Source organism: Microcaecilia unicolor, chromosome 3, assembly GCF_901765095.1.
Source record: "Microcaecilia unicolor chromosome 3, aMicUni1.1, whole genome shotgun sequence".
NCBI classification, from domain to species: Eukaryota; Metazoa; Chordata; class Amphibia; order Gymnophiona; family Siphonopidae; genus Microcaecilia; species Microcaecilia unicolor.
The window spans coordinates 210,731,376-210,793,950 of record NC_044033.1 but is presented as its reverse complement, the minus strand read 5'-3'; the positions used below and the strand labels follow the sequence as shown (position 1 = coordinate 210,793,950).

Here is a 62,575-nt window from a genome sequence, read left to right as displayed (position 1 = left end):
CCCTCCTGCTGTCGATGGACCAGACTTTTCACAAAAGGGCTGCAAAATCTTATAACTCTTATTGCAAGACTTGTCCCTTTGCAGCAGGAGATGCTTCCTGCTGCCGGAGTGGGAGGTGGCTTGTTGGTGCCACAATCTTCGGAATTATGGTGAACCAGAGGGTGGAGCCAGGAGGCCGAGTGGGTGGGACTGTTTGGAGGGACTGGGTGGAGTGGGACAGGGTTGTGGGCGTGCCTTGAAATCTCCCTCTCAAATCGGGCCCCCTTGGTGGCTCTGTGTAGACCAGAAAGAGGTCTCCATTCTTCTTCTCTACCTTTGCTTGCTCTTTGCTTGGCAAATCCGCTCCTTCCTCCTCCTGCTGTGAGATAAAGTCATTCTAGGTCTTGTACGTTGTCTGTGTGATGATCATGGTGTTTGCACTGTGTGCGGAGGAGGATGCCAACTAATAGGAGGGGATGTGTGGCAACCACAGCTGAGAAAGACTGGAGTCAACAGAGAAACAGCCATGAAGAGGATGGGTTTATCTTTGGGTAAACAAATCACTGGGTAAATAGAATTGATACAATATAAAGGGTTGTAGTGCTATCAGAAGACCAAGCACAGAAAGGAGAAGAGAGACAAAGGCACCGGTAAGTGACCAAACTATTCTCTGCTTAGATGGCTTCTGAAAAGGATGGAAAATTGGGGATTCAGAAGTAGAGGGGAAGTGTGATACACTTTGCAATGCCCTAGGGAAAATTGCTGTTGTATACTGTAGTACTGTCTTTTACTAAAATTAGCTCAAGTTATCTGAAGTAGGGCCTATACAAATAAAATGGGCCCCCGCTGCAGATAACTCAAATTCTTGTGCTTGCTAAATGGGTTTTAATGTGCACTAGAAAATTAAATGAAAAAAAAAAAAAAAAAGAAGAACCTCCCCCCAAAAAAACTATACTTACAAGTATGTCCCTGATAATTAAAGGCATGATTAAAGGTAAACCTGGAGAGTGATCTGGAAAACGACAGCTGGGTCTGTGCTTAAGAAGAAAAGTGGATGGAAACCTAGGGGTCTTCCATCATGCTACAATCCTTTCTGCCCCGTTTCCTGTCTTAGGTACATGAACTTCCCTTTCTGTAAATAATGAACAAAAAAGATTTCTGTCCTTCTCTCTCCCCCACCCCCAAATAATTGCTCTTTGGGGCCCTTTTATTTAAGTGAATTAGGAACGTGACCCAAAATTCTACATAGGTTGCGGATGCCAGATCTGTGCCTAAACTAATTAATCAGGCAATAACAATCAATTATTAGCATTGATTGGCATTAATTGAAGGTTAAGGACAGATCTGCCCTGTGCTGTATTCTAGAACATGTGCGTCTAAATTTTATAGCGTGCAACTCTAAAAGGGTGTGGCTATGGGAGGGGCATGGGTGGATCATGGGGGTGTTTCCAGAAGTTAGGAGCGAAGTTAGAGATAACTATCAATTGGGTACCAGCATTTACACCAGATTTTGGCAGGCTCCCAATGTTAGGTGCGAAATCTGCACTAAGCTAGTATTCGATGAAGGGTGCTTGACACAGAAACCCTATATAGAATGCTAGCTTAGCACGGATCATCCCAGTGCCTTAAGAACATAAGTGTTGCCATACTGGTCTATCAAGCCCAGTATCCTGTTTCCAACAGTGGCCAATCCAGGTCCCAAGTACCTGGCAGAAACCGAACCCCAAAGAGTAGCAAGATTTTAGGATTCTAAAGAATAACAATAGTCCAAGCAGAATTTCAAAGTGTAGCAACATTCCATGTAGAACCCCAAAGAGTAGCAAGATTCTAGAATTCTAAAGAATAACAAGATTCCATGCAGAATTTCAAAGTGCAGCAACATTCCATGTAGAACCCCAAAGAATAGCAAGTACATAAGTACATAAGTGTTGCCATACTGGGACAGACTGAAGGTCCATCAAGCCCAGCATCCTGTTTCCAACAGTGGCCAATCCAGATCACAAATACCTGGCAAGATCCCAGAACAGTACAATACATTTTTTTTTTAAATTTATAGAAGTCTTTATTGAACTTATATTGATACAAGACAGTTTGTAGACATCTTATAACACCTCAACAAGACAACAGAAGTCTTAGTACAGGAATAAACAATAGCAATAAGTTGTATCAATCTACCAGAAATTCGTAACTTCGATTTTTTGTTTTTTCCCCCCCTGAGTTGAATACATTAGTAAAATCCCCCCCTCCCCAAAGAAAAACCCCCTCCGTCCCTTCGACCTCCCACCCGAAGCCTCCCTCCCCCCCCCTATACCCAACTCTATATCTCCCTCCTGTCATTCAGACTAGTAACATTCTCCCCTACTCCACCTTCAAGAAAGGCTTCCATATCTTCTCCCACCTAGGCAGTGTCTTACATTTTACTGCTGTCAGTCTCTCCATTTCACACATATAGTGTAACTTAGTATACCAGCGTACCAGCGATGGCACTAGAGGTGACTTCCAACTCTGCGCCAGGTTCACTCTCGCTGTCTGCAAGGCCCCCTTCACCAACAGCCACTCACGCCCTTCCAGGCCTGCTGGTCGCTGCCCCAACAGGAAGACTAAGGGATGCCACCGTACAGGTTTACCCAGCCACTTCTGAAGCCGCGCCTGGACAGCCTTCCAGTAGGCTTGGGCCTTTGGACATATCCACCATAAGTGTCCCATAGTACCAACAGCCCCACATTTCCTCCAACAACCTTCAGTCACCTGCGCAAACATATGGTGCAGACGCGCTGGAGTAAGGTACCACCGGAAAAACACTTTAACTGCATTCTCTTTCATAGACACAGACCTCGTGGAGCGCATAATCCCCTTCTCCAGCTGCAGCCATTGTTCGTCAGGTAAGGAGAAGTCCAGCTCCTGTTCCCACCGTCTCCTATGTAATAATGAGGGCTTTTGGAGCGACACCAGGGATGAGTATAAAAAGGTGATCATACCCCGCGTACTCTGAAACCGCACACAGACTTCCTCCATCGGGTGTGCCTCCCTCCTAAGACAAGCAACATATTTAGGTCCTTTTAAAAAATGCGCAAGCTGCAAATAAGCATAATAGTCACTTTGCCGTAACTTAAAGTCTTCCTTCAAATTATCGAAGGGGATCAAATCCTCCCCCACATGCAACTGTCCCATCATATCCAAGCCAGACTCTGCCCAGCGTACAAAGGTAGGGCTCTCCACACCCGGCCCAAAGAGAGGGTTGTTCACTACAGGTGCCAGTCCCAAAATAGGAGGCTGATGCTCAGCAAACATGTGGTCCCAATAGTAAAAGGTAGCCTGTACTGTCGGGGGGAACCGAACAACCTGTCCTCTGTATTTGTTGGGTAGCCACATCAGATGTCCCAACCTACGAGTCCCCACCATAGCTTGCTCGAGGTGTACCCATAGTTTATGATCTTCCCCCCTAAACCACTCAATCGCCGATCTGGCCTGGGCGGCACAGTAGTACCAGTAAAGGTTTGGCACTGACAGACCTCCAAGTTGCTTATTCCTATATAGAACAGCCCGTGGCAAGCGGGGTCTCTTCTCGTTCCATACAAAGCGTAACAGACGGTCCTGCAGACCGGACAGGAAGGACCGTGACAATCTTAGGGGAAGAACCTAAAAAAAATACAATAGCCTAGGCAGGATATTCATTTTAATAGCCGCGATCCGGCCAAACCAAGACAACCCCGTGTGAGTCCATCTGTCAAGATCATTATATATCGCTTTCTGAAGTGCCAGGTAATTAACCGCAAACAGCTCAGACGGTTCCGCTGGTATCTGTACCCCCAAATATTGTATGGACTTAGTTTTCCATTTAAAGACATACGAAGTTTTCAACGCCTCACACGTCCTCAGTGGCACCCCCACAGCCATACCCACTGACTTGTTAGCGTTAAGCTTGTAGCCCGAAACACGCGAGTATCCCTCTATCTCCTGCATCAGATTAGGGAGTGAAATTAATGGATTGGTCAATGACAGTAACACGTCATCTGCGAATAACGCCACTTTGTATTCTTGCCCCCTCACCCGAACCCCAGAGATGTCTACATTTTCTCGAATAGCAGCCGCCAGCGGTTCCATCGTCAAAGCAAACAGCAATGGAGACAACGGGCAGCCCTGCCGAGTGCCCCTCCCCAACAGGAACGCACCCGAATTCCCACCATTCACCCTAACACACGCCTGCGGGTGAGTATAAAGCGATTGGATCCAAGATCTAAATAAGGGCCCTATTCCAAATCTTTGCAGAACCTTATCCAAAAACCCCCAATGGACTCGTTCGAAGGCCTTCTCCGCGTCCAAACCCAGCAACACCAACGGACAGGCCCGCGACCGAGCCACATGTATCAAATCTAAGGTTCGACGTATATTATCCATTGCCTGCCTCTCTGGCACAAACCCCACTTGGCCCGGGTGGACCAAGATTGGCAACATCTCACCCAATCGGTTCGCAAGCACCTTGGCCAAGATTTTTACGTCAGTATTTAAGATTGATATTGGGCGATAAGAGGCACATTCCGTGCTATCCTTGTCAGGCTTCGGTATGACTGCTACCCAGGCTTCCATCATTGTTCTAGGGAGCGCCTTCCCGTCTCTCACCGAATTGATAATCAATGTGAGGCACGGCGCCAGTTCTCGGGCAAAGGTCTTGAAAAACTCATTAGTGAAGCCATCCAAGCCAGGCGCCTTACCTGTCGGCAAGGCCTTAATAACATGCAACACCTCATCTAATGTCACCGGTGCGTCCAAAGCTCTTTTTTGCGGTTCCGACAATACAGCCAAACCTCGAGCTTCCAGGTATCTGTCCACCTCCCCCACCTGCACGGCAGCATCCTCCCTGTAAAGGGACTCATAAAACTGAGCACAGCGCTCCCTGATCTTGGCAGATTTATATAGCATAGCCCCACTTGCAACCTTCACACGCATAATATGTCTAGCCACTCTGATCTTTCTCAATTTCATAGCCAACAACCTCCCAGGCTTATTGGATCTTTCATAGCAAATCTGTTTCAATCGTGCATGGACAAACTGCAAACTTTCCTCATGCAGAGCAGCCAATTCCAATCGCACATCTTGCAGCTTGCGGTAATCAGACACCCGACCAGAAGCTCTATACCTTATCTCTAGCTCACCAATTTTCTCCATGCATTTTATCAATCGTTCTTTATGAACTCTGTTTCTTCGACTAGCGCACTTAATAAAGTGTCCTCTCGACACCGCTTTGAAAGCATCCCATACTATACTCAAGTCTGGACCCGATCCCATGTTAATCTCAAAGTATTCCCTTAGGACTGGAAGGAACTCCTCAACAATCTGAGGGTCCTGTAACAAGCAATTGTTGAATGTCCATCTCCTGTCCCGCCGCTCCCTCTCTAACGAGGGAACAACCGACCAGGCCGGAGCGTGGTCTGAGATTGTAATCTGGCCTATGTCAGAATCCCCCCCTCCCTCTGACAGGGTCTTGTCAAGAAAGATGTAATCTAGTCTGGAATAGGAATGGTGTGCTGATGAATAAAAGGTATAGTCTCTGCCTCCAGGGTGACACAGTCTCCACCAGTCACACAGTCCCATGTCTTCTACTAAGTGTCTTAGAGCCCGGGAGATGTTTTGATCAGCTGGAGCAGGAGGAGCAGACCTGTCTAGCCCCGGTTGCATCGTGGCATTAAAATCTCCAGCCATGATCACCTTACCTTGTGCAAACCGCTGCAACTCCTTATGTAGGTACCCAAAAAATATTTCCTGGTGATCATTAGGTGCGTACACATTAGCCAAGGTGTATTCCTCCCGCTCCAACTGCACGTGCATAAACAGAAAGCGACCCTCAGTGTCTCTCCTGACATGGAGTACCTGAACATGAACATCTTTGTTAAACAATATAGCTACCCCTCGCTTCTTATTCCCCTTGACATCTGAGGCACAATACACACTTGGATATAGGTTAGAAACCAGCAGCCCCTCATGTTTTCTTAACAAGTGCGTTTCCTGTAAGAAGACCACCTTCGGGCTCAGTAAGCGTAATTCACGCTGGAGGGCGTGACACATATGGAGAGTTAAGCCCTTTTACATTATAGGTAAGTACCTTAAAATCAGACATTAGGTCACTTTTATGTAGCCACCATGTGTAGCAAAGGGAGAATGACACTCAGACTCACAATCCCCCTTTATCCCAACCCCCCCCAAAAAATAGGGAACCCCCCCACCCACCCGCTCCACCCTCCTAAAGCCCCTGTTACGCCATCCCAAAGCTTGCCCTATACCCCTTTCCAACCATTCCATCCCCCCCTGATGACCACTAGGAAGGAACATGAACCCTTACCTAGGAATAACTGAGGAAGCACTTACTCTCCCGTCCTGGCTCCCAAGACCTACCCCTCCCACCCCCCTCCCATGCTATCCAAACCTCTGCTAAACATTTACTACTCCCACCCAACAAGAAGCTAAATCAAACACACTCCTAGCCCCCTTCTTCCACTCTCCCTCCCAACCCAGCTTAACACAAACATCAGAACCCTTAACTTTACTTTAGAAATCATTCTAAGCAACAGCCGGATAGTTCCACTTTACTTCAGTGGAAGCCATCTGGACAGTAAAAGCAGGTAAAACCCTCAGGCATATTCACTCAGTCCTGTTAAGTATCAGTCCGTGCCTTCTTCGCCTTGTCCTGAACTCTCTGCCACTTCTGGAGCTTAGCACGTGTGACGGGGGCCAACTCCGTTGCTGGACCTTCTGTGGTCACCAGACCCTCGCGACGCAGGGTCTTCTAGACTTCTTCAATGGAGTGGGTCCGGTGCAAGGTACCCCCAGCAGTAAAACAAAGGGCAAATGGAAATGCCCAGCGGTAGGGGATTTTTTTCTTTATCAATACCTCCAAAGCAGGTTTCATCTCTCGCCTCAAAAACAATGTGTGAGCAGATAGATCTTGAAAGACCCGGATTTGTGCATTATTGTAATCAATATATGGCAGTTGTCTCGCCTTCTGTAGTACCAGCTCCTTAGTAGTAAATGTGGTAAAGCAAACCACTATATCTCGCGGTCTATTGTCTTGCCGTTTGCCCAGCGCTCTGTGTGCACGTTCAATCGAGATGTCCACGTTGTCCACCAGTTTACCACATAGCAACTTAACAATGGCGCCAACATCCTCGCGATCCTCAACCTCCGGGACGCCCCGAAATCGCAAATTGTTTCGGCGCCCGCGGTTTTCAAGGTCATCCACCTTAAGTTGCAATTCCGCATTGAAGGCTAGCGCTTTGGAAAGGCGCATCTCAGTCTCAATCAGTTTTTCCGCGGATTCATCTACTCTCACCTCAAGGTCTTCCACGCGGCCGCCGAGCTCTCGAAGATCAACGCTCAGCCCATCCATCTTTTCCAAGATTTCCTCCTTGGAGGCCTTAATCTCGGCACGGATCTCCGTGAGGAACTTCGCTAGTTCTTTAGAAAGCCCTCTCTTAGAAGCCACTTTGCCCGTTCCGAGCACTGAAGATGCAGAGTCCGAGTCCGATTGCGAGGGAGGTGCAGAAGAGAGCACATGGCGCCGCAGCGCTCGGCCTGTCTGCTTATCAGGGAGACGATCACTCTCCTTTCGTGCCGCAGCCATTATCGCCAGCCGGCAAAAAAACCCCGTCAGTTGTTTGTTCTCTGTTCAGGCTCTCTGGCTGGATATAAACGAGCACGATGTTGCGGCAGAAGATCGCTATTTTTAGCTAAATGAAGGAAGGTTGTGTCGGAGCTATGGACCTAAGCAGCCATTCAGGTTCGTGACGTCACTTCCTCCCTAGTACAATACATTTTATGCTGCTTATCTTGTTGGGTAGACTGGATAAACGGTACAGGTCTTTATCTGCCGTCAACTACTATGTTACTATGGGGCTCATTTCCAAAAGAGAAAAACATCTATAAAGTGGCATAAAGAGCATTTGGATATTTTTCTCACCAAAACATGCAAATCAGTATTTTTGAAACCCATTTTGCAGACATTTATCTATGCAGTTCATCTGCAATCATCCAAATTTCAAGGAGGTGTGTTAAGGGTGGGATTTGGGCATTCCTAAGACTTGGGACGTTTTTCAGCTATAATGGAACAAAACAAAAAAGTCTATGACTAAAACTAAGTTTGGTCTAGACCTGTTTTAATAACGACTAAAGAAAAAATACACTCGAGCTCCTTTAATGAATACTTGAAAATGCAACCCAGGTTCACATTATATATCATGGATGTCACATAGAGGTAGCAGCATAACCTGCAAATGATGTGTAAGTGGAGAAAAAAGCCTCAGAGTCGCCGCCCAGCCTGTCACCTCTCAGTGAAATTATAAGGCATGAGCTCGGCATGCCATCATTTAGCTTCAAAAAAACTCCACATATACCTCAATATATCAATCTCAATTTTAAATATTACTCTATGTGTCCACTAATCATTCTATGAATGTACTGTATCTAATTAGTGGAACTAGTAAAGCAACACACGTTCCATCCCGCTGCTTTGAATGCAAACATAACAGAAATATATCCAGAAGAGTCAACCCAAATCACTTAGCTTTATATTTTCCTTAAATGTCCTTCTCCGGGTGACCCTTCTCTTTTAATAACCCGACAGGGAGCCCCCGTTTCGCGAATGCTACCTCAGGGGTGATTTCCAAAATTCATATATTCAAAGATTGCATCCACTGTCACTTCTCCCCGTTAGCTACAAACTTTCTTCTAGCTTCTGCAGATCCTTTTTCATGTTTTCCACTCCTTCCTGGGTGTCCACTCTGTTACAAATCTTGGTATCATCTGCAAAAAGGCAAACTGTACCTTCTAACCCTTTGGCAATGTCACTCACAAATATATTGAACAGAATCGGCCCCAGCACCGATCCCTGAGGCACTCCACTACTCACCTTTCCCTCATCCGAGCGAATTCCATTAACCACCACCCTCTGGCGTCTGTCCGTCAACCAGTTCCTAATCCAGTTCACCACATCGGGTCCTATCTTCAGCCTGTCAAGTGTATTTAAGAGCCTCCTGTAGGGAACCGTGTCAAAAGCTTTGCTGAAATCTAAGTAGATTATGTCTATAGCACGTCCATGATTCAATTCTCCGGTCACCCAGTCAAAGAATTCAATGAGATTCGTTTGGCATGATTTACCTTTGGTAAAACCATGTTGTCTCGGTTCTTGCAACTTATTTGCTTCCAGGAAATTCACTATCCTTTCCTTCAGCATCGCTTCCATAAATTTTCTAGTAGAGGAGTGTGGTAGCCGTGTTAGTCCACTCTTAAGGTTATCAATAGAAATCAAACAAAATAAAACATGGAAAAGAAAATAAGATGATACCTTTTTTATTGGACATAACTTAATACATTTCTTGATTAGCTTTCGAAGGTTGCCCTTCTTCGTCAGATCGGAAATAAGCAAATGTGCTAGCTGACAGTGTATATAAGTGAAAAACATTCAAGCATTGCTATGACAGTCTGACAGGGTGGGAGGATGGGGGTGGGTAGGAAGTATGCATGGGGACATCAAAGTATATCATTGGTATTCTAACAGGGTGGGTGTGGACAGGTGAGGGGAGGGTGATCAACAGAGACATACAGCTTTATGGTTTATAATGGGCTAGGAACCCCAGGTCCTTGTTAAGTCCTTTCTGTTGGGTGTTAAAATATTCAATCATTCTGACTTCAAAGGTCTTACGTTCTTGTATGGTTTTAAAGTTACCTTTGAGGATTCTCACTGTGAAGTCACTGGTGCAGTGTCCTGGTCTTGTAAAATGTTGACCAACAGGTGTGGGAACCCTGCTGGCACCAGCATTGTTTATATGATGTCTATGTAAATTGAATCTTGTCTTAAGCATCTGGCCTGTTTCTCCAATATAGCATCCTTCATTACATTTTTTACACTGAATGATATATACCACATTGGAAGATGAGCAAGTGAAAGATCCCTTTATGTTGAATGTCTTTCCTTTGTGGATGACTTTGGGGTCCTGTGAAATATTTTGGCATAGTTTGCAACTGGATAAATTACAGGGAAGTGTGCCCTTCTGTTCCTTTTCAGTCTGTGAAGGAAGTTTACTTCTGATTAGCTTGTGTTTTAAATTGGGTGGCTGTCGGAAGGCCAGTACTGGTGGGGATGGGAATATCTCTTTCAGTAATTCATCCTCCTGGAGTATAGGTTGTAGATCTCTTATGATTTTCCTCAGTTTTTCCAGCTCTGGATTGTATGTCACTACAAGCGGGATTCTGTCTGTGGATTTTTTCTTTTTGTACTGTAGCAGATTCTCCCTGGGTGTTTTGAGGGAGGAGGCAATATTCTTGGAGATTATTTTGGGGTTGTAGCCCTTCTGTTTGAAGGATTCAGTCAGGGTTTTAAGGTGTCTGTCTCTGTCCCCTGGGTCAGAGCAGATACGGTGGTATCTTGTGGCTTGGCTGTAAATGATGGATCTTTTTGTATGTGAAGGATGGAAGCTGGAGTTGTGGAGATAGCTACATCTGTCTGTGGGTTTCTTGTATACAGATGTTTGTATACAGCCATCACTGATTGAGACCGTGGTGTCCAAAAAATTGACTTTTTCTGGGGAGTAGTCAATTTTGAATCTGATTGTAGGATGGTATGTATTGACCTTTGAAGTCAGAATGATTGAATATTTTAACACCCAACAGAAAGGACTTAACAAGGACCTGGGGTTCCTAGCCCATTATAAACCATAAAGCTGTATGTCTCTGTTGATCACCCTCCCCTCACCTGTCCACACCCACCCTGTTAGAATACCAATGATATACTTTGATGTCCCCATGCATACTTCCTACCCACCCCCATCCTCCCACCCTGTCAGACTGTCATAGCAATGCTTGAATGTTTTTCACTTATATACACTGTCAGCTAGCACATTTGCTTATTTCCGATCTGACGAAGAAGGGCAACCTTCGAAAGCTAATCAAGAAATGTATTAAGTTATGTCCAATAAAAAAGGTATCATCTTATTTTCTTTTCCATGTTTTATTTTGTTTGATTTCTATTGATAACCTTAAGAGTGGACTAACACGGCTACCACACTCCTCTACTTAAGATGGAAGATACCGCATACAGCCGCATGAAAAAGCAAATGAACAAACTTTTGGAAAAAGAAACAAAAGTAAACAGTCATCTTTACTTTCTGACAATCTGCAAGAAGAATGACATCATTCCCAAAGGACTGAGGATCAAAAATCCTTTGGCTACTACTTACAATTCTGACTATGCAGAGAAACTCTGCAAACGCACTAGTCAGAAATTAAGAAATGAACTTATACATCAACTCTACAAGAAAAAAAGAATAATACAAACCCAAAGGGATGTAACCATGAGGAACATGGAGGAATTACATCCACACCTTGTGAACCAACTTAAAGAGGACCTACATAACATCCAGGGAGAAAAACAATACATTGCTATCCGCAAAAAGGAAATAAAGCTATATTCTCTTCTTCAAAATCAAAGAGAGAGAAACTGCTTATCCTTGAATAGCTACAGCTCTGCAGAACCAACAGCTCCAGACACTTTGGAGACACTTGGATACACATCTGAGGCTTGTGAAAATCAGAGCCCAAACAAACCAGGGAATACTGACCACACCTTTACAGATGCAAACCAAATGGGGATAATAAACCTCTCGAACCATCAATTATCACAACATATAGCTGGATTTGATCTAGGTTATTTGATGGGCAGAATGAGAGCCCTTTGGAAAGCACAGAGATCTCGTGCTTTCCAAAGGGCTCTCATTCTGCCCATCAAATAACCTAGATCAAATCCAGCTATATTCAGACCTAGAAGAATTCTTCAGAAAAATGCGTCTTAAAGCACATTTCCACAATAGAGAGACATCAAATGATCCGAAATACAGTCTTAAACAGAAGAACACTTATTTCACCCCACAGGAGAGACAAAACTACAAACTGGATAACTACATAGAAAGTTTCAGACATAGGGTTAAATCACAACTCTCCAACAAACAAAAAAGAATTCTGTACAATCTTACCCCACCAGAAAGAGCGGCCATAAGAACCCTACAAACTAACGAACGCATTATCATCAAACCCGCAGACAAAGGAGGCGCAGTGGTAATTATGGACATACAAAAATACATTGAAGAGGGCCACAAACAGCTCTCAGACAATAAATACTACAGGAAACTAACTGAGGACCCCACACAGGATTACACAAAACAGCTGAAAGACCTTATCAAAACATTTCCTACACAAGCGCAACCTCACCTGAAGAAACTCATACCAAATCAACCTTCCGTAGGCACATTTTACATGCTACCCAAGATCCACAAACTGGGAAACCCTGGCAGACCAATCATATCAGGTATTGGCACACTCACGGAAGAAATATCTGGATTCATAGAGGGAATTCTGAAACCTCTCGTACACAAAACTAACAGCTTCATACAAGACACCACAGACTTTCTGAATAAATTGAAAAATATCAAGCAACTACCACCTAACACCCTTCTGGTCACGATGGATGTAGAATCACTATACAGCAACATTCCACATGCGGATGGCATAGCTGCATGTGGAAGACTCCTAAAAAAATCCACTCTGGACCATCAATACTCTCCAGAAACTATTACAAAATTAATCAAATTCATTTTAACTCACAACTACTTCCACTTTAACAATGATATCTATCTGCAAATAATGGGCACTGCGATGGGCACCAGGACAGCACCCCAATATGCCAACCTTTTTATGGCTGAGCTGGAAGAGACATTTCTGAATACACACCAGACCAAACCTCTAAAATACTACCGGTACATCGATGACATCTTTATGATTTGGACGGAGGGTGAAGAAACACTGAAACAATTTTATTCTGCATTCAATACATACCATCCTACAATCAGATTCAAAATTGACTACTCCCCAGAAAAAGTCAATTTTTTGGACACCACGGTCTCAATCAGTGATGGCTGTATACAAACATCTGTATACAAGAAACCCACAGACAGATGTAGCTATCTCCACAACTCCAGCTTCCATCCTTCACATACAAAAAGATCCATCATTTACAGCCAAGCCACAAGATACCACCGTATCTGCTCTGACCCAGGGGACAGAGACAGACACCTTAAAACCCTGACTGAATCCTTCAAACAGAAGGGCTACAACCCCAAAATAATCTCCAAGAATATTGCCTCCTCCCTCAAAACACCCAGGGAGAATCTGCTACAGTACAAAAAGAAAAAATCCACAGACAGAATCCCGCTTGTAGTGACATACAATCCAGAGCTGGAAAAACTGAGGAAAATCATAAGAGATCTACAACCTATACTCCAGGAGGATGAATTACTGAAAGAGATATTCCCATCCCCACCAGTACTGGCCTTCCGACAGCCACCCAATTTAAAACACAAGCTAATCAGAAGTAAACTTCCTTCACAGACTGAAAAGGAACAGAAGGGCACACTTCCCTGTAATTTATCCAGTTGCAAACTATGCCAAAATATTTCACAGGACCCCAAAGTCATCCACAAAGGAAAGACATTCAACATAAAGGGATCTTTCACTTGCTCATCTTCCAATGTGGTATATATCATTCAGTGTAAAAAATGTAATGAAGGATGCTATATTGGAGAAACAGGCCAGATGCTTAAGACAAGATTCAATTTACATAGACATCATATAAACAATGCTGGTGCCAGCAGGGTTCCCACACCTGTTGGTCAACATTTTACAAGACCAGGACACTGCACCAGTGACTTCACAGTGAGAATCCTCAAAGGTAACTTTAAAACCATACAAGAACGTAAGACCTTTGAAGTCAGAATGATTGAATATTTTAACACCCAACAGAAAGGACTTAACAAGGACCTGGGGTTCCTAGCCCATTATAAACCATAAAGCTGTATGTCTCTGTTGATCACCCTCCCCTCACCTGTCCACACCCACCCTGTTAGAATACCAATGATATACTTTGATGTCCCCATGCATACTTCCTACCCACCCCCATCCTCCCACCCTGTCAGACTGTCATAGCAATGCTTGAATGTTTTTCACTTATATACACTGTCAGCTAGCACATTTGCTTATTTCCGATCTGACGAAGAAGGGCAACCTTCGAAAGCTAATCAAGAAATGTATTAAGTTATGTCCAATAAAAAAGGTATCATCTTATTTTCTTTTCCATGTTTTATTTTGTTTGATTTCTATTGATAAATTTTCTAATAACCGAAGTGAGACTTACCAGCCTGTAGTTTCCAGCTTCTTCCCTATCACCACTTTTGTGAAGAGGGACAACATCCGCTGTTCTCCAATCCCACGGAACCTCTCCCGTCTCCAATGATTTATTAAACAAATCTTTAAGAGGACCCGCCAGAACCTCTCTGAGCTCCCTCAATATTCTGGGGTGGATCCCGTCCGGTCCCATGGCTTTGTCCACCTTTAGATTTTCTAGTTGTTCATACACACTCTCTTCCGTGAACGATGCTATATCCACTCCATTCTCATATGTACTTTTGACAGTCAATCGTGGTCCTTCTCCAGGATTTTCTTCTGTGAAAACAGAACAAAAGTATCTATTTAGCAAATTTGCTTTTTCTTCATCATTATCTACATAGCAGTTCGCAGCATCTTTCAGTCTTACAATTCTCTTTTTGTCTTCCTCCTTTCACTAATATACCTGAAGAAATTTTTGTCACCCCCTCCTTACATTTCTAGCCATTTGTTCTTCCGCGTGCGCTTTCGCCAGACGTATCTCTCTCTTGGCTTCTTTCAGTTTCATCCGGTATTCCTTACATAAAGGTTTGTGGCCATATTTATAGCTTCTTTCAGCCTGGACCACTGTCCTTCCACTTCTCGTACGTCCTCCCACCCCATCAGCTCCTTCCTCAGGTATTCCCCCATTTTACTAAAGTCAACATGCTTGAAATTCAGGACTTTGAGTTTTTAGTGGCTGCCCTCCACTTCAGCTGTCATATCAAGCCAAACTGTTTGATGGTCACTGCTACCCAGGTGGGCACCCACTCGAACATTTGACACACTATCCCCATTTGTGAGCACCAGATCCAGCGTCGCTCCCTCCCTCGTGGGTTCTGTCACCATTTGTCTGAGCAGAACACTTTGAAAAGCATCCACGATCTCTCTACTTCTTTCCGATTCCGCAGATGGAACCTTCCAATCTACATCTGGCAGATTGAAATCTTCCATCAACAGAACCTCTTGTTTCTTTCCCAACTTTTGAATATCTGCGATCAGATCTTTATCTACTTCCTCCAAATGTGTTGGAGGTCTGTAGACAACACCCACGTGGACAGAGGTTCTATCATCTCTTTTTAAGGTGATCCATATCGCTTCTTCCTTTCCCCAGGCCCCTGTCATTTCAGTCGCTGCGATATCATTTCTCACATACAGAGCTACTCCTCCACCTTTACGACCCTCTCTATCCTTCCTAAACAGATTATAGCCTGGTATGTTTGCATCCCATTTATGGGAACCATTGAATCATTGTAATATTTGAATAATTAATTGTTGGCACCTCATTAACTAATTACTTTGTATGCTAATGTGCCCTGGTTGACCACATTTGAGCAACCTATATAGAATCCAGGCTATATTTGACCTTGGTGTGACCTTTTATTTCCTTGTGCCTCAGTTCTAATCCCTGGCTCTGTCACTGATCCTGTTTGTGAGTTTGAAGTAAGTCACTTTTATCTCTCTGAACCTCTGAATACCCAAAGGTGCTGGAATGAAATCACCTTTTTTTTTTCAATTTGCTTTTTCTGTGCTGTCAGCTTTGGAAATTTGTAGACATCTCAGGATTTAGGAACTTTCTGGCTGCCTCAGTTCCCCAAACCTGATTCCTGATACTGTTGCTTCATTATCCTTGATCTCAGGTTTAATCGATATTTTGTAGCCTTGCTTCCAGTTAATGTAAATAAGGATATGTCTTCATTCCGCTTTATAATTAACTTTCACTGTTATAGAACGTAAGTTTCCCATGTGGTTCAAAGGAGGTACTGTATATTACGAGAATGATTGTTGTTGTTAAGATTATTCTGATGTGAGCTCTTATGTTGTAGACGTCCAAGATGTGGTACGACAGGAGACACGGTCTCAGCCACATCCATGTTTGGATCCTCTTCCTTCATGTGTGCATCTCTCATTCGTGGGCTCAGGAAGAGACACTTGTGGACACCAAGCAAGGAAAAGTGCGGGGACTTCAACTACCAGCACACTCAGGGTCTGTGACAGCCTTCCTGGGGATCCCCTATGGAGAACCGCCAACAGGGACCCTTAGATTCCAGAAGTCAGAGCCACGCAAACCCTGGGATGGAGTCCTGGATGCCACCAAATACGGACACTCCTGCTACCAGATTTGCGATACCACTTTCCCAGGCTTTGCAGGTAGTGAGATGTGGAATGCAAATACAGAGTTCAGTGAAGACTGCCTCTACCTGAACGTCTGGGTACCATCACCCCGACCTGTGGCAGCGGCGGTCATGGTGTGGTTCCATGGTGGTGGCTTCATATCTGGGACATCATCTCTTGACATCTACGATGGCCGGTATCTAGTAGAAGCTGAAGATGTGATTCTAGTGACCTTTAACTACAGAGTGGGGCCTTTGGGGTTTCTGGCATTGACAGGGAACCAGGGCATACAAGGAAATGCTGGTTTGTTTGATCAGAGGCTGGCTCTCCTCTGGGTCCATGAAAATATTGGACAGTTTGGAGGCAACCCTGAAAGTGTCACGATCTTTGGCGAGAGTGCGGGAGGTGCTTCAGTGAACTTTCATGTCCTTTCTCCTAAAAGTTACCCCTTCTTCACTAGGGCCATCATGGGAAGTGGCTCAGCCAATGCTAAATGGGCTTCAGTCACTCAGAAGAAAGCAAGGACTAGAGCTGTGAATCTTGCCAACCTACTTGAATGTCCCACCACCGATGACACGGAAATCATAACATGCCTTCAAAGCAAGGACCCTCAAGAAATAACCAAACTGCAATTATCCATCCCTATAGACGGCATTGTTCTGATGATACATTTCGCGCCAACAGTTGATGGGGATTTCCTCACAGACACACCAGAGAAGCTGTTGGAACTGGGGCAATTCAAGTCATCTGAGATCTTGGCGGGAGTTGTCAGAAATGAAGGGACTATCTTCACAGTGTACTGGGCATCTGGCTTTAGCCCATTCAATGAGAGCCTCATCACTGGGGCTCAGTATGAGAAGAATCTAAAAAAACTGTTCCCCAAGGCGGGAGAGCTTGGGGTGGAATCTGTACTCTTCCAGTACACAGACTGGGAAGAAGAAAAGGACCCCAAGATGAATCGTGATGCATTGGGTCACATGTTCGGTGATGAATATTTCCTTTGCCCCTTGGTCGACATGGCCCAATGGTTTGCAGAACGAGGCCTGAAGACATTCCTGTACCGGTTTGACCATCGATTCTCACAGCTAGCATGGCCAGAGTGGATGGGTGTCATACACGGTGGAGAGATCCCTTTTATCTTTGGGATACCTTTAGATGGGAAACAGAACTACAGTAAAGCTGAGCAGGAGCTAAGCAGGAAGGTGATGAAAGCCTGGGCCAACTTTGCAAGGACTGGGTAAGTCTCCTTCTTGAGAATTTCAAGTAATTCCGAGAGACCATTGGTATCACAGTATTGCAGGGACATGCTTGGGCATGTCTGACCTTAGGTATTCTCCACATAACTGTAAGGCAGTCACAAAATGGTTTGATCAAGGTGTGTTTGTGCCATGTGCGTAGTCAAACCTTGAATTTTGGGGGTGCCAGAATACAAGGTGGGGGTTGGCACAAAAAATTTTGCCTTGCCCTGACATCTCTTGGTGCCTTGGGACTTCTTTCATGATAAGAGATTCAAAATTTGACAGCTGTTATGAGGCTGGTCACGCGGCAGCAAGAGATGACGTTTTATTAAGGCATCTTCTGCTGCTAGAGGGCAAGGTGGCTTGCTGGCACCACAGCTGCAGAATTTGGGTGGACCATGGGTTGGAACCAGGAGGCGGAATGGGCGGGGCTGTGGAGTGTGCCTTAAATCTCCCTCTCAAACATAGGGCCCCCTTGGCAGCTCTGATTCATTTGAAACAACAGAGGAAAGGTCAATTCCATTTCCTATGTCGATTCATGTTATTGGAAAAATGAAAACGAGCAGGAAAAACTCCCCACAAAATTTTGTCTCTCTATTTCTCTTCTTCCAAAAATACACCTGGTGTATCTGAAAAAACTACCTTACTGTCTTCTTTTGTTTTTGAACAAGATCTGAATGCTGTTTTTAGACTTTATTTTCGAAATGCTCAAGCACTCTTCTGTGCACAGTGTGTCTGGGTGCGCATAAAAACATGCAGTAGAGAAGGAAGGCTGTTCTTGGATTGAGATGGGACACTTTTTTTTTTGTTACATTTGTACCCTGCACTTTCCCACTCATGGCAGGCTCAATGTGGTGGGCAATGGAGGGTTAAGTGACTTGCCCAGAGTCACAAGGAGCTGCCTGTGCTGGGAATTGAACTCAGTTCCTCAGGACCAAAGTCCACCACCCTAACCACTAGGCCACTCCTCCACTCCCACTTAGGAATATTCCCCCCGATTCTAGATATGGAGTTTCAGGTCCGCATGCAACTTAATTCAATAATGAGCCAATTAGCACTGGTAATTGGCATCCTAACAAGTAATTATTAGCGCTAATTGCTTTTAATTAAAGTATACATGTGTAATTTTTATGCACAAGTCTAAAACAGGGACATGGAAATGGGAGGGTCTTGGGTGGTTCAGGGAATAAGGGGGAAGTGTGCCTAATTTAGGCGTGAGGATTTGCATCACGTTTCAGTTGGTACGTATGGTCATGCCTAAACTTAGGCGCGACTCCAGGCCATAAGCACTAATCCTATAACCTGTGCCTAACTGAAGGCACAGCTTATAGAATACCCACAAGCGCTTTTCTTGCAGTGCTAATTTTTTATATATTAAATCTAGTCCATTGGGGTTACTTTTCTATTAGTTTATTTTTGTAAATATTTAGTCAGATTTGCTGGAGTGAAATATATATTTTTTTCTGCCAGAACAGTTGAAGACCTTCTTAGATCTCTATTGGGACTACAGGCATTATAGTTTAAAAAGGGAGATCAGGGCCTCATGTTTTTGAGATGTTATAGATTTCCGTTTGCTCTCCTTGATTTTCTGGATCTCTCCTCTGTATTTTTTCTGGTCTAAGGAGGATGATAGTTACTTTCCTGTGTGATTATTGTTCACTTTCTTCTTTACTTGCTAATGTTCGTGAGTCTTTAACAAGTGTATACTTGAGATTGTATTTTCAAATTTATAGATTAAAAAAAAAACCCACAAAATTTTGTGTGCCATAGAACACTGCCCTCACTCTTAAGAAAAGTCCTTCTCTAACTAGCTTGGGCCACCTTAAGAGCACGGATCCCGCCTCGGGAGGAAGTGAGCTGTGAGGGGTGGAATCAATACCTGGGAATTTATACTATCAAAGGAGAAATGTCTTGGGTTCCAACAGACAAATCACATATTCAACAGGGAGCTCCTAGAGCTCGGGGGCAAAGAGTCCAAAAACGGGCCCCATCTTGTGCAATAGCTGCTCAACATCTGGGAGTCTCCATCCCGAACCATCAATCTCTCAGTTCTTAACAACCGCACCATTTGCACTCGCCAATTTTGGAGGGATTGGTCTTTTGGCGATATCCAATCATCCAGGATGGTCTTTTTAGCTATTAAAGTAGTTCTTTTCACAAAATTTGTAAATCCCTTTGGTCTCGGGACTCACAGGCCAGGTTTCCCAAACAGGAGGAGGGAAAGGGAATTGGGACTTGATATACCGCCTTTCTGAGGTTTTTGCAACTACATTCAAAGCGGTTTACATATATTCAGGTACTTATTTTGTACCTGGGGCAATGGAGGGTTAAGTGACTTGCCCAGAGTCACAAGGAGCTGCAGTGGGAATCGAACCCAGTTCCCCAGGATCAAAGTCCACTGCACTAACCACTAGGCAGAAAAAAGAGGAGAATAAGTCCACCCGGTCACCCACATGATTGAAACTTGTTGTAATAAGATTTTGCAAAATCTCCTCACTCTTGGACAGGTCCAATACATATGTCCCAAGGTTGCTCCCTCTGACCCACACTTGGGGCATTTCCCTGTCTGAAGAGGCGCCCATGTGGAACGCCCGGTGAGGTGGAATGTGCATCCGGAACGCAAACCGGTATTGCAACTCCCAATGATCTGCTAGCGGAGACGTTTTATAGATTGTCAACACATGTTCTTTAAGCAGGGTTGAAGATATTTCTACTGACAAATCCCGCCCCCATTCTGCAGCATACTTTCCAAAGTCTGGTTCTGAGATAGTATCTTTAATATACCGGAGGTGGTACCTCAACGGGACTTTTTGCTGCGAACCCAAGGAGTAAGCCGTAGGTAACTCCTCCTGCACATCCTCAGCCAGGGCTTCCCACGATAGGCTCCTCGTGTAATGTTGCAGCTGCCAGTAATAAAAATAATCTTTTGGGCCAAGTAGTCCTCGTTCTTGCAACTCTTGGAACGATTGCAATTTCCCCTCCCGGTTGAGGATCTGGTGCAGGTAGACTGTACCACACTACCTCCATTGCTTGAAAATTCTGTGCAGTAGCCCGGGCGGGAATGATGGGTTCCCACAAATTGGCAACATCGGAGTGACTCTTGACGAGAATTGGTACAACCTGCATACCCAATTCCAAGCCCTTTGTGCTTGTGGCAGGATGTTTGAGAGACTCAACACCGGGGAGGCCCCTCCACTCCCATGGAGGAGACTGCTGAAATGGTAAGGGTCAAACAGCCGTAATTCCATGGCTGTTGACGAAAAGTCTGTGGAGTTGCGGAACCAATCAGTTAAATGTCTCATAGCACTTGCAACCGCTATGTGCCGCACACTCTGTAGGCCCAACCCTCCATATTCCCTGGGAACACATTTTTTCCAAGGGGAATCTCGGCCTCTTCCCCCTCCACAAGAACTTTCGTAGCACAACATTCAATTGCCTCTCATCCCCTATAGTAAGGTGTAGTGGCAGCGTTTGAAATACATATGACCAGCATGGAATAATCATCATATTATATAGCGCACTGCACCCCAAAAGTGAGATAGGGAAGCCCCGCCAATGCTCAAGTTTCAGCGCTTTATCTGCCAGTAGTTTTTGCACGTTAACATCATACAATCGGCTCAACTCTCGGGGGATAAGCACTCCTAAATATTTCATCTCCTTCCCTGCTTTCTGCAATGAATGATCCTCTGGAGTGGGCCTAGCTGGTCGGGGGTTTAGCCTCATGATCTGTGACTTTTATCGATTGACTTTAAACCCCGAGATGGCACCAAAGTGGTCAATCTTCTCTAACAGAGCCAGCAAAGCCGATCTCAAGGATGTAGATATTATCAATAAATCATCTGCAAAAGCCAGGGTTTTTACCCTACCTCCCCCCACTTCCACCCCAACTACCCCCTCTCCCTTCTGTAGGCTTTTAATCAATGGTTCAATAGAGAGTAGAAAGAGAAGAGGGGATAAGAGGCAGCCCTGCCTGGTCCCTTTCGCTATTGAGAATTGCTGAGTTCTAGCTCCATTGACCAACACAGCCGCTTTGGGGTTAGAGTATAGTGACCGAATGGCCTCATATGCCCATCCCCTCACACCCACATGCCACAATACTGCAAACATATAGTCCCAGCCCACCAAATCAAATGCTTTTTCAGCGTCCAGGCTTACCAACATCGTCTCGCAGCCTGAATGCTGACTTTGGGCCAGTGCTAACAACAGTTTCCGTACATTCACCCCTGAGTGTCTATTGCGAACAAACCCTACTTGCTCTGGGCCAATAAGCCGGGGTAGGTGTTCTTGCAGCCTATTGGCTAATAATTTTGCTAGAATCTTCACATCTAAATTAATTAAGGAGATAGGTCTGTAGGAGCCAGCCTCCATTTCTGACTTCCCTGGTTTAAGCAGTAATGTGATGAGGGCTTCATTCGCATAGGCTGGGAACTGTCCCCTCTCCACCACCTCTTCCAAATACGAATGTAGCGGTCCTACTATATGTGGATTCAAGATTTTATAAAATTCACTGGTGAATCCATCTGGACCTGGGGCTGAGTGTGTGGGCAGGGACTGAATTATATCCTGCAGTTCCTTCCCTGTAATGGGTCTATTTAACTTCTCCACCTCCATTGCAGTGAGTTTCAACATCTCGGCCTTTCCCAAATAGTCCTCCACTACCTTCATGGAGGGGGAAGGCTGCGCTTTATAGAGTTCACTATAAAATTGTTTAAATATTGTTAAGACTCCCTCTCTCCCATTCTGAATATTCCCCTCTCGGTCTTTCACCGCTACAACCGCTCTAGGCCCACCCCATGTCTTGACCACCCTTGCCAGCATTGCTCCTGCCCTGTTCCCATATCTCTGAAATTTGTATTTCCTAAACACTGAGGCTCTAGAGGCTCTCTCATGGAGCAAGGAGTTTAATGCTATTTGGACTATTTTCAACTGCTCCCGGTTGTAATTCGATGGATTAGCTATGAATCTACGTCTGGCTGTTCCAAGCCTAAGTTCCAGGTTGAAGATTGCCCCTGTGATCCGGCGCTCTTGCTTTGCCGTATAACCAATCATTACTCCCCACAAGATCGCTCTCGAAGCTTGCCAAAATAATGCAGGTGTATCCCTATGTTCCTTGTTAAAGCGTGTATATTCCTCCCAACTATCTAATAGATGCTGCTTAAATTCCGGGTTGGAGGCTAGGTACGATGGAAAGCGCCACCCCCTCCCACCCAACCCCGGGTCTTGGCTTACCAAATCCATCCAGACTATTGAATGGTCGGCGATCTCCTCGGGCCCAATCTCCACCGCTCTCACAAGCGGGAACACCCTGCGGTCCACCAGGATATAGTCTATGCACGAAAGAGTCCCATGAGCCCTAGATAAGTGGGTAAAATCTCGCTCCCCTGGATGCAGTGTACGCCAAGCATCGACCACTTCTAGCGTCTGCATAAACTGGGAGAGGGCCCTTGTCCCTGTACCCCCCCGGGCCGCCCATCTGGGGGAGGAACAGTTCATTGTTGGGTTGGCCACTAAATTAAAATCCCCCATTATTAGAGTTGGCAGGGACCTATAGGGGAGACATGCTTGGATTATGCAATCATAAAAGGGTCTCTCATAAACATTTGGCCAGTATATTGCCACTACAAGGCATTCAGTATGGTGTAGCCAGAGACGCACTATCACATATCTTCCCTGAGGGCCGCTTTCTACCAGATGCGTTTTCGCCACCAGTCCCTTTCAAATTAGAATTGCCACCCCACTCCGCCTACTCTCAGCCACTGCCCCATATACTTCCCCCACCCATGCTCTCTTCAACTTTTGCAGTTCCTCCTGGGATAATCTCGTCTCCTGGATACAAGCCACATCTGCCTGGTGTCTTTTTAATGCTTGCAAAATCTTAGCCCTTTTTATAGGGGACGTGATGCCCCCCACATTCCACATTATGAATCTAACCTGCATCCCCCTCCTCCCGACTTAAGGTCATCTCTCCAATTGCTGAACTATGATCAAGGTAGGGGGACCCCGGCGCCCAGCTCCACCCAAGCCCCCCACTTCTAGTTCCAAGCACCCGTTGACACTTCTCCCTAGTCTCATCACCCATCATTCCTTTCTCCCCCACCTCTCCCCTCCCCTCCCTTCCCTTCCCCGGCCCCTTTCTGTTCCCTCCCTCTCCTATCCCTCCCCTTCTTATTACCCCTACATTCTCCGTTCACCACATCTACTAAGAGAACGCTGGTCTAACAATGGCAGGGGTCTTCCCCCTCCTCCCGACTCCTTGTGCCTTATCCAAACAACATCCACGCAGCCATACTGATTCACCCCATACAGAACTTTTCTAACTTGTAACTGGACCCCAGACACACAGTTCTGAACTGAGTTTTTTTTAACATAGATACCCAACTGGGTGCATACTTGTCCAACGTCCTAAATACAGCCATGTGCCATCCTCCGGACTCCACTATTGCTGCCCTCAGGTTTTATGGCCTTTCCTTCATCCATTCTGTCCTGAGGGCAGTGGAGAAGCATCCCGCATCAAGGACTGGGCTTCTTCCGGTGTTGGATACATTCTCCACCCGCCTTCCTCGAGTACTTTTAATTGAGCAGGATATAGCAGCATAAACCTTCGATTCTTTGCGGCCAAATGTCAGCACACTGGTCCGAACGCTTTTCTACGTTCTTGTAGAGCTGCAGAGCAGTCCTGAAAAATTTTTACTCCCATTCCGTCAAAGGTCAATGAGTCCCATTTGGTCCGGGCTCCCCTCAGGATTTCCTCTTTATGTAAAAAGTTATGGACCTTTATTATGACTGCCCTCGGCCTGTTTCCCCCTGGAGGCTTCCTCCCAGTCTATGCGCTCTCTCCATGCAGAGTGGTCCCACGCTGTCTGAAAGGGCAAATTCTGTCTTTAACCAGCGCTCCAGCTGTGTGGGCAGAGCTCGATCCGAAACTGATTCCAGAATCCCGATCAAGAGGAGGTTAGACCTCCTGGACCTATTTTCTAGATCATCCAGATGTTTCACTTGGGATTGCACTGCTTTCCGCAGATCTTGGATGAGCGCCTCTCTGCCCATGCTCGAATCTTCTAGCTCCAAAACTCTCACCTCGAGTTCCCCCGTCCGCCTCGTCGTTTCTCTCAATAATGATTCAACTCCTGCTAGTTGGTCAGACAGCTTCTTCAGTTGCGGGTCAAGAGCAGATTTCACCGCATCCGTTATCTGTTGTAACTGTAGTGGGTGAAACTGCGGCGGGAGATCTGCAATCGGGCCGAGCGCCATCTTGGGTTCCTCAGACCCGCGTTGTTTTTCAGCACCTTTCTTCGCCATTCTAACTGCTGTCGCTCGGGTCTCCTTCATTACAAAGGAATCCATAGGTCAGCACGACTTGGTTCCATGGATTTGGGTCAGGTTCGCTCGATTATTCGCTCATTTTGCGAGGAGTGGAGGAGGAAGAGCCCCGGAGAGAGAAAAAGTGCGACCTTCTCTCTCAAACCATCATGTGACCACACCTGGGAATTTAAAAGACAGGGCTAGGCTGAGGTTAAGGAGGCCCAGGGAAGGAAAACTGAAGCCCACGTTTACGTCTTTACTGAAAGCGGTTAGCTGCTGTGACCTGACAGAGGTAAGTCAACTTTTGCTTATTGTCAAGACTTGTAAGCCTTGTCGAGGTGTGGCTGGGGCCAAACCTGAGTTTCAAAAGACTGGAGAATTTACAGGCTGGGTTTGGGGCAGGGCATCCCCCACTAGCCACAGACTGCTTGGCCTGCTAGCCAGAGGCCTATTTAAGACTGTTACTAATCCAGAGAAACTGTTGCATCTGAGGTTCCTGGTCTATGAGGTAATATTTATTTTCACATTTATACACCTTGTCTGGCTGAGTTATTCCCAGGGCCACCCCATAACCCTCGCCCGGGGTTTCACAGCCATCAATATCATGCACTTTTCTGAAGCAGCGCAACCTGTTGGCAAAGATTGTGCACTCTTTTAGACGAATGTGCATGCATAGTACACTCATAAACACATTCCCACCCCAATTCCATAAACTTGCATGCCCAAATATAGAAACAGCGCAGAAAATTGTGTGCTCAAGGTATTGAATCAAGTCAGTTGCACATTTAACTTAATATAATGAGCTGATAATTGATATTAACTAATAAAAGTAGTGTTACCTGGTGCTATTGAGACAGAAATGGGGAAACCACTGCTTGCCCTGGGATTGGTATCTGTTAATCTGATCGTGAGCCCTTGTGCCTAGACCAAGGCTTAGGAAGGACCTTGGCTAAGGCCTAGGGTAGACCAAACAGGCGCTAAGCAATACCACGGGCCACAGAGCCCCGCACACTCAAGACAGTCAACAAGCACCATCAGAAAAGGGAGACAGACCACTCAGGTGGGCCGCAAGGCCAATCCAGAATCCACTTGTACAGAGTCCAAGCATATGGGCCTCAGGGCCGAACTGGAACCAAATCATATACTAGGGAAGGGAAAAGAACAACAAGGGGTCTCTGAAGGGACTGGAGCTCAAGCAACGCACACAGCACCAGCCAGTGACACAAAGGGAAGGGCGACAGACAAAACTGGCGGATACAGCCTTCGATCAGAGGGAAATAATACAAAGGCTACACCGAAACTCAGGTAGCGGAGGGCAAAAACCCACAGGGAAAAAGGGAATGCCGGGAACAGAATGGGACACTACAGACATGGAATCTACAAGAGCAAAGCTCCACAGGAAGGCTAAACAGGGAAAAACAGACTGAAAGAAAAGGCTGCTTTCAAATAAGGACAGGAAAGAAGCAGGCACACAAGAGTACAGAAAGGGATAAGGCTGACACCAGAGAAAGGCTGCCTAACAGAGGAAGCACTCACAGAAGTCAAATACCAAGCACTGCACATAAAGGGTTAACACTGAGTAAAGGGAAACTTAAACAAACAAAGCAGGAATGAGCTTACCACAGACAGAAAGGCTGCTTAACAGAAACAGGGAGAAACGAGGAAGAAGACAGACCCAGCTGCACTGCAAAGAAGCAATCAAGGACATGCTGGTTACAACCAGCACACACACACATACACACACACACATACACACACACACACACATGGAGACCACAAACAAAAGGAAAGAAAGCAAAACTCCTCAAAAATACACACTGTGTCACGAGCACAGATAGAGAAAGAGAACCAGAGCTCAGCTGACCGGAATTAACGCTAGAGTGTCGGGTGTAGGGAGAGGTAAGTTTAAATAGGTCTGACTTCTGCTGCCTCAGACGTCAGCTCAATCCCTGACAGGCCAATCAAAAGTGAGTCCCAGTCATTCCCCTGCCTGTCTCAGTAGAATCAAAACAGTATCATGGAATGTTGCTACTCTTTGGGGTTCTACATGGAATCTTGTTATTCTTTAGGATTCTGGAATGTTGTTACTCTTTGGGGTTCTGGAATTTTGCTGTTATGATTCTGCTAGATAGGCAGGGGGAATGTTTGAGACTCGCTCCTGATTGGCTTGTCAGGGGCTGAGCTGATGTCTGATGCAGCAGATGTCAGAAGCCTGATCTACTTAAGCCTACCTTTCTCTACAACTCTTGCTTTAGCGTTTAATTGCCTGTGATTGCTGTCAGCTGAAGCCTGCTTTCCTTTCTCTCTGTTTGTACTAGTGCACTCTGTGTTATGTTGGAGAATTGCTTTCTCTCCTCATGGCTTGTAGTTCTGTGTGAGTGCTGGGTGTTCACAGTGTGTGCTTGATTGCCTCATTACACTGTACCTGGGTTTATTCTCTGCTTGGCTGGTGTTGTGCTTTGGGTTAAGCTTGTCCCTCGTATGGTTCCAGTTTGTTTGTTTTAGTTTCCCTTTCCTCTAAGTTAATCCTTTTTTGCCATGTCTAGTATTGCCTTGTAGTCCTGCCTTTGTTGGCAGCCTCCTGACCCTTTGTATTATCCTGGGGGTTGTTTTTTCCCTTTTGTTTGCTTTACCCTTTGTCTGCAGTGTAGCCCTGCTTCTGGCAGGTTAGTGTTTTAAAGCAGTCTTTTCCTTTAGCCTGCTTTAATTCTTTCTTTGCTGTGTCTGTCTCCTTTTTCTAGTGAGCTCTGCTCCTTATCTGATCTGTGTGTGTTTAGGCAATGGCTTCTGTTTGCATACCTTTCCCTTATCCTTGAGTGCTGTGTGGCACAGCCTTATGCATCCCTCTAAGCATTTCCCTTTTCCCTTGTATATTGTGAGGCCAGCCTTTTGCATTCTTTTGTGTGGATTCTCTTTGCCTTTGAGTACTGTGTGGCACAGACTTGTGTATTCCTATATGCATTTCCCTTTTTCCCTTGTATATTGTGAGGCCAGCCTTGTGCAATCTGGTCTGTGGATTCCCTTTGCCTTTAAGTACTGTGTGGCACAGCCTTGTGTATCCCTATATAGCAGTTCTCTTTATCCCTGTGTGTTGTGAGGTCAGCATTGTGTTTGCTTAGGTGGCTACACCTTTCCCGTGTGTGCTATATGGTACAGCCTAGAGTGTTCCCTTGTGTGGCTTCCTTTATCCTTGACTACCCAGTGGCACTGCCTTGTGTTTCCTATAGAAACGTCTGTCGGTCCCTTTTCTCTTGCATCCCTAGCTAGCGCTGTGTGCGTTGCTGGTGCTCCTGTCCCTTTGGGGATCCCTTGTTGTTCTTTCTCCCTTCCCAGAGTATGAGTGGGTTCTGGTTCGGCCGTGAGGCCTGCATGCTTGGACTCTGTACGAGTGGGTTCCAGATCGGTCGTGAGGCCCGCCTGAATGCTCTATCTCCCATTTTCTGGTGGTGCTAGTTGTTTGACCTGTGTGTGCAGGGCTTTGTGGCTGGGGTTGTGTGTAGTGACTGTTTGGTCTACCCTAGGCCTTGGCCAAGAACCTATACTAGGCCTCGGCCTGGGCTCAAGAACTCACAACCAGATTATTTATTTTATTTTATTTATTGCATTTGTACCCCACATTATCCCACCTATTTGCAGGCTCAATGTGGCTTACAGAGTGTAGTTATGACATAGTCATGACAGGATCTTGTATACAATCAGTATTAAGCAGAAGATGTATGAGGAATTAGAGACGGATGTGTTAGATAGGGTGGTGTAAGAGTTGCATTTTGATACTTGAGTGAGTTAGGTGGTGATTTGTGTCATTAAGGGTTAATTTTGTAGGCTTTGTTAAAGACATGTGTTTTCAAGGATTTGCGACAGTTAATTAACATTTGCTACCATTTGCGATTCTGCCAGGTACTTGTGACCTGGATTGGCCACTGTTGGAAACAGGATACTGGGCTAGATGGACCGTTGATCTGACCCAGTATAGCTACTCTCATGCTAATTGACACTAATTAGCCATTATACGCGCAGCTAACCTTAATCGTTATTCTATAAAATGTGTGACCAAAATCCATATCGCACACCTGCAAGGAGGGTGTGAGCTAGGGAGGGGCATAGGAGGATCAGAGGCATATCCAGGACTTGTGCACACATATTAGAGAACACTTGCAGTTACGTCTCTAACTGCCTACAGTTAGGCGCAAAAGCTTACGCCAGTCTTTTAGCTGACTTAAGTGTTTGCGGCCATATACTAGTATTCAATAATGCAAATTCTGTGTAGAAGTGCTGTTCTAGCATTGATGCTTAGGACTAAATTCAATGCTCAAAGCTGCACGCCATTTATCGAATAGTGCTTCTAACTTAACATAAGAATAGCCATATTGCGTCAGACCAATGGCCTATCTAGCCCAGTCATCCTGCTTCCAACACTGGTCAATCCAGGTTACAAGTACCTGGCAGAAACCCAATAGAACCCCAAAGAGTAACAAGATTCCGGAATCCCAAACAGTAGCAACATTCCAGGCAGAAACCCAAATAGTGGCAACATTCCATGCTACCAATTTCAGGGCGAACAGTGGCTTCTCCTATGTCCACCTCAATAACAGACTATGTACTTTTCCTCCAGGAACTTGTCCAAACCTTTTTTAACTCAGCTTTGCTCACCGTTGTTACCACCTCCTCCGACAAAGAGTTCCAGAGCTTAACTATTCTTTAAGTGAAAAAATATTTCCCCCTGTTTGTTAAAAAATATATCCATGTAATTTCATTGCATGTCCCCTAGTATTTGTACTTTTTGAAAGAGTGAAAAATTGATTCACATTTGCCTGTTCTACACCAACTTTGAATGCAAGGATTTATACTTTCTATTGCAAGTTTTACTCATCTGGGGCAGGAAATGCAGGGAAGCAATGAGCATTTTTTGATGGGTTACATTTGCTTCATCTGACCAGAAATTTTGAATAAATTAAATGCCTACTATCTGGACAGGAGAATATATTAGTCATTGAGAAACTGGTGATAAGTAAAGCCCCAGGGCCTGATGGATTCCTGGTAGAATTTTTTAGAATATTGGCACACCACATTATGTTGACTTTGAGGGCAGTTTTTTAGGGAGTCTGTCTAGGACATCAAATTTGCCATTAATTACTATCTTACCAAATAAAGAGAAGGATCTGACATTAGCTGGATCATTTATGCCCATATCAATTTTATGCTAAAATACCGGTGAACAGAAAAATACTTTTTCACTATTGATAGGCAAGCTTCAGGTAGGATTTGGTCAAAGTCAGAATCCAGTCACAAATGCTAGGAAAGCCTTGGTGGCTATTGTGGTCTCTTGAAAGGTCTTTGTTGGGAAATTGCATGGTAGTTAAATATGCAATGATTCTGCATCACTGACTATGTTTTGGGCATAACATAAAGAGTTTAAACACATAAAATCAAAAACATAACCAAGAAATTCAGAAAATAGCTTTTCCTGGAGGAGGAATGATGTATTCTAAGTTTGTTTTCTCTATATGTTTTTATTCGTAGCGATCCCAACTGCAAAGAGGATAGTGAAAAGATATGGCCTGTTTACACCAGCGAAGGACAAGAATATCTGTCAATAAAGCTAGACAAATTTAAGACGAAGAAAAAGCTGAAGGCAGAAGAATGCAAGTTCTGGGATTACTACTTCCCTTTGGTCCTTAAGCACACAGGTACCAACCCCTAGTCACCTATCAATAAATACATTAGATTTTGCTAAATGTTTGAAGTGGATTGCATGTTCCTGTCTCCCCTCCTACTTATATGTAGGTTTGAATTTTAGATTTAATTACCTGACTTTTCCAAATCTGAGCTCACAAGTTACATCCAGGTACACAAGTTATTTCCTTATCTAACAAGACTTACAATTTAAGGTCTACCTGAGGCAATGGAGTGACTTGCCTGAGGTTAGAAGGATTTCAATCCTGGCCTCCCTGGTTCTTAGCCTAACGCTTTAACCACAAGGGTACAGAGTTTCCAAGTTACCCAGTTCCAGGAGGAAGATTTTAAACCAGTCCTGGATTTCTGCCAACCTCTTCATGATGTATTATGGGACCTGCAGCACTGATTTGAATGAATAGAATCAGGGATTACAAATCCCACTCCAGTGGCGTATGCACCCCCTGTCAGACTGCCACGCCCCCCCGCCTGCCCCTTAAAGTAATCTCCCTCCACTTTGGTACTCATTGGCTGCCTGCATTTCTCTGTGAACCGTCCTGCCCCTTCTGACACAACTTCCTGTTTTGTGAAGGGCGGTAGAGGTCACAGAAAAAGCCCCGCTGCTGTTGCCTGGGCAAAGACTGGAGCGGAGCAGGTGATTTTAAGGAATGGGGGAGGGGCGCGGGCTCCCTGTTAAAAATTTCTGCCAATGCCACTGTCCCACACTGCTTTGGGATGTAAATTTAAGAGCATGATTGGCCAAAAGGTTTCCCTCCTGGAACTAGGTAATTTGAGAGCTCTGAGGATAGGATATTAAGATCTTTCTTAGGTGACCCTTGAACCTTGTGCCCCTTCTCAATTATCTTTCAGGCCCCAAGGCTCTCCCTCAAGATCTGATAATTAAATTCAAAAAAAGCAAGATTTCCCCATTAAGCCTTGAAGAATGATTCTGTATTCCATATTCCTGAGTTGGTGTACAACTGTTAGTTCATTGGTTTTCTGTGTCTGTGTCCACACCTATTGATCTGTCTCTTAGGTGACGTCTAGTTTATCTAATGGTTAAAGCCGGGCTCTACTCTTTCCAGTCTGGTCTAAGCAGTCTTCCAACTGAAGCTTGTGCACCTTGGATCCTGATAGTATTGTGTGTTGTGCGCATCTTTCCCCTAATTCTAGAAAATTGCCCACCCAAATTTCTGACTAGTATGCATGTGTAACTTAGGGGCAGATGCACTAAAGCTAAATGAGCCTTTAATGACTCTCCAACGAGGAAAATTTGATCCGTTGCATGCATCAAAGGGCTTTTACCGAGGAAGCCAGCAGCTAACGAAAACGGAATGGAGATGAGCAATTAGTGTGAAAACCCCATTGAAACAACATGCATTAACCTTTTCCGATTGCCTTTACGCAGGAAAAAGGCAGGAAAACTAACGACAGGTCTGGACCACTCGTTAGGACAGCTCTGTGCCAGGAAAAATCATTAAGAGAAAAAATAAACAAACTTTGAGCCAATCCCAGCGCATTAGCAGAGCTAAAAGTGCTGTGATTGGTCCAAAGGACGTCAGAAAAACATAAATAAATAAAAAGAAAAAAAAAGGGTCGGGAGGGGGCAAGGGCGCTCATCAGGAGCGTCCTGTACGGACGGCCTTGCCCCCCCCCCCCCCCCGCTGCTCCCCACTTTCCGTGTTGGATTATTTGTAGTAAATAATTAGCAGATTTTAGTACACACAGCTTCAGCTTTAGAAATGTTAATTTCTTTCTTCATCTCTCTCTCATTCACCCCTGAATAATTCACTGCTGAGTCACTTTAAAGTTGAAGTAACAAAACATCTGTTTACTCACAGTTTGTAGTTAGATTATAATCAGACAGGCTTATATATACATATTACTATACATTTGTATTATCAGCTCCTTCCATGTGCTTAGATGGTAATGGATGCTCACACCACCATAGATCCTCTCAGGTTAGGAGAGATCATGAGCTCCATGTGCTCCATGTGCTGCATGTGCTGTGTCTAACCCCCACAGGAAGTTGCATAGCTATGTGACCTCTCTAAGTAATTCACATCAGAGGTCACAGAGTAATCACAGAGAAATAATAGGTGACAGGCAATGCATGTAAAATACAATTACATTCCAACAAACCCCTTCTCATGCATAACTGTCATGCAATTATTTATTCATACAAAGTCCAAGCTTTATACGCAGATTCACAAAATGTTCTCTGGGTAACGGTTTGGTCATGATGTCAGCTGTCATCTCACTGGTGTGACAATAGTGTAGACTGATGACCCCTTCTTTCACCAACTCTCGCACGTTGTGGTATTTCGTTGCGATGTGCTTGGTGCGTGACTGAACCTTGTCATTCTGTGACAGTCGGATGCAGCTCTGATTATCTTCCATTATCTGGATTGGTCTTTTTTCAGCTATTCCAAAATCCAGCAAAAGTTTTTCAATCCACATCAGTTCTCTGCACGCTTCCGATGCAGCCACATATTCAGCTTCTGTAGAAGACAAACTCACAATACTTTGTTTATGACTGGCCCATGAAATTTGTACATTTCCATACATAAACACATATCCACTTGTGGATTTATAATCAGAATGATCCCCTGCCCAATCTGAATCACAGTAACATATTAGTTTTGGATTACTATTGGCTGAAATCTTTAATTTACAATCAATGGTACCCTTTAAATACCTTACCATCCTTTTAACTGCAGTCCAATCTGATTTGGTAGGTGAGCTGACCCTTCTGCTCAAAATTCCTACTGCATTTGCTATATCAGCCCTGTATGTGGTAGCTAGATATAAAAGCTTACCTATGGCTGATCTATATTGGATGTTATCTGGTAAAGGTTCTCTTACTGTTTCATCCTTCAGAAAATCAGTGATCATGGGAGTGCTTACAACTTGGGCATCTTGCATACCTAAACTTTCAATAAGCTCATTTATTTTCTGCTTCTGGCTTAGAAGATAAGAACCATCATTTTGTTTCTCAATTTCTATACCAAGATAGTATGACACATTACCAAGTTCTTTTATCTCAACATTGAGGTTTAAACATTTTACAATGTCCTTGTACTCTTGCTCACTTTTGCTTGCAATGAGCAGATCATCAACAAAAGCTAAAATGTATGCATATTGTCCATTTGTGCACCTAGTGTACAAGCATTTATCTGCTTCACCTTGCTTAAATCCTAAATTTGTCAATATTTCATGCAATTTATCATTCCAACATTTTGCACTTTGCTTTAATCCATAAAGACCTTTGTTTAATTTACACACTAGCTGTCTTTGTTTTGTATTTATGAAACCTGTTGGTTGTTCCATGTACAAGTCTTCAGTTATATCTCCGTGAAGAAACGCTGTTTTCACATCAATGTGGTTGACTTGCATGCCTTTTGAGACTGCAATGCTCAGAAGTGTTCTAATTGTCGTGTGTTTCACTACAGGTGCAAACACTTCATCAAAATCTTCTCCATATTTTTGAAGATATCCCTTTGCCACTAATCTGGCTTTATACCTTTCCACTTTTCCTTGTGCATTCCTTTTTAACTTGAATACCCATTTGCATCCTATAGCTTTCTTGCCAGGAGGTAATTTTGTAAGAATCCAAGTATTATTTTTATCCAATGCATCAATTTCTTCTTGTGCAGCTTTATGCCATTCAGCAGCTTCTTCTGCTGGCATTTTCTCAATCTCATCCCATGTTAAGGGCTCTTGAGCTTCTGCTGACTTTGTTAGGTAAGACAGTCTTGGGGGTGGAACACCTTTGTTTTCCCTGGATGAGCGTCTGACAACAGGTTGGTCTGACCTTTCTGCATCCTCTATATCTGAGAGTCCTTCTCCAATTGATTCCCCTTCTCCAACTGTACTGTCTTCTTCAATGATCCTTTCTGTGTCTGCTTCCTCTGCCTGTTCCTCGTTAGATACAGATGAGTTGCTTTCAGACATCTGCCTTGGTATGGCATTTATATACACTGGCATGTCTATTATGGTTCTAGTTTCATATTCTGGATGATAAGGCTCATCTGGGATAATCCAGCCTTTATCAACCCTTTTGTTTTCATCAAAATATGTAACATGTCTTATGCCAACAATGCCAGTTTTCAGATTCAAAATTCTATATCCTTTGTGTCCTGGAGCATAGCCAACTAAAATGCCCCTTTCTGTTGTGGAATCCAGCTTATGCCTTCTTTGCTTTGGTACATGAGCATATGCTGTACTTCCAAATGTTCTTATGTGTGACAGGTTTGGCTTCCTACCATGCCATGTCTCATGTGGTGTGCGCTCAGCGCCTTTAGTTGGCATTCTGTTTTGTAGGTACACTGCTGTGAGAATGGCTTCCCCCCATAGTCTTTTAGGGAGATTGCTATCTGACAGCATACATCTGGTCATTTCCACAAGTGACCTAAATTTTCTCTCTGCAACAGAATTTTGCTCTGGTGTATAAGCTACTGTTGTGATATGCTGAATGCCTTCTTGTTCTAGAAATGTGCGCATGCTTTGTGAAGTGAACTCACCACCATTGTCGGTCTGAAGAACCTTTGGTTTTCTTTCAAATTTATTGCTCACCATGGCTACGTATTTCTTCAGCATGTCTGTGACTTGACTTTTTTCTTTCAGCAAATAGGCCACACAATATCTAGAGAAATCATCCAAGAATATTAGCACAAATCTGTTATTTCCCAATGATGGGATATTAAACGGTCCACATAAGTCACTGTGTATTAAGTCCAGCACTTTATTACTCCTATTTCCTGTGTATGCAGGAAATGAGGGTCTCACACCTTTTTGAGTAACACAGTCTATGCATTTCTCCATTTTACCAGCATCTGCACTTATCTGAATGCCGGTGGCCAGTTGCTTACTGTAAAGATCCTGGATCACCTTAGAATCACGATGTCCCAGGCGGCTGTGCCAGATTTCCGGACTACATTTACCATCATTCTTCCTTACTTGCGCCATATGTGAGGCTTCACCTGAAATGCTCAGTTTATAAATATCATTATGCATAAAAGCTTCAGCATACACTTCATCATTTTTAGAGATTGTGCACTTACTGTTTTCAAAATGAATCACAAATCCCTTCTTATCTAATGTAGATACACTAAGCATATTGCAAACTGCTTGGGGAATATACAAGACATCACTTACAGGAATTTCTTTAACTTCATTAGACACTTTGCATTTTAAGAATCCAATACCTTTTGCTTGGATCTTAGCAGTCCCTGCGTTTGCAGTTTTAAGAATTCCTTCTTCTGGACACATTTCCTGAAAGAAATCTTTACAATTGGTTAAATGGCATGTGCTCCCTGAATCCAAAATCCAAGTACTTTCATTTGAATTATTATTTACCATAGTCAAAGATTTTTCTGCCATTAGAAAACCCTTGTGTTTATCTTTGTCCTTCATACATTTCCTGGTTTGAAAATTCTTTAGTTCCATTGGCTTAGGTGAGCTAGAGGGAGTGTTTTGTGTTTCCTTACACCATTTAGATACATGTCCCTCCTTTCCACATGAGTAGCAAATCAGCTTGCCCTTGGGTGGAGTTTTCCCATAGCTCCGCCTTCCTCTGTTCTTTGCCAAGAAATTTGTTTCATTTCTCTCTGACTGACTTTGAGAACACATCTCCTCAGAATCATTTATTATGCATTCCTGCCTTAGTTTTGATGTTGCCTGTTCAAAAGATTGCCCTTCAATGGCCTCATTTACAGACCTAAAAACATCAAACTTCTTTGATAGTGAGGTAAAAAGAAATGCTCTTTTCAATGCATCACACATGGGAATTCCTGAAAGTTCTAGCTTTTGAAATGAAGACATAAGATGCATAATGTGATCATTACATTTACTTTTATCCCTTAATTTGGTTTCATTCAACTCTGCCAGCCAAATTGGTTGCTGCTTTGCATATGTAGTTGCATACATAGTTCTCAGTTTATATAAAATGTCCTTTGGTGTATCTTTTCCCTCCACTAATATGGCTTGTTTCTCTGAGAGAGCTTCCAAAAGCATGCACTTCACATAATAGTTTGCATTGTCCCATTCAGCCATATTTTCATCTGTTCTGTCTTGATCTAAGCATATATTTAATCTTTTTGCTCGAAGGAGACATATGAATCTTAATTCCCACTGCCGATAATTAAACTCAGTTAATTTAGGCACCTTGAGAGAATAGAACAATGGTGAATTTCTTCCCTCAGCCATTTTCTTAGCCTTCTGTCTGCTGTGTGGGGGGAGAGAGAGACAGACTGAATCTTTCCTTTAAAACTTAAGAGAAAAATGTGGCCTTTTTTTCTGCCTGGTAATATTTCTCTTCTTTTTCAATTCCTGAGCCCTGGGCCCATAACCCTTTTTGTTGGATTATTTGTAGTAAATAATTAGCAGATTTTAGTACACACAGCTTCAGCTTTAGAAATGTTAATTTCTTTCTTCATCTCTCTCTCATTCACCCCTGAATAATTCACTGCTGAGTCACTTTAAAGTTGAAGTAACAAAACATCTGTTTACTCACAGTTTGTAGTTAGATTATAATCAGACAGGCTTATATATACATATTACTATACATTTGTATTATCAGCTCCTTCCATGTGCTTAGATGGTAATGGATGCTCACACCACCATAGATCCTCTCAGGTTAGGAGAGATCATGAGCTCCATGTGCTCCATGTGCTGCATGTGCTGTGTCTAACCCCCACAGGAAGTTGCATAGCTATGTGACCTCTCTAAGTAATTCACATCAGAGGTCACAGAGTAATCACAGAGAAATAATAGGTGACAGGCAATGCATGTAAAATACAATTACATTCCAACATTCCGCCGCTCCCCCCACCCCGAAAAAGCAAAATTCGAGCAGCCCCTGCCCCCCTCCCTTCCTCACTACTCTCTCACCTCAGCTCCGCCTCCCGACATCCTCCGTCCTGTGCCCCGCCCCCTTTTGGGGTCGTCGCCGCCATTCCCCTCCTCCATCGGGCCCCCCTCCCTCTTACCGGGCCCGTGCAGCGCCTCTCTCCTCTGTCCGAAGGCGCTGCACGGGCAAGAAGAAAGCCTGATGCCTGCCTTCGCCCAGCTTCGATGGCGCGTCTTTCTCCTGCTGGGCCCGCCCCTGTCTGACGTCGGTTACCTACGTAGGTTACTGACGTCAGACAGGGGCGGGCCCAGCAGGAGAAAGACGCGCCATCGAAGCTGGGCGAAGGCAGGCATCAGGCTTTCTTCTTGCCCGTGCAGCGCCTTCGGACAGAGGAGAGAGGCGCTGCACGGGCCCGGTAAGAGGGAGGGGGGCCCGATGGAGGAGGGGAATGGTGGCGACGACCCCAAAAGGGGGCGGGGCACAGGACGGAGGATGTCGGGAGGCGGAGCTGAGGTGAGAGAGTAGTGAGGAAGGGAGGGGGGCAGGGGCTGCTCGAATTTTGCTTTTTCGGGGTGGGGGGAGCGGCGGAAAGTGGGGAGCAGGGCTGCTTGAATTTTGCTTTTTCGGGGTGGGGGGAGCGGCGGAAAGTGGGGAGCAGCGGGGGGGGGGGGGCAAGGCCGTCCGTACAGGACGCTCCTGATGAGCGCCCTTGCCCCCTCCCGATCCTTTTTTTTTCTTTTTGTTTTGATTTGGGAGCCATGTGCTTGTGATTTGACTGTGTTTTGACTGTTTGTGGCATGCGCAGAGCAGCTAACATAACGCTTGGCTGCTCTGCGCATGATTTGGGGGCCGATTAACGATGTGTATTGTGATTCTTTGATACATTGTACGTTTCTATACCGATCTGAGCATGTGTGACTTTTTTTTTTGGTGCATTCTTCGTTTTTTAAAAATCGTTAGGGCCTTTAACGATTTTGATTTTTTTACGTTTGCTTGATGCATCTACCCCTAATAGAAATACGGTCAGTTGCACATGCAACTTAATGAATTAATTAGCTGCTCATTGGCCTTCATTATTGGCTGTAATTGGTGTTAATTGGTACAACTGGCACTAATTAGCAGTTTCACACACAACTCCGAGGGGTGTGTAGTCCTGTGAGTGTCATGCGTGGGTCAGGGGTGTGTCAGGGTGTTACGCATATGATCTCTACAATGAGGCAGGCTATCATAGGCATTTTGTACCTAAAAATTTAGCACTGGGCTGTACCTGGATATGACACTGAATACTGGGGGACTGGGCAGCTGCTGGCACATATCCATCTACCAGGCATATTCAGACCAGTACTCAGGTAAAGTTAGGACAGCCTACTGTCTAGGTAATTATGCAGTTAGTAGACTGAAAATTGCTGCTAATTGGGTAAATGCCGGCTCTTTCCAGACTCCTGGACTTCCCTGTCACTAATTGGATCATGCTGAGGTGGTCTGAGTAGGGTTACCATATGTCTGGTTTTACCCGGACATGTCTTCTTTTTGAGGACATGGCTGGGCAACCGGGCGGGTTTTGCCAGCCTGCCTGTTTGTTCGAGGCTGATTCAACTCTCGGCGGCCATTTTGAATCGGCGTTGGGGCCGTCAGCACTCAGCATTGCAAGGGGAGAAGAATGCAGGGCAGTGCTCCGGGCAGGAATGAGGGGTCTCTTGCCTGCCCCGAAGAGGTCACTAGACAGTAGAGTAAGGGGAGGGGAGGATAGGACACCCTTGGGGGGGCTATTTAAATACAGTTGTAAATCTGAGGACTCGGTCAGCATGAGCTAACCGAAGAAAGAGCTGCTTCTAGTTGGTTAACTCACACTGAATACTGATAATAGGCCTGCTGTCCTCACACTCTTTTTATGATTCACATTGTGTCAGTTTTTTTTATGATTCACATTGTATCAGTTTTTCACAAGAAAGGCTATGCTGAGTCAGACCAAGACCCACTAAACTGCCTCTGACAGCAGCCAGTCTGAGCTTCCATTATACTATAAAATTTATATTAAGAAGGGTAACCTTCGGAGTCTATAAAGTGCGCCCAAATTTGGACATGGATCCCAAATTCACTCATATACTAATTAGGTAATGAGCCATTAACCATTATTGACATTGTCTGTCACTAATTAGGATTTACATGCAGATCTGCCTTTGTAGGGCTGCCGAGAGTGGGGACAAGGTTCCCCCAGGCCCAGCCTCTAAGGGGGGCCTGGCCTGCCTGGCTCCATCAAAGCTGATTGGTCTCCTGCTTCTGTGTGCCGCAGTGCCGGATTCAGGGGCCTAGCTAGGTGGGGCCACAGGGGTATGGGCCCCCACAGATTTACCCCTGTCCCCCTCCACTTTTGACCCCCCTGCCGCTTTTGACCTCACCTTCCTGCCGTTGCCGCCGCCAGGTACCTTTGCTGGCGGGGGTCCCCAACCCCCGCCAGCCTTAATCTTCTTCAGCGCCGGTCTCTGGTGTGTTCGCTGAGCTGTGACTCATAGCACAGATCAGCGAACGCACCGGAGACCGGCACTGAAGAAGACTAAGGCTGGGTGGGGTTCGGGACCCCCGCCAGCAAAGGTACACGGCGGAGGGGGGGAGTCGAAAGTGGTGGGGGAGGGTTGTTGGCAGCAGTGGTGGGGGGGGGTCCGAAAGTGGTGGGGGAGGGTCTGCGGCTGGGGGAGGCATGCTAAAATATGCCCCCCACCTTGGGCTCTGGACCCCCCTCCCTCCGAGTTCTGGCTACGCCCCTGGCCGGGTTACTGCATTATTGTGTTAACTCTGCTCTGCCAGCCACATCCCGTTTACTGTGTGAAGTACTTCCTGTTTCCGCATAGATGGGAGGGAATGCGGCAGGAAGAAGGACCTGTGATGGCAAAGCAGAGTTAATGCCGGTCCCGGCACACAAGAGCAGGGGACAAGTGTTAAGTAAGTAAGCAGCCCCCTGCATGGGGGGGGGGGGGGGCTTGTGGGGAGTTTGCCCCTGGCCTGGCTTTGTCTCTCAGCGGCCCTGTGCCTTTGCACTGTTCTGTGACGCTGCACACCTGAATTTATTTGTTTATTTATTTTATTGCATTTGTATCCCATATTTTCCCACCTTTTTGCAGACTCAATGTGGCTTACAGAGTATGGTTATGACATAATCATTCCATTATATCAGATACATTTAGTGGTGTGCAAAGATTAAGTAAGGGAAGAGAGATGGCAGGTGTTAGTCAGGGTGGGAGGTAAGGTAGTTTTGTAAGGCTATGGGTTCTCTTTGTAAGCCTTATGGAAGAGATGCGTTTTCAGAGATTTGCGGAAGTTATTTATTTCGTCAATAGCTTTCAGGGATGTAGGTAGTGCATTCCACAGCTGCGTGCTCATGTAGGAGAAGGTGGTGGGATGTATTAGCTTGTATTTTAGTCCTTTGCAGCTGGGGAAGTGCAGATTAAGAAATTTGCGGGATGATCTTATGGCATTTCTGGGAGGCAGGTCCACAAGGTTTAGCACGTAGCTTGGGGCATCTGCATGAATTGTCTCACACTCAACTCAGAAGGGGGTGTGGCCATAGGATGGGCATGGGCAGGTCAGGGGGTTCCCCAAAATGTGCATGCAATGTTATAGAATAAGGTCTCTTAATGCCCAGCTACCAAGAATTGAGTATTAGAATTTACATCAGGTTACGATCGGCATAATCTTCACACCCAAACTTGGGTGCAGAAATCCACGCTAAGCGCTGTTCTACAAAGGTTGCTTAGCGGTAATAGCTTTTATAGAACAGGTGCTGAGCACGTATTTTAACAGTGCCTAATTTTGTACACCATTTACTGAATCTAGCTCCAATCCCAAGTTCTGCCATGTATTTTAATTTCCGGTGTGTGATTAATTCTCCATCATTATCACATAACAGGGCATGCTGATGAACACAAGTGACCCCTTCACCCCCACAGGATCTGGGGTCAGGCTGCATAGGCGACAGATTTACAGCGAGTGGAAAGGCCTGGACCTAATCTCACAACCAGCAATGACAGCCGAGCTTGTGAAATTTCCTGAAAACAAGATCGTTGTGTATTCTAAGAATGGGGGAAAGATTCAACTCAGTGCAAATAAAATTATTTCAAGAAAACTTTGTCAAGGAGTGGGGTACACATGATACTTTCGTACTCTTCTAACTGTGGCACTGTGAGTCTTGCAGGTTGGTGTTGTGTGTCCTACTGGTGTGTGCCTTCAACAACCCATAAGCACAATGAGCCACATACTAACATATCTGCAAAATATTTACGGTGGTCTCAGAATTCATGCCCCCATCTAACCTAACCCACCAGGCTCTCTTTCTGTCTTCTATGCCCTATCCCTTTCTGTGTTCCCTTCCTCCATCTATCCCTTATGCTACCCCCAAAGCTCCCCATTCTCTCTTTCTTCCTCCCTGCAAGGCTCTCTCTCTCTCTCTCTTTCCCTTCCTCCCTCTGGTCCCCCTATCTGAACCAGGGGCTTAGCTAGATGGCCAATTTTGGGTGGGCCAGAGCCCAAGGTGGGTGGGCATGGAATTCACCATCCCCCCCAGTCCCCCTCCGGTTTGCTCCTCTCTCCACCCCTCCCTGCCCAAAACCCCCAAATATTAAATACTTGACCTAGCGGGGATCCCCAAGTTAGCTGAAGATTTCCTCCTCCTCCTCCTCAAGCAGCCAGCACTCTTCCAAACGGCAGCCTGCAGCACTTGCCTCAAACTGATGCTGCTGCTGGCAGGCCGTGCATGCTCAGTGCTTTTGCATGTGTGAAAACTGAGCATGTGCAGAAGGGCCAGTCTGTGTCAGCTCAAGGCAAGTGCTGCTGGCTGACATTTGGAAGAGTGCTGGCTGCCCAAGGAGAGAAAATTTTCAGCTGGCAAGGTTTGGGGATCTCCACCAGCCACATCAAGTGTCACAATTTTGGGTGGACCTGAGTCCAAAGTGGGTGGGCCCTGGCCCAACTGTAGCTACGCCACTGATCTGGATTCTTCAGGATGCCACGGCTCTTCAGCTCCTGCAGTGCCACTCTTTGCCTCCAGCCTGTGTGATCTGCCTTGTATCTGTTCCTCACTAGCAGAGTATGTGTCACTGAGCACATGATAAATATTCATATTTTCTACATGCAGCGTCACTTTATATTAAGGATAAAACATTCACTCCTGTTGCTGTCCTCTGTAACCAAGTCATTCCTATATTAGAAATAGAAAGCCCACTGTCCTTGCCATTTCCAGAAACAAGTTATGCCATATATTTTCACTATGTGAGTGCTTAATTCACTTGTTCACTAACACATAGCATGGCATGCTGATGAGTCGAACATTTCTTTCACCTTCATGGAGTCAGGATCAGGATTGCATAGGGAGTGAAAGCCAGGGCTACTGTACCAGGTCCTCATGGCACGGAGGGCCCTGAGCCAAGGGTGCGAAGCCCAACAGTAGGCTCAGGACCCTCTCCCCAGTTTCTGTCCTGGGCCCCTGCACATCTAACATTGGCTCTGATCAAAGCAAATACAATTATTCAAATGAAAATATTCCTAGGATTGGGGTAGACACAATACCTTTAGAAAGCTAATAAATGTTGTGATGAAATGCCAATACAAAGGATGTATGTGGGCACTTTGTGTACCTTTGGACATAGTAGTCAACTTTTCAAAATGACGGAGGGTGCTGAATTCCACCAAAATTACTTCCCTCTCTCCCCCTTGTGGCAAAAAACCCTACCCGAAAACAGAACAATAAAATAAAATAAGACAAGGCAGACCATAGATTTAACTGTCCAGCTCATATTGAAAAATGCTCAGAGCAGAACAGGTGGAATGGATAAGAGGAGAGCAGAATTTTCAAGTTACTAAATTCTAGGAGGGAGGTTCAGGCCAGTTCTGGATTTCTGCCAACCAGGAGTGTCTCAGGCTGGAAACACTCCCTGTATGGCCCGCCCCCTTGTACTCCCACCCCAGCCACTGCATCACCCAAGCAGGGGAGGCATTAGGCAGGGTGCAATTTTGGTGCTCCCGCCTCCCTTGCACCATCTGTGGCTACACCCCTGCTACCAACCCTCACCTCAACACCCCAAGCCGGTCTGGTTTTCAAGATAGCCATGAATATGCATGAGATGAATTTGCATGTATTGCCTCCATACAAATTTATCTCATTCATCTTGTGTGCCCTGAGGACTGAGTTGAGAACCATTGCCCTAAGCCCACGGGATGGAGTATACCGTCAAAACAAAGCTTTGCTATAATCACCCTTTGTGATGTCACAAAAGGGAGCTGCCTCTTCCCATTGTGACATCACAAGCCTTGGTGTTGGGTGGTGATGTCATAATGGGAGAGACATATGTTAATTTTCTGCTTTGATAAGTGATCCAGGATGACTTTACACCTTTGCTACTACCTGAACTGCAGCTCGTTGCATGGAATCTTGCTACTCTGGGATTCTGCCTGGAATCTTGCTATTCAGTATGGAATTTTTCTACTTTTTGGGACAACCTCTTCAATCCTACATCATTCAAACGTCATGGACAACTATTGATGAACTATTGATGCCCTCCATACGTCATAACTATATAAAACTATTGTAATCTCACTAAAATGTAAATTGTAAGCCACTTTGAACAGAAACTTGTTTTTGGATAACAGTGGGATTTAAAAAAAAAAAAAAAAAAAAAAAGCACAAATAAATAAATAAATCTTTCTACTCTTTGGGATTCTGCATGGAATCTTACTATTGTTTGGGGTTTTGCATGGAATCTTGCTACTCTTTGGAATTCCAGAATCTTGCTACTATTTGGGATTCTCCCAAGTACTTGTGACCTGTCTTGACCACTGTTGGAAGGAGGATACTGGGGCTAGATGAGGCATCGGTGTCACCCCCACTGGCTAATCTTATTTTTTATGTTCTCAAGATAGACAAACAGGACAAATAAAGGAGTAGAGAGTTTCATTTATTAGAGGAATGATTAAAACAACATGGGTACTGAACAGGTAAAAATAGAAGGTTGTGTTAAAAGCAGCCTCAAAAAGGTGGGCTTTGAGCCTACATTTGAATAGGGACAAAGATGGAGCATGACATATTGACTCAGGAAGTCTGTTCCAGGTGTATGGCACAGCAAGATGTAAGGAACAGAGTCTGTAGTTGGTAGTGGAGGAGAAGGGTACAGATGAGAGTGAGTTCCCGGGGAGGGGTATAAGGAGAGATAAGAGTGGAGAGATACTGAGGAGCTGCAGAGTGAATGCACTAGGAAGTCAGTAAGAGGAGTTTGAACTGTACACAGAAATGGATAGGGAGCCAATGAAGGGACTTGAGGAGAGGGGGTTTGTGAGCATAGTGACTCTGGTAGAAACTAGGCCATTAATTTATATTCAGTAAGCACTTTAAAGTGTTAAATATGATCTCAAGATATAATATGATTTAACCATCTCTCTGACCTCATGTGCACCTTTCTTTAAATTAGTCACCTTATTTTCTAACTCCTTTTACACTCTTACCTATCTATGGGCCCTGTTTCTAAGTTGCGTTTGTAACACACGTTAACCATGTACACACATTAACAGTGTAAACGCCTACAATATCCCTATAAGCCCCTACATGGTTAGCGCACACGCTAATTGTAGGTGTGTTAAAAACGCTAACGTGTCTTAGTAAACAGGGCCCTATATGTCAACTATCTCTCTGACCTCATGTGCAACTTTCTTTTAGTCACCTTACTTTCTAACTCTTCCTATTTTCTTACCTATCTATATGTTCCATCTTTGCTTATACCCTTCACTGTCTATTAAAATGTTCTATTACATATTGTGTTGACATTGTAAGTAGTAACTATGCCATACTTTGTATTGTTAATTGAATATTTTTATTGCTGTAATTGTCTATTGCTCATGTTTGATTTATTCTTACTGTACACCGCCTTGAGTGAATTTCTTCAAAAAGTCAGTAAATAAATCCTAATAAATAAATAAAATAAGTTGTTCAGCAGAATTTTGAACAGATTGAAGGGGAGGGAGATGATTCAGTAGAAGACCTGTGAGGAACGAGTTGCAGTAGTCTAAGAGGGAGGGGATGAGAGCGTGGATAAAGATTTTGGTGATGTGCTTAGAAAGGAAGGGACACATTTTGACGGTATACAGAAAGAAATGGTTAGTTTTAGCAATCTTTTGACTACCCCCTCCCATTCCCCCCCAAAAAATTAAAACACATTTTTTTTGCCAGCCTCTATCTATGCCAGCCTCAAATGTCATACCCAGCTCCATCACAGCAGTATGCAGGTCCCTGGAGCAGGTTTTAATGGGTATTGCAGTGCACTTCAGGCAGGTGGACCCAGGCCCATCCTCCCCTACCTTACACTTGTGGTGGTAAATGGGAGCCCTCCAAAACCCACCACAAACCCACTGTACCCACATCTAGGTGCCCCCTGTTATCCTTTAAGGGCTATGGTAGTGTTGTACAGTTGTGGGTAGTGGGTTTTGGGGGGGGGGTTGGGGGGCTCAGCACCCAAGGGAGCTATGCACCTGGGATCAATTTGTGAAGTCCACTGCAGTGCCCCCTAGGGTGCCCAGTTGGTGTCCTGGCATGTGAGGGGGACCAGTGCACTACAAATGCTGGCTCCTCCCACGACCAAACGGCTTGGATTTGGCCGGCTATTTTCCCAATTCACTTTACCATCTGTGGCTAATGGGCAAAACCTTTATCTTTTTCAGTCCTGCCCCCCCCCCCCCTCACCAATGTAGCTAGAGGCAATATTCTGTTTTTTTTCCCATGACCCATTTCTGTTGTACCATGGACTTACTGTTTCAGGACTTCTTTCAACATCTAACCACCCCTTTTTGGCCCATCAACATCAGTTAACAAGTAAGACAATGCCAAATTAAAGAAGGAAAATTAAATCAGATTTTTCTCATGGTTCCTTTATTCAGTGTTCCTCTGACTAACATTAAAGATCTGTTCTTCACGCATCAATCTCTTCCCACAAATTCTTATATCTTCTCTTCTTCCCCACTCTGCCCCCTCCTGTATCATAAAATAGAGGGAAACTGTGGTGCTCTCTCAGTCACCCCATACCTGGTTCTATTGGGTGAGAAGGGGCCTGGCATATTTTCATTCTCCCATTCAACACCATTTTTTCTTCTGGGTCTTGGAGCTGAGGACGGGCTCAGGGCAAATGTACCACCTGTGTCTTTGGTTTCCTGGGCAGGGGCTGCTTTTGTTTGAGGCTCTTGGGGAAAGGGGTTAGCTCGCCCCTCTCCAGACAGGCGGTAAGATGGGGGCGCATTAGATGGTTCTCATAGGCACTGGTGGGGTCCCCTTCAGGGACCAGGAACTCCACAGCATTGGCAATGGCATACAAGCCACAGTCATCCCAGTTGGGTTGGCAGTCAACTTTTAACAAGTGCACCTCCAGGCGTCCCTCCTGGGCCAGCTCTCCATAACACTGCATCAGCTGCTTCTGGCTTTCCAGAGTGAGGCATTTAGGGCCTAGGCTATCGGCCACTTCTACATGTTCACCCCGCCGACAGGAGGTGAACCAGTGCTCACGGCCAGCATCAAAGTGAATCTGTACTCCAGGGCTCCCTGAGGGTTGGAAGCCATCTTTGCAGCAGGAGAGGAGTGTCGTCTGTAGGCCCTCAGGTTCATATTGCTTCTTAAGGAGCTGCTGGGCTGCATCAATTAACTTGTCATCCAGCCAGTCTTGGCTTGCCAGTATCTCTTTGTGTTCCATTCTCAAGTGGAGGTTCGGTAGCCATGGATGGATGGAGGAATACATTTCCTGCTGCCTTGCATCCTTCAGGGAGGGATTTGCTGGGAGGCTCTGGAGCTTTGCAGGCTCATTCTGCACAGCTTCCTGCTTCCTTTTCCTGCCACGAAACCTTCCTATGGCTTTGGAGGGCACATGGTCACCTGCCTTGAAGTAATCTCCAGCAATGTTCTGGGATCTCCTTGTTCTTTCTCCCCTGCTTGAAGGGCCTGTAGCTTCTCCACCCTCGCATACAACTGTAGCTTTGGGGGCCTGGGTATCTGTGGAAGCATCACTTTGGGACCCAGGGTCTTCTGGGTTGATGGTTGGTTCCACATTCTCTTCTTGAAGAACTGTAACTTCCTTCTCTTCCAAAGTGGCAGCACTGTCTGATTCCTGTTCAGATTGCCCTTGTGAGACCAGTGTTGGCCTCCATCCACACCAGCGTTGGAAGAAGGAGTGGCTTCCGCTCTGTTCTGTCTCCTTGGTTGGAGAAGCGGTTGGTGGAGAGCCACTGAAGGCATCAAGAAGGCGTGTCCTTACCGAAGAGAGAAGGCATGGCAGCCAGTTGGCTTGGGGGGTATCCATGACCTCCAAAGAACTTTGGACCTAGAGATAAGCTTAGCACCTATTTTCCTGTGGTGTAAACAGATCACAGCAGATCCTTTGTATATAAACGTGTATATATAAAAAATTATGTGAACAGTGTGAAGTCTAGATCAACCTGTAACAGAATCTGCAAGCAAAAAGAGAAGCATGTTTTTTCATCCTATTTATCTTTCAGTCCATCTTACCTATTAACCCTTCTTGCATCTGTCTGTTCATTAACCATCTATCATTTACATACCCATCAAACGTTCTGTACATCCTTTCATACTTCTCTCAATCCATCTGTCTTTCTGTCCGTTTTTCTTTTACCTTTTCCTTTATTCGTACATCTATCCATCTCAGTACAGCTCTCCACTCATCCACCCACCTATTTCTCTGTTCATCTATCTTAGCCCTCCATCAATACTCTACCCATTGATTGCTTTCAATCATCCATCCATTCATTTACCATTACGATTTCCACCTAGCCAGGTCCTTACACTTCAGTGGAATCGCTCTGAAGTATTTGTCCCCCACAGACCTCATTGAAATCAAGGCAATGAAATATAGGAGTTCATCTGGTTAGGGATTGCAGTGTAGGGTTTCAGCTTCTCTTAATAGATCTTTGCTGTTAGCAGACCTTAGATTTTCATTGTAGCTACCCAACCATAAAAAAGTGAACCCCCATGACCACTTTACCTAGGTATACAATTCAAAATCTTCCAAAGTCATTTACTAATCTCCCGATACTTCCCAGGCAGAGGTGCTTCTTGTAGCTTTTTGGTGGCTGGTGGTGTCACACAAGGCTTACCAATGCAGCAATACAACTCATACATCATCACTGACATCACAGATACTTGCATGGTACCCCTAGTCCCACTATGTTCAACAGTAGGAAGGGGCTACCCAGTGCTTGATCAGACTAAGTGTGAGAGATGCTTGTATTGCTTCATGTCACTGTATGTACAAGACAGACAGAACACATATTTTCCCCTCTCCTGAGTTCCCCTATTATTACACGGAATGGTTTCTGCTCTTTAAACAAAAAGTAATATTACAGAAAGGGAACCTGAATAAACATGTAACACAGTATTTCAGGAACAGTTTTCCAACACCTGTATCACTGTGTGAGAAAGTAACGGCCCTCTTAGTTACTCAATCAACCCACTGACCTAATTGATAATTATTTTTCAACTGATTGAAAACAGCTAAGCTCGATTGCAGCCAGCCCTCTTGAATCGAATCCTCACTATATATTGAAATGTACCATGACAGTGTAATGATTACCATAATGCCATGGCATGATCAAAGGAAAATTTCAGACGAGAAGAACAAAAACATGTTTATTGAAATATATCAGTCTGGAAAGGGTTACAAAGTCATTTTTAAAACGCTGGGACTCCACCGACCCATGGTGAGGGCCATTATTGCCAAATGGAGAAGACTTGGAACACTGGTGAGTCTTCCCAGCAGGGGCGTAGCCAGACAACAGATTTTGGGAGGGCCTAGGCAAGAAGTGGGTGGGCACCAAATGTCCCCCCCACTCCCCACAACAACCACCCAAAAAATATCTGAGCTGGTGAGAAAACGCTTCTTTCCATCTTGGCAGTCTGCAGCAGGCATGCCCTGAAAACTGAGCATGCGCAGGTGCCGTTATTGTGGAGAGTAGCATTTTCATTACCATCTCGGAAATCTTGAGCTAGATGAGCTTGGGATCCCCACCAGCTACCGCTAAACGTGTGCTACTGTTGGGCGGGCCTGAGCCCTAAGTGGGTGGGCCCTGGCCCACCCAGGCCCACCTGTGGCTACGCCACTGCTTCCCAGGAATACCTAACCTGCCCAAATTGCTCCAAGGGCACATTGGGGAAGTCACAAAAAATCCAGAAGAACAGCCAAAGAACTGCAGGCCTCTCTAACCTCGGCTAAGTTCAGCGTACAGGACTCCACCATAAGAAAGAAACTGGGATCCATGGGAGAATAGCAAAGCTATGTAAGCCACATTGAGCCTGCAAATAGGAGGGAAAATGTGGGATACAAATGCAACAAATAAATAAATAATATTTATTTATTTGGATTTTGCTCACACTTTTTTCCCAACAGTGAGTTACATTCAGGTACACTGTGTATTTCTCTGTCCCTGGAGGGCTCACAATCTAATTTTGTACCTGAGGAAATGGAGGGCTAAATGATGCCCAAGATCACAAGGAGCAGCAGTGGGATTTGAACTGGCCTCTGGATGTCAAACCCAGGGCCGGTCATAGGCAGAGGCGACCGAGGCAGCCACATAGGGCCTCACGCTTAAGGGGGCCCTGCGCGGCGCGCCTCAACTCTGCCAGTGCCTCCGACCTCCGCTCCATCCCGCTCCACTCCCCGCCACCGTCCGGTGCTCACAGTCAGTCCATAGGCGCCCATCCCCCGCTGAGCCCGCCCTCAGCTCCCCGACAGCCCTCCGTTCTTTTTCCGTTCCTGCCGGTGGCCGCCCAGCATTTAAACTTCTTTATTTTAAGTTGCAGTGACGGGCTGACGGCTCACCTCCTCCAGCCTTTCACTTCCCGCTCAATGCCCAGCCTTTCACTTCCCGCTCAATGCCCCGCCTTCCTGATGAGGTATTTCCTGTTTCCGCGAGGGCGGGAGTCACTGAGCGAGAAGGGAAAAGTTGGAGCCTGGAAGTGAGCTGTCGGTCGATGCGACTTAAAATAAAAAGGTAAGGTTTAAACCCTGCGTGGCCACGGTCAGCAGGAATAGAGAGCGCGCGCGAGACAAACTAGCGGCGGCCCATGCTGGAAGAAGAAGAAGACTCGCTGACTCTGAGGTGGCGCGAGCGAGACACAGAAGGAAAGAAGCGGGGAGAGCACGAGGGTCGGCCGTTAGCTAGCGAGGGGGTGGGGGGAGGGAGCGTTCTGCTTAGAGGCCTGCGGCGCCAGCAGTTGTATTAGTATCAGTCGGGCCTAGAGGTCTGATGGCATCTCGGGGGCCGCTGGGGCCTCTCCCCGGTGCAGCAGCAGCATGGCGATGACTCTGGATAAAGAGACCTATTACCGGCGCGTGAAGAGACTCTACAGCACTTGGAAGGTAGGCGGCCTGGCCTGCTCTGCTCTCTGAAGCCTTGAAGGCAAGGGTAGTGCAACATCCCCACCCACCCCCACCCATAAACCTTCAGATTAATAGTTTGTCCCTTCTCTCCCCCCCCCCCCCCCAGATTTTGTTAATTAAACTCAACATATTCGTGTTTGTCACAGGAAAAAAAATCCTACACAAGTATAGGTTGTGCTGGTGGTTTTTTGAGTTTCTATGATGTCGGGATCTATTTTGCTTTGGCTGCAGATGCTCTTTGCTGCCCCTCCAAGAAGCTTGGGCCCCTATTCGTAATGGTTGGACCAGCCTTGATGGAAAATGTTTTTTTTTAATCGGGTGCTGTGTTCTCCTCATGCACTGGTGATCTGTATTGTGATAGCAAACTCTTCTGATAGCCCTTCCAAATGATTGGGGGGGGGGGGGGGGGTCCTTGCAGAAACTAATGTGTGTGTGTGTTTTTTTTTTTGGGGGGGGGGGGTGGAGTTTAACATCAAAGCTTAGCCCACAAGCAGTAGCTCCTGCCTCAGGATTTGCAAAAACCCTTCTCATTTTATCTACACGTTCCAAAAGATTAGCTTGTTGCAGGTTTTGGTATCATCCACAGAAGCAAACCTTTCCTGATAGTTCTTGCAGTTGAGCGATTCTGTACAAGTTTAGCTTCATTTGTCTTTATTTGAAATTTCATAAATAAAACTTTTTTCTAAAAATTGAATAATCTTATCAATGGGGTGGAGCTAGGGTGGGGGCGGGGCTAGGATGGGGCTCCACCAAATTGGTCTGCATAGGGCCCCGCACTTGCTAAGACCGGCCCTGGTCAAACCGATGTTCTAAAGCAAGTCAGATACAGAGAGTATTACAAAAGAAAGGGCAGCAGACAATATCCAAACAATTGTGGCTTTCTTACAGCATCCAAGTCTCAACACGAGTTGTGTTTCAGCCTAAAAAGGCCTTCTTCAAGAGTCTAAAAACATATATGTATAAAAATAATAGGTACAAAAACAATGGTAATAACAAATACATCAAAGAAAACATAACACAGTATAGATAAATAAGTAAACATAAAAGTAACATATATTGATCTTGAACAAATACATGTATATAGTTCTTATATAGGAATAATAAATGAAATAATGGATACTAATAGAAAATTTTAAACGGATAAAACAAATATATAAATTTGTGTCATGTTTTCTTTGATGTATTTATTATTACCGTTGTTTTTATACTTTTTAGATCCTGAAGAAGGCCTTTTTAGGCCGAAGCATGACTCGTGTCGAGTTTTGGATACTGTAATAGAGCCACAATTTTTTGGATATCGTTTGCTGCTCTTTCTTTTGTCACCCTCGCTGTGTCTGACTTGCTTGCGTGTCTGCAAGGGGTTACTGTTCTTCTGTTGTTTTTTTTTTTTTTTTGCCAAAACCAGTGTTCTAACCACTAGGCTACTCCTCCACTTGGATGATTCCTGAGTGTTTTGGGATAATGTTCTATGGACAGACAAGCCATGCCATACTTTGTATTGTTTTCGAATATTTTTACTGCTGTAATTGCCTATTGCTCATGTTTGATCTATTCTTACTGTACACCGCCTTGAGTGAACTACTTGAAAAAGGCGGTAAATACTAATAATAAATAAAGTGGAACTCTTTGCAACATGTCTGGTGTAAAGCAAATACAGCCCTCCACAGTAAGAACATCATACCAAGAGTCAGACATGGTGGTGGTAGCGTGATGGTGCAGAAATGCTCTGCTGCCTCAGGACCTGGAAAACTTGCCATTATTGAAGGAACCATGAATTTTGTACTGTACCAAAAATTCTTAAGGAGAATGCCTTGTCATCTGTTCCCGAGCTGAAGATGAAGCGTAATTGGGTTGTGCACCAAGATGATGATCCAAAACAGAAATGCAAGCCTACATCTGAATGATGCACACGCACAGAGATATTGAATAATGAGCTCATGCAGAGCTACCTTCCTGCAGAAGTTCAGAGACCTAAAATGTGCCAACATTCTCCAGCTCTGTGGTATATATTTATTTTTTCTTCAAGTCTGTTTGGTTGTAGAAGGCTTGGGTATGTGTATTGTAAAACCCCAGGGGTGTTCTTATGTGTTGAGTGTCCTCTTGTAACTCCTGTCCAGGCTCACATACCCTCAGCCGGGACACATTAACACTGGGTGTCTGTGAAAGGCTCAAAGACCACTCTCCTCTAAGGCTGCTTATACATGCGGTCTCAATGTTTGGGGCTCCTCCTGCACTCAGGGTGACTGTTCCCTATTTATCACCGTTGCTGGACACCCCTCCCCTGTTATAGCCTCTGGTACCTTGGCACCCTTCTGGGTCTCTGGTGGTGCCCCTTGATCCATTCCTTGAGACTGTCACTTGGGTTCCCCAGCTTCTGCAACTATGCAAATTAGACAGCCAGTAGATGCAAATTCCCTTCATTAGCACTCTGCTGCAGTCTTGTGGGAACAACTTCTTTCTAGTTATTATTCACTTACAAGTTCATTCACTGAGCCCATTTACTTTGGGAGACCTGGGTCTCAGTGTCAACAGCCTCCTCCCCTGGACAGGATGTTCTTCACTCTCTTTAACTATACAGTCCTGTCCTCCACCCCACGGCTGTTAGTTACTTTCAAACAATACACAGTTCCATCAATAACTTGTCTATAGCATGATAAGTACCTTCATGGCTCCTAGAGTCTCCTTCTCTCCATGCTTCCAGGGCATCTCCTCCACTAGGCTTCTGGCTTCTTTGGATTTCAGGTAGTTGATTTCAGGTCCCCATCTCGTCTTCCTCCTACCTCTTCTGGGAGCAGTGTTGCCAATTAACCAGTTCCAAAACCCGCCTAAAATTTCACACCCCGCCCCTGCTGTCATCAACCCCGCCCCCTCATCATCAGCTCCACCCCTGCCATCATCAGCTCCGCCCCCACCATCACCAGCCCCATCCCTGATGTCACTAGCCCCACCCCCAACGTTGTCAGCCCCGCCCCCACCATCACCAGCCCCATCCCTGACATCATTAACCACTCCCCCAACGTCACTAACCACCCCCCCAACATCACTAACCACACCCCCACGGGGCAAAAAACCGCAGCGCTGGCGGAGAAAAAAAAAACCGCCCAAGAAAAAAAAAAAGCAGCCCAAAAAAAACGCAACCCGCAGTGATCAGAAATTTCCCGCAGCGGGTCGCGGAAAACCACCCAATTGGGTGGGAAAACCGCCCATCTGGCAACTGTTGGGGGTTGGCAGGTGCCTTATACATTGTTACAGTTTTAGTGTTCTCTGTCTCCCTCTGCTGGTAGGAGTGCATAACCCAAGCATCTTGACCGGTCTGGAGGGCCGCTGAGGAAAAGGCCTTTTTTGGGGGGCCGAAAACGGACATGCGGCAAAATGAAAATTGACGCGCGTCCATTTTGGCCCTGATACCTTACTGTCATCCATTGACTTAGCAATAAGATCTCATGTGTTAACCGGGCGGTAATTGTCAGCATGCATGCATACAATGCCAATTACCGTCTGGTTAGTGCCGTGCAACAGAAAATTTCCATGATGCCTATTAGACGCGAGTACAAAATGAAATTACCGCCTGGGTCATGTGATATCCGGGCAGTAGTTCCAAATTGGCATGCATTGGACGAAAGTTGATTCTTACGCAGCTTAGTAAAAAGGCTCTCCCCCCCAGTTTGAGAACCACTGGAATAAGGTGTGGTCAGTGGCATAGCTAGGGTAGTTGACACCCGAGGCTGGTCATTTTTTAACACCCCCCCCCCCCCCAAATCCAGTACTAGGCATACCGAGAATACAAAACACTCAGGACCTATAGCGCAATTCTACCATACCATAAGCAGTCATTTCTACAAGTCACACAAGCATCTTAAATGCTACAGTGAGCACTAGAACACCAATTCACCTATTGTAAAACGAAAACAGACAGATTAGTACAGATCGTCGATCCTGCACAGTCAATGCCAACCGAAAGCCATGTCTTTTTCACAAACACAGATACACCCTAATCCACTATAGAATAAGTAGTAATATTTAAACTTTCTATTTAGACAAAAATTAAACTGAACCCCCAAGATGCCAGACTCTGCATACAATGCAACACCACAGAAACAGAAAACATCCCCTAGTACTGTGCAAAATATAAAGACAGCAGATGTAAATTTGAAAAAACTAACAAATACCAATCACCACTTTACAAATTAACAAATAGAAATAAAACAAATAATATCATTTTATTGGACTAATACATTTAGCTCTCAGAGGCCAAAACCTCCTTCCTCAGGTCAATACAGTATAGTGCTGTTATAGTATCCTATTCTGACCTAAGGAAGGGGGTTTTGTTCTCTGAAAGTTAAGTCAAAATGTATTAAAAATTAGTCCAATAAAATGATTACCTTATTTATATGTTCTATTTATAAACATTTATTAACACATAAACACAGATACAATAATATACCCTAAAGCAAAAAAATAAAAAAAATATATTTTATTTACAGTTTGTTGTCTCTGGTTTCTGCTTTCCTCATCTTCTTTTCACTGTCTTCCTTCCATCCAGCATCTGTCTTCGCTCTTTCTCTGAAATCCAGTGTCTGCCCTCTCTAATGTCCCTTCCATCCAGTGTCTACCTTCTCTCTCTGCCCCTTCCATCCACCATCTGCCCTCTTTCTCTCTCCCCCTACCACCCACCATCTGCCCTTTCTCTCTGCCCCTTCGATCCGTCTGCCCTCCATCTCCCATCCATCCAGGGTCTGCCCTCCCTCACGCTCCCCCCTTCCATCCAGGGTCTGTCCCCTCTCTCTGCCCCCTCTTTTCAGCCCCCTCTTTCCACCTGCACCTAGTTCCAGTTCCAGCCCACATCTCCCACCTGCCCCCTTTTCAGCCCCAATATCCCACCAGTCCCCAGCCCTTTTCTCCCATCAGTCCTGGGCTTCAGCCCCCAGCCACTTCTCCCTGTCCCCTTTTCAGCCCCTAGTTTCAACCCCAGCCCTTTTCTCTCACCAGTCCCGAGCTTCAGCCCCAGCCAGTTCTCCCTGTTCCCTTTAAAGCCCCCAGTCCCCACAGTTTCAGCCCCTGCCCCTTTTCAGCCCCCAGTTCCAGACCCCTTCTCCCATGAGCACTTCCCTCCCCAGTCCCCTTATCCCCTCTGAGCACCCCCACCCCTCCCCAATCCCTATTCTCCCCTCTAAGCACCCCCACCCTCCCCAATCCCCTTCTCACCTCTGAGTATCCTTCTGAGCTCCCCCACCCTCCCCAATCCCCTCTGAGCACCCCCACCCCTCCCCAATCCCCATTCTCCCCTCTGAGCACCCCCACCCTCTCCAATCTCCTTCTCCCCTCTGAGCACCCCTCCTCTGAACTCCCCCACCCCCTCTCCAATCCCCATTCTCCCCTCTGAGCACCCCCACCCTCTCCAATCCCCTTCTCCCCTCTGAGCACCCCTCCTCTGAACTCCCCCACCCCTCTCCAATCCCCATTCTCCCCTCTGAGCACCCCCACCCTCTCCAATCCCCATTCTCCCCTCTGAACTCCCTCACCCCTCTCCAATCCCCTTCTCCCCTCTGAGCACCCCCACCCTCTCCAATCCCCATTCTCCCCTCTGAACTCTCCCACCCCCTCTCCAATCCCCTTCTCCCCTCTGAGCTCCCCCCCCCGACCTAGTCCCGTCTCCCCTCCATTGAAGCCACAGAGCCCTCTTCTCCTGCCACCGCCTGCCTTTTTCTTTCTTTCTTTTTTTTTAAAATCCGTGCAGCCACGCAGGCAGCGCTACGTGTCTGCTCTGTGTGTGCTGCTGTGAAAGAAGTAAATCGCCAGTGCTGGCTTCGGGCCTTCCCTCGATGTCCCGCCCTCTTGTGAGGTAACTTCCTATTTCCTCGAGGGTGGGACATCGAGGGAAGCCCCGAAGCCAGCGCTGACGATTTACTTCTTTCACAGCACACGCAGGGCAGACGCGAAGCGCTGCCTGCGTGGCTGCATGGATTAAAAAAAAAAGGCAGGTGGTGGCAGGAGAGAGACGCGACGGAGCACGACACCCGGGGCGGACCGCCCCCACCGCCCCGCCCTTGCTACACCACTGCCAGACTCTGCATACAATGCAACACCACAGAAACAGAAAATGTCCCCTAGTACTGTGCAAAATATAAAGACAGCAGATGTAAATTTGAAAAAACTAACAAATACCAATCACCACTTTACAAATTAACAAATAGAAATAAAACAAATAAAGAAAATAAAATAATACCATTTTATTGGACTAATATATTTAGCTTCCAGAGGCCAAAATCTCCTTCCTCAGGTCAATACAGTATAGTGCTGTTACAGTATCCTATCCTGACCTGAGGAAGGGGGTTTTGTTCTCTGAAAGTTAAGTCAAAATGTATTAAAAATTAGTCCAATAAAATGATTACCTTATTTATATGTTCTATTTATAAACATTTATTAACACATAAACACAGATACAATAATATACCCTAAAGCAAAAAAATAAAAAAAATATATTTTATTTACAGTTTGTTGTCTCTGGTTTCTGCTTTCCTCATCTTCTTTTCACTGTCTTCCTTCCATCCAGCATCTATCTTCGCTCTCTCTCTGCCATCCAGTGTCTGCCCTCTCTAATGTCCCTTCCATCCAGTGTCTGCCCTCTCTCTCTGCCCCTTCCATCCACCATCTGCCCTCTCTCTTCCTTCCATCCACATCTGCCCTCTATTTCTGCCCCTTCCATCCACCATCTGCCCCAGTCTGCCATCTCTCTCTCCCCCTTCCATCAACATCTGCCCTCTCTCTTTCTCTCTTCCATCCATATCTGCCCTCTATCTCTGCCACTTCCATCCACCGTTTGCCCCAGTCTGCCCTCTTTCTCTCTCCCCCTTCCACCTACCATCTGCCCTTTCTCTCTGCCCCTTCAATCCATCTGCCCTCCCTCTCCCATCCATCCAGGGTCTGCCCTCCCTCACGCTCCCCCCCTTCCATCCAGGGTCTGTCCCTTCTCTCTCTCTGCCCCTTCTTTTCAGCACCCAGTTCCAAGCCCCCTTATTCCACCTGCCCCTAGTTCCAGCCCCAGCCCACATCTCCCACCTGCCCCCTTTTCAGCCCCAATATCCCACCAGTCCCCAGCCCTTTTCTCCCATCAGTCCGAGCTTCAGCCCCCAGCCACTTCTCCCTGTCCCCTTTTCAGCCCCTAGTTTCAACCCCAGCCCTTTTCTCTCACCAGTCCCGAGCTTCAGCCCCAGCCAGTTCTCCCTGTCCCCTTTAAAGCCCCCAGTCCCCCCAGTTTCAGCCCCTGCCCATTTCAGCCCCTAGTTCCAGTACTAGCCCCCTTATCCCAACTACCCTCCTTTTCAGCCCCCAGTTCCAGCCCCCTTCATCCACCACATGCCTCGCATCCCCCCTTTTCAGCCCCAGACCCATTCTCCCACCTGCCCCAGGCATGGACCCATTTTCCCTCCTGTCCACTTGTCAGACCCCAGTTCCAGCTTCAGACCCCTTCTCCCCTCTGAGCACCCCTCTGAGCTCCCCCACCCCTCCCCAATCCCCTTGTCCCCTCTGAGCACCCATCTGAGCTCCCCCACCCTCCCCAATCCCCTTCTCGCCTCTGAGCTCCCCCTCTCCCATCTGAGCCCCCCCTGACCCGGTCCTGTTCCCCCTCCGTTGAGAGCCGACAGAGCCCTCTTCTCCTGCCACCACCCTGCCTTTTTTTAAAAAATCCATGCAGCGATGCAGGCAGCACCTCGCATCTGCCCTGCGTGTGCTGTGAAAGGAGAAAATTGCCTTGCTGGCATCGGGCCTTCCCTCGCTGTGTCCCGCCCTCGAGGAAATAGGAAGTTACCTCAGAAGAGGGCGGGACACAGCGAAGGAAGGCCCAACGCCAGCGAGGCGATTTTCTCCTTTCACAGCACACGCAGGGCAGATACGAGGCGCTGCCTGTGTCGCTGCATGGATTTTAAAAAAAAAGGCAGGGTGTTGGCAGGAGACGAGAGCTGTCGGCTCTCAACGGAGCCCCCTCACCCGCTGGCACCCGCGGCGGACCGCCCCCACCACCCCGCCCTTGCTACGCCACTGGGTGTGGTACTCTACTAGCATTTTGTGTAGAGATCTTGATGCAGTTGGGGTTGTTTTGTGTGTGTGGGGGGAGTTCAATAGGTATTGAATTGGCGTTTTAGGGCATGGTATAATATTTACAGTGCTGCTGTTTCATGCATAAAATTGTTGCTTTTTGAATCTTGGGAGTTAGTGCTAGTAAGGTATGGTAAGGTTCTGAATGTTTTACACAAGTTTCTGTATAGTGTTTTGGCCCTACTGAAGTGACACCAAAACGTTAATCTAATTTTAGTTTGTCATAACATCACAAAATGTTGCAGAATCTGTGGTAGTTCTCTTTATGAACCAAACAGTAACTGAACAGGAAGAACAACAAGGAGCGAGAAAGTGGGAAATGAAAGACAGTTATGCAAACCTCTGGTTCAACCAATTTGCTTTATTTTTCAAACATTTATAGAGACTCGACACGGCAACCTTGTTTCAGCATACAAGATGCCTGTGCTTCAGGAATCTATGAACAGAAAAAATACACTTACAAATATATAAAAAAAAGACTAGGTAATAAACTCATATAAACACAATATACATTAAAACAATTTTTGTAGACACAAATGATATGCATAAGAGGATATGGGAGTGCATATATGTTCAAAAACTGGATAAAGACAAGATCTATAAACAAAACCAATATACATATATAAAAAATGATGAAGAAATATAATCCTGAGGGTCAGGCTACCCTCAGGGGGAGGAATGCTGGTTTCGGCCTAACCCCTGGTAAGCCTTTTCCTCAGCTGAGAGGTGCCCAGCTCTACCACCGGCTGCCTTTCAGGTGCTGTAGAGGACTTGCAGCTCATCTGCATATCCTTTCAGCCTTCTCCGGGGTGACTCCCAGGTCCGCTCCGATCCACTCAGGGCCTCCGCTCTAGGTGCCGCACGCCATTTTTCTCTTTACATCTATTTTTCTCCCAGTTACTCTATCTGTTGCTTAACACCTCAGTCACTACATATGCACCCATAAACACCTCAGTCACTACTCATAGCCCCTATACTCATTCTTTTCCTTGCCCCTGTCCCTTCCTAATCTTTTTCCCCTCCCCCTACCGCTGTCTACCGCAGGAACTCACTGCCCATCCATGTCCTCTCCCGTCCTGCTCACTACTACAATACCCTACCCACTCCTATCCCTCACCACCTCACCATCTCTCCTATCCCCCTCCTCCTTCCTAGCTCTCAACCTTCATCACTTCCTTCCTGCCATTAACCCATCCCCATTTCTCCTAAGTGCATCCCGTCTTCGTTGCCTTCGTCGCCCTACTTCCCCCACCCTCCTCCGCACTCTCTTGCTCCTTCTCCTGCTATCTGTGGTAGACATCAATCCCAATCCAGGTCCCCCAAACCTGTCCTCGTCCTATCCATGCAAACGATTCCGGGATGTCTCCAATCTCATCTCTATTCCCCTCCTCCCCCCTCTTCCCTCCCCTTCTCGTGTGCCCTGTGGAATGCCCGCTCGGTCTGCAACAAACTTTCCTTTACCCACGATCTCTTCATCTCCCATTCCCTCCAACTGCTCGCCCTAAATGAAACCTGGCTCACCCCCGACGACTCTGCCTCAGTCGCAGCCCTGTGCCATGGAGGTTATCTTTTCTCCCACACTCCCCGCCCAGTTGGCCGCGGAGAAGGAGTCGGGTTTCTACTTTCGCCCTCCTGTAGTTTTCAACCCCTCCTACTACCGCAGTCTCACTGCTTCTCATCCTTTGAAGCCCACTCCATCCGTCTATTCTACCTGCTGCCACTCAGAGTTGCAGTCATTTACCGCCCCCCCGATAAGTCCCTCCCTTCCTTCCTTACCGACTTCGATGCCTGGCTCTCTATTTTTCTTGAACCCTCATCTCCGTCCCTCATTCTTGGAGACTTTAACATACACGCTGATGACCCATCCGACTCCTACGCTTCTCAGTTCCTCACTCTGACATCCTCCTTCAACCTCCAGCTGAGCTCCACCACCCCTACTCACCAAACTAGCCATTGTCTTGACCTCATCCTCTCCTCTACCTGCTCACCCTCCAATTTCTGCGCCTCTGCTCTTCCTCTCTCAGTTCATCACCTGATCACCTTCACACTTCATCACCCTCCCCCTCAGTCCCGCCCAACATTAACCTCTACTTTCAGGAATCTCCAGGCTGTCGACCCTCCCACCTTATCCTCTTGTATCTCTAATCTCCTCCCTTCCATCATGTCCTCCGAGTCTGTCGACAAGGCTGTCTCTGCTTACAATGCCACTCTCTCCACTGCTCTGGACACACTTGCACCATCCATCTCCCGCCCACAAGGTGTACTAATCCCTAGCCCTGGCTGACCCCTTGCATCTGATACCTTCGCTCCTGCGCCCGATCTGCCGAACGCCTCGGAGGAAATCTCGCACCCATACCGACTTCATTCATTACAAATTCATGCTATCCTCCTTCCAGTCCTCCTTATTCCTTGCCAAACAGGACTATTACACCCAATTGACTAATTCTCTCAGCTCCAACCCTCGTCGTCTCTTCGCCACCCTTAACTCCCTCCTCAAAGTGCCCTCTGCTCCCACCCCCCCTCACTCTCTCCTCAATCACTAGCTGACTACTTCCGTGACAAGGTGCAGAAGATCAACCTGGAATTCACTACCAAGCCACCTCCTCCTCTTCACCCTTTAACCCTCTCCCTCAACCAACCAACCCAGGCCTCCTTCTCCTCTTTTCCTGATATCACCAAGGAGGAAACTGCTCACCTTCTTTCCTCCTCAAAATGCACCACCTGTTCCTCTGATCCCATCCCCACCAACTTACTAAACAACATCTCTCCTACTGTCACCCCCCCATCTGTCATATCCTCAACCTCTCTCTCTCCACTGCAACTGTCCCTGACACCTTCAAGCATGCTGTAGTCACACCACTTCTCAAAAAACCATCACTAGACCCTACCTGTCCTTCCAACTACCGCCCCATCTCCCTCCTACCCTTCCTCTCCAAGATACTTGAATGCGCCGCCGTTCACATCCGCTGCCTTGATTTTCTGTCCTCTCATGCCATCCTCAATCCGCTTCAATCCGGTTTTCGCCCCCTACACTTGACAGAAACGGCACTCACTAAAGTCTGTAATGACCTATTCCTTGCCAAATCCAAAGGTCACTACTCCATCCTCATCCTCCTCGACCTATCCGCCGCTTTTGACACTGTCAATCATAATTTACTTCTTGCTGCACTATCCAGGGCTCTGTCCTCTCCTGGTTCTCCTTTTATCTCTCCCACCGCACCTTCAGAGTACATTCTCATGGATCTTCCTCCACCCCCATCCCACTCTCTGTTGGAGTTCCTCAGGGATCTGTCCTTGGACCCCTTCTTTTTTCAATCTACACCTGTTCCCTGGGCTCGCTGATCTCATCTAATGGTTTCCAATACCATCTTTATGCTGATGACACCCAGCTTTACCTCTCCACACCAGACATCACTGCGGAAACCCAGGCCAAAGTATCAGCCTGCTTATCTGACATTGCTGCCTTGATGTCTAACCGCCACCTGAAACTGAACATGGCCAAGATCGAGCTCATTGTCTTTCCACCCAAACCCACTTCTCCTCTCCCTCCACTCTCTATTTCAGTCGACAACACACTCATCCTCCCTGTCTCATCTGCCCGCAACCTCGGAGTCATCTTCGACTCCTCCCTCACCTTCTCTGCCCATATCCAGCAGACAGCCAAGACCTGT

The 62,575-nt window shown here is 45.9% G+C and overlaps 1 protein-coding gene across 1 annotated transcript; it reads left to right on the top strand.

Moving 5' to 3' along the window:
• The first annotated feature begins 4,734 nt into the window (after nucleotides 1-4,734).
• Nucleotides 4,735-41,520, top strand: LOC115466238 (cholinesterase-like). The gene is made up of 4 exons (XM_030197376.1): nucleotides 4,735-4,739; nucleotides 16,044-17,569; nucleotides 30,393-30,559; nucleotides 41,300-41,520. Exons 2-4 carry the CDS (start codon nucleotides 16,053-16,055, stop codon nucleotides 41,320-41,322), a joined length of 1,707 nt encoding a protein of 568 aa, XP_030053236.1. The 5' UTR covers nucleotides 4,735-4,739; nucleotides 16,044-16,052; the 3' UTR covers nucleotides 41,323-41,520.
• Nucleotides 41,521-62,575: the final 21,055 nt, after the last annotated feature.

Excerpts from the sequence above, each read along its gene's own strand:
- LOC115466238 (XM_030197376.1), top strand. The coding sequence starts at position 16,053 with ATGTGGTACGACAGGAGACACGGTCTCAGCCACATCCATGTTTGGATC. Across the intron at positions 17,570-30,392 it reads GCCAACTTTGCAAGGACTGG|CGATCCCAACTGCAAAGAGG; the intron begins GTAAGTCTCCTT and ends TTTTATTCGTAG. Across the intron at positions 30,560-41,299 it reads TTTGGTCCTTAAGCACACAG|GGCATGCTGATGAACACAAG; the intron begins GTACCAACCCCT and ends ATCACATAACAG.